The sequence below is a fragment of the Mustela nivalis genome (genome assembly GCF_964662115.1).
Source record: "Mustela nivalis genome assembly, chromosome: 2".
Classification (NCBI taxonomy): Eukaryota; Metazoa; Chordata; class Mammalia; order Carnivora; family Mustelidae; genus Mustela; species Mustela nivalis.
In genome coordinates this window covers 105298062-105370150 of record NC_139021.1, presented here as the reverse complement: position 1 = coordinate 105370150, position 72089 = coordinate 105298062, and the positions used below count along the sequence as shown (strand labels likewise).

The 72089-nt window shown below is 40.9% G+C and overlaps 1 pseudogene across 1 annotated transcript; it reads right to left on the bottom strand.

Moving 5' to 3' along the window:
- Positions 1 to 15242: 15242 nt before the first annotated feature.
- LOC309859322 (protein phosphatase PTC7 homolog pseudogene) lies at positions 15243 to 60293 on the bottom strand (annotated as a pseudogene). The gene is made up of 3 exons: positions 60123 to 60293; positions 16521 to 16658; positions 15243 to 16453 (listed from the first exon to the last, which is right to left on the bottom strand). The product of its transcript is annotated as a protein phosphatase PTC7 homolog pseudogene (transcript).
- Between the last annotated feature and the right edge of the window lie 11796 nt (positions 60294 to 72089).

The window sequence follows — 72089 nt, the reverse complement described above, 5'->3', positions numbered from 1 at the left end:
AGAATCTGTACCCAGAAAAGTACAAAATACTCATGAAAGAAATTGAGGACGAGGCAAAGAAATAGAAAACGTTCCATGCTCATGCATTGGAAGAACAAATATTGTGAAAAAGTCTATGGTACCTAGAGAAATCTACACATTTAATGCAGTCCCTACCAAAATACCATCAACCTTTTTCAAAGAAATGGGAACAAATAATACTAAAATTTATAGGAAACCAGAAAAGACCCCAAGTAGCCAGAGGAATATTGAAAAAGAAAAGCAAAGCTAGTGGCATCACAATTCTGCACTTCAAGCTCTATTGCAAAGCTGTAATCCTCAAGACAGTATGGTACTGGCACAAAAACAGACACACCGATCAATGCAACAGAATAGAGAGCCCAGGAATGGACCTTCAACTCTAAGGTCAACTAATCTTTGACAAATCAGGAAAGAATCTCCAATGGAAAAAAGACAGTGTCTTCAACAAATGATATTGGAAAAATTGGACAGCCCCATGCAGAAGAATTAAACTGGACCATTTCCTTATACTACCCACAAAAATAGACTCAAAATGTATGAAATACCTCAATGTGAGAAGGAATCCATCAAAATCCTTGAGGATAACACAGACAGCAACCTCTCTGACATCAGCCACAGCAACTTCTTCCTAGAAACATAGCCAAATGCGAGGGAAGCAAGGGCGCAAATGAACTATTGGGACTTCATCAAGATCAAAAGCTTTTGCACAGCAAAGTAAACAGTAAACAAAATCAAAAGATAACTGACAGAATGGGAGAAGATATTTGCAAATGGCGTATTAGATAAAGGACTTGTATCCAAAATCTATAGAGAACTTAACAAACTCAACACTTACAGAACAAGTAATCCAATTAAGAAATGGGAAGAAGACATGAACAGACATTTCAGCAAAGAAGACATCCAGATTGCCAACAGAAACATGAAAAAGTGCTCAACATCACTCAGCTTTAGGGAACTACACCACACACTTGCTAAAATTAACAAGTCAGGAAATGTCAGGTGTCGGCGAGGACACAGAAAAATAGAAACCCTCCTACACGATTGGTGGGAATGCAAGGTGGTGCAGCCATTCTGGAAAACAACATGGAATTTCCTCAAAAAAATTGAAAATAGAGCTACCTTATGACCCAGAAATTGCACTACTTCATATTACTCTAAAGATATAAATGTAGTGATCCGAAGGGGCAAATGCACCCGTGTTTATAGCAGCAATGTCCACAATAGCCAAACTATGGAAAGAGCCTAGATGTCCATCAACAGATGAATGGGTAAAGAACATGTTATATATATAGAGAGAGATAGATAGATATAGATATAGATGATATAGATATAGATAGATAGGTAGATACACACACAGATATTATACAGCCATCAAAAATGAAATATTACTATTTCCAATGATGTGGATGGAACTAGAGGGTATTATGCTAAGCAAAATAAATCAATGAGAGAGGAACAATTATCATATGCTCTCACTGATTTGAGGAATTTGAGAAATAAGACAGAGGATCATAGGGGAAGGTAGGGAAAAATGAAACAAAATGAAACCAGAGAGGGAGACAAACCTTACGAGACTCTTGGTCTCAGGAAACAAACTAAGGGTTCCTGGAGTGAAGGGGGGGTGGGAGTAATGGGTGGCTGGGGGATGGACATTGGGGAGGGTATGTGCTATGGTGAGTGCTGTGAATTACATAAGACTGATGAATCACAGACCTGTACCCTGAAATAAATAATACATTATATGTTAATTTTTGTAAAATTCTAGCAGATGGAAATAAATAATGAAGTTTAGAGCAGAAATAAGTAAAATAGAGAAATAAAATAATAAGAAAAATAATTAATGAAACCAAAAATTGGTTCTTAGAAAACACTAACAAGTTTGACAAACCCTTAGGAGACTGACAGAGTATAGTGAAGGAAGAAGAAGAAGAAGAAGAAGAAGAAGAAGAAGAAGAAGAAGAAGAAGAAGAAGGAGGAGGAGGAGGAGGAGGAGGAGGAGGAGGAGGAGGAGGAGGAGAAGGAGAAGAAGAAGGAGGAGGACGAGGAGGAGGAGGAGGAGGAGGAGGAGTAGGAGGAGGAAATTTAAAAAAAAGAAGAAGAAACACAAATGAAATCCATCACGATGACAGTCGTGGGGTACCTGGGTGGCCCAGTCTATAAATGTCTGCCTTTGGCTTGGGGTCCTGGGATCCAGCCCCGCATCAGGCTCCTTGCTCAGTGGGGAGTCACCCTGCTTGTGTGTTCCCTTTCTCTGTTAAAAACACAAATAAATTATATAACTAAATAAATAAATACTTTCCTTCCCAGTTGGAATGATGGTAAGCTTTGGCAGTAGAGCGCTCTGGAGTGCTCTAAGGAGACATTGCAAGAAGAAGGGGTTGCCCCTCCCAGTTATTGTATGCTCTTTCACCAGCCTAACTCTAACAGCGCCTACAGTCATGCCCCATCTCCCTGGTTATGTGTGCCTATAAGCTTCAGCTCACCGGGACTCCAGAATTATTGCTGCTTTCCTCATGGTTTGAGGCCAGCTCTAGCTGGGATGATCCCACAAACCCCTCTGCCATCTAGGGGTCTGGAACTACACCTTTATTTTTTGTATTTTTTTTAGTGTTCCAAGATTCATTGTTTATGCACCACACCCAGTGCTCCATGCAATACATGCCCTCCTTAATACCCACTACCAGGTTCACCCAACCACCCACCCCTCTCCCTCTAACACCCTCAGCTTCTTTTTCAGAGTCTACAGTCTTTCATGGCTTTTCTCTCCCTTCAATTTCCCCCAACTCACTTCATCTCCCAATGTCCTCTGTGTTATTTCTTATGCTCCACAAATAAGCAAAACCATATGATAACTGACTCTCTCTGCTTGACTTATTTCACTTAGCATAATCTCCTCCAGTCCCATCCATGTTGCTATAAAAGTTGGGTACTCATCTTTTCTGATGGAGGCATAATACTCCATTGTATATATGTATCACATCGTCCTTATCCATTCATCTGTTGAAGGGCAGCTTGGCTCTTTCCACAGTTTGGCTACTGTGGCCATTGCTGCTATGAACATTGGGGTACAGAAGGTCCCTCTTTTCACTCTGTCTGTATCTTTGGGGTAAATACGCAATAGTGCAATTGCAGGGTCACAGGGAAGCTCTATTTTTAATATCTTAAGGAATCGCTGCACTGTTTTACAAAGTGGTTGCACCAACTGGCATTCCCAGCAACAGTGTTAGAAGGTTCCCCTTTCTCCACATCCTCTCCAACACACGTTATTTCCTGTTTTGTTAATTTTGGCCATTTTAACTGCTGTAAGGTGCTATCTTGGTGGGTTTTTTTTTTAAGATTTTATTTATTTTTTTGACAGAGAGAGATCACAAGTAAGCAGAGAGGCAGGCAGAGAGAGAGGGGAGGAATCAGGATCCCCGCCAAGGAGAGAGCCAGATGTGGGGCTTGATCCCAGGACACTGGGATAATGACCTGAGCCGAAGGCAGAGGCTTTAACCCTCTGAGCCACCAGGAGCCCCTCTCGATGTGGTTTTGATTAGAATCTTTCTGATGCCTAATGATGATGAACATTTTTTCATGTGTCTGTTAGCCATTTGTATGTCTTCTTTGGAGAATGGCATCTTATTCAACAAAGCCCAGATTCCCCTTCCAAGTTTGTACTTCCTTGGGTCCTCTCCCGTAAGCCCTAAAGTAACATTTAAGGTTCTTCTTCCACCTCTAGAATTACTCTCCTATGCCAGCTTAATACTTCTGTATAGTTTCCCAAGTTTAAAAACTATGGTTTCTTTCTCCTGATAGCACTCAACTTGATAGCAAGAGTAGTTCCAGAAGATGGACCCATACAGAGGGGATCAGTGAGTTAGCTTTCTCGTGCCTTCAGCCCAGTGCAGTGCTGAGCTCCTACCTCATGGAAGACAAGGTGCTAGTAATCCATGGCATGCAGGGCATAAAATTTAACCAAGCCACACTAATTATCTGTGTTGAATGATGAAAAAGCACCAAGTGACACATACACTTTGGGAGCCCAAGTGGCTGCTGCCCTTGACTAGTACAGCAGTGTTGATGACTGCAGTGTGGGATGAGTAATTTTTAGTCTAATTAAATTTTTATAGAGAGAAAAGAACATGCTCAGGTCTTTTAAGTCTCAGATGACAGCCTGAGAACCAGAGGGGTTTCCACATAACCCTTAAAAAATACCTATTTTTTGCAGCCACAGGATTGACATTGCTGCAAATTAAACACAATTCTCATGTTCTGAGTAACACAACAGTGGAATTCACAGTTTCACCCGTAGTCCTCCCAGGGAGTAGTAAGGGCAGACATCACCCTGTTCCTTATCAGATGGGGAAAATACTCAGCCTTTTACCATTAAGTATGATGTTATCTGCAGGTCTTTTTGTAGATCTTGTTCATCTGCTTGAAGATATTACCCTGTATTCCTAGTTGTTGACAGACCTGCTGCTGATTATTGTGAAATGGTTGTTCTGCATCATTTCATATAATCATCTAGTTTTTTCTTAGACTGTTAACACAGTAGATTACATTGATCCATCTTTGTAAGCACAAAGGAGAACAGCTAAGCCAGAAGAAGAGGGAAGGAAAAATTAATAGAAATAAGAGCAGAAATCAATGAGGGAGAAAACACACATATAGTTTTAACACTGCAAAAGTTAATTCTGAGAAAGACCAGAACATGAATAAATCCAGTGGTATTTGCTCAATTTTTCTTGCACTCCATAAACCTTCTACCAAGGGACATAGTCAGTCTGGATCTGAAAGAAGAGACACCCCTCCATCATACATGGGGCTCACAAAAGTACATACTGCCCCTTGCCTCATACTGTTTTCCATCCCACAATGTATTATTTTAGAATCAATTAATTATGGAAAATTAAGTTGCAACTCATTCATTCTGGGTTTACAAATACAAATTAGAATGTCTCAGCCACCCAAAGTAATTAGTAGTGGAGCTAGAAATATAATCCATTCCTCAAACATTCATCAGCAAACATCACAACATTGAAGACATTCTCTTAGCTCACAACCTCTGTCCAGGGCACTCTTCCTGGTTCTAGTTTCAGCAGCTATGGCATAATTTTTTTTTATCTCTAATAACTGTGTCACTTAACATAAATCCTCCAACAATAACAACAACAACAACAAGGTAAATGAAAACATAAATTTAGTATATCAACAAAGCTTTTAAGTACAAAGCTATTTACTGTATTTTCCAAACCTGAACTATAATGCTGTTCAAATTAGTATGGTTTCTAGAATGAAAACTTACCTTTCTGAAGCCACTTAACCAATAGAACAAAAAAAAAATGACATTTAATTCAATAAGAGCTGTCAACAAATGGAATGTTGTTAGTCCAATGTATAACTCAGAGCATGTGTTTTGCAACTTAATTTCTGCCAGTCAGCATGGTGCAGGAAGTTGACATTCAGTGTTCTGAAAACACAAACATGAAAACTTTGCCTTTGTAATAACTGTCACATTTGTCGCATTTGTCACAAAGAGTTACAGACACACATATACGCACAAACACACTTACTTACACAAGTACACTCATATGCATGAACGTGCATGCAAATACATACAAGTACAAATAAGGAACATACACATGCATAAACACATACACACATAAGCACACAGACACACCCACTTACACACCTACACCCCCATTTATATACATGCATGAATTTACACATATACACACCAACTTACACACAGATACCCATGCATGCATACACATACCTACACACAAACATGCATACCTACAGTCATACATACACATACCCAACCACACTATAGAGTGTGTGTACGAGATCCAAAAAGCCATTTTTAAAAGTGGGTTTAGAAAATATGAAAGCATCCTAATAAATCTAATAAATGCTGCATAAAACCAAATAAAATGTAAACCATGCTTATTTGGGCAACAGAACCTTTAGCAAAAGAAATGTCCTTGAAAATTTTGTGCTTATTATTAACCACGGGTACAAATGTACCCTATTATATTTAGCTCAAATATTCTCATTTGTAAATCTGCTCCATTTCACCCCAGCCTCTTTTCCTATTCCTTCTCTGCCCTAATTTTCTCTTCTCCTCCCATCATGTGATGCTCCAACCCTGACTTGAAAGTAACATAAATTTAATGCTGAAAGTAACCAGCATCCTATAGGCTGATTGGAATTGCTGAGCTATTAGTAGGAATAAAAATGGCTCAATAATTTCTAGTATTCCAGTCTTGTTAATGTCACCCCAGGTGTAGGGAGAGATAAAGAATATTCAATATCTTCACTGTAATAATATGGAAACAAACTACTGGGTTTTGATTCATCATTGGAAACAAGCAGACAATTCCATTAGAGGCAAGCTTGAGAAACATTAGGAAAATGTTTTTGAATACTTCCTCCTGTTCCTTTTGAGGGAGCAGGCTCTGTTTAAGGAAATAGGCTGCTGCCCCAGAGCCCCATCTTAATTGACTTCAGCAAAGACCATCCCTGGCTTGCTGTGGTTCCCTCCACTCTGTAAAGGAAGCAGACCGCAGGGCAAGGAGACACAGAGAGCACCAGGCTGGGCCACTGCACGCCACCACTGGGCAACCAGTGATTGGGAAAAAAGGCTAATTGCTCTAATAATCAACAATCCTTAGTCCTTTGTGTTCCAGACATACCTCACTGTGAACTGAGATGCGGCAAGGAAATGCACAATATTAGCTTCCTTAAGAGGGATGTCCTTGGGCCTGGACACAAGTGCACTGTCTTATGTCATTTTGCATCAACCCACAGCACTCAGAGCAGATCCCTGAGCAGTTAAAAGACACGAGTAATCTTATTTTTCATTTGAAAATTCTAAAATTCTACCCGTGTAGTATGACTAATAAATTGGAAAAAGAAACAAACATATTCTTTTTTTTTCCCCAAATACTGCAATGTTCTAGAATAATGTTTAAAAGCAAAATTCCTCCCTCTTTGGAATCTTAAATAGACGGTACACTCCTATAACCACTCTTTATCATGTAAGTTGACAAGACATTTATCAGCTTGAGTTGAAATAACAGCCTGCTCTAAATTCAGACTTAAACACAGGTGAAAAGCTCAACTTTGGGGCCATTCATTTTGGAGATTGAATTCAAGTAGAACAGAAGTGGTAGATGTGTGGTGGGGGGGAATATAGAAGTGAGCAACAAGTCCTAGCAATGCAGAGGAAGAAGAGGCTCCCACATGTCTTGCCCTGTCCCCTCTATCCTCCTCCAACACACCTAGACCAACTGAATGCCACCATTTTGCACCCAGATGACTCATCCATCCCACAACTTCCTCCTTGGTTAATGCTTGGTGCCACTGCTATCACATTCACCCAAGTCACGGGTACCCTCTTCTTTATGTGACCTTTTCATATTCTTAGCAATCCTACATGCAAGTCAGTTTTATTGACAATTCAGGATGAACATGGAACTTGGTGGCTGCCCAACAATTTCTAGGGATGATTCATATTCTCAGTTAATTTTTTGTGTATGTATTCTATAAACATTCTACCTACTGGGAAAAAACAAAAACAAAAACAAACAACAACAACAAAAAAAAAACAGGAATAATCCCCAAGCCGTTTGTTGGATATCTGATGGTCTCCACTGAAGACTGTACATAGGCACAGTCATCTGCTTTGTGGGGGTCATGGGACTTGATCCCTCATCTAGGCAGAAACATATCACCCCAATTTCAGAGAGGCTGTAACACTATTCAGAGACCTTTCCTTCTGACAGCATAAATTGGTAGTCAGATAGAAAGAAGTGGTGATGAACATGGTCATTTTTTTTTTAAGGATTGAATAAAATGGCTTATGACAACAGCCATTTGGGACACAAAGAAAAAGTTCAGATGACTGTCATCATCTTACAAATGAAATGTCAACATCTCATCAATCCATTAAATAAAAAACACAGATTGTAAGCAGTTTCCATGCAGTTGTGAGAATACAGTCATTCTCTAAAATGTGATAGAGGGAAGATGGCTTCTTCTCCATCTAGGATATGCACCACAAGCCTTCCTGGAAGCCCTTTCCAGGGATCTGTGGGCAGCTCTCCCACTGCCCCACAGCTCTAAAGCCAGAGAAATCACATCTAGAGTAAGAATGAATTTTTATTTTCAAGATTTCCTTATTAATTCGGGGTCTCTTCTGATTCCATACAAATTTGCTCCAGCCCTTTGAAAAACACCAGTGGAATTTTTATCAAAATGGTATTAAAAGTATAGATTGCTCAAGGCAGTATAGACATTTTAACCATGTTTATTCTTCTGATCTAAGAGCATGGAATGGTCTTCCATCTTTTTGTGACTTCTTCAATTTCTTTCATGAGTAAAACTGGTGGCATCACGTTACCTGATTTCAAGCTTTACTACAAAGCTGTAATCACCAAGACAGCATGATACTGACATAAAAAAACAGACACATAGACCAGTGGGACAGAGTAGAGAGCCTAGATATGGACCCTCAACTCTATGGTCAAATAATCTTCAACAAAATAGGAACAGTGTGGATGTTCCTCAAGAAATTAAAAATAGAGCTTCCCTATGACCCTGCATTGCACTCCTGTGTATTTACCCCAAAGATACAGATGTAGTGAAAAGAAGGGCCATCTGTACCCCAATGTTTATAGCAGCAATGGCCATGGTCACCAAACTGTTGAAAGAACCAAGATGCCCTTCAACAGACGAAAGGGTAAGGAGGATGTAGTCCCTATACACTATGGAATATTGTGCCTCCATCAGAAAGGATGAATACCCAACTTTTGTGTCAACATGGATGGGACTGGAGGAGATTATGCTGAGTAAAATAAGTCAAGCAGAAAGAGTCAAGTATCATATGGTTTCACTTATTTGTGGAGCATAACAAATAACATGGGGGACGTAAGGAGATGGAGAGGAGATGGGAGTTGAGGGAAATTGGAGGGGGAGGTGAACCATGAGAGACTATGGACTCTGAAAAACAACCTTAGGGTTTTGAAGGGGTGGGGAGTGGGAAGTTGGGGGAGCCAGGTAGTGGGTATTAAGGAGGGCACGTATTACATGGAGCACTGGGTGTGGTGCAAAAACAATGAATTCTGTTATGCTGAAAAGAAATTTAAAATAAATAAATAAATAAATAAATAAATAAATAATTGAAATAGGGCTACCTGAAAAAAAAAAGAATGAATTTTGATCAATTTTACCATTTCCTTACTCCATTCAGCCACTTCTTTGTTGAGCCCTTCCAAAGGCTGAACCATATGTATGGAGGACTATGGCATTAGCACAAACAACCAAATTATCATTTATTCAAGGTGACAAAGATTTTCCTCCAATACATTGGTTTAAGAAAAATTATTTCCACAAAGAACATTCATCCACTGTTTCATTCTTTGGAAGTACTCTGTACTAATGAAATCGCCTCTAGCTTCACTGAGATAACATTTAGTTCTGGACATCATATAGTTGTCACTCAGCACCTGGGGAAAACCATGCACTGGAGAAGACAAGAGAAGAAGAAAAGATTTGTAGGGTATGGACAGAATGAAACCGAAGTAGCACTATTGTCACATTCATGATCCTGCATTTTTCTAGCAACCTTTTTTCTAATAACTTGAAGCTTTTCATGAATATTTGCTGCAGAAACACCATGAGATACGGTTTATGAATGGAGAAGACGTCAGGATCATTCTAACCCCAAGATTCCACCTGAGCTTTAGCTCCTGATCCCCTGACAGATAACTGTATGAGAAGGAAAGGGGTAGCAGTCATGCACTGAGCACCTCAGAAGCCCACATGTTTTCTCCAGGATCACCTCAGTTAACCTCTCCCCTGTGAGGCAGCTTCTGGGAGCATTTTATGGAGGTTCCCATGGGTCAACAAAATGACCCAAAGCATTCTGCCTTGAGGATATTGGAAGACTAATGAGCTCCAAGTGAATGCCTATTCCCTTCTCCATTCATGCCTACCCCTCAAATGAAATATAAGAGGGGTTCCTGGATTTTTCAGTTGGTTCAACATTTGACTCTTGGTTTCATCTAGGGTCATAATCTCAGGCTCATGGGATCGAGCCCCACATCAGGCTCCTTGCTCAGCCTGGTGTCTGCTTAAGATTCTCACTCTCCTTCTGCCTCTGCTCCTCCTCCCACTCATGCTTGTACTCTCTCTTTCTCTCTCTCTCAAATCAATAAATAAACAAAACCAGGAAGGAAGGCAGAGAGGGAGTGAGGGACACCAAACTGCCATTTGGGGAAGGCAGAAGGCAGACAGGCCAAAATGACAATGCTCTTGGCATTACAGAACAGTGACTTATAAGGCAAACAATATTCTGAAGTAGATGCCAATTCCAGAAGAATTAGACGGACCTGAGAGAACACCCACACTGACCAGCCTAAGGTGATCTGGACACGTTTGTGCCATGGGTCAATGTGGAAAAATGGTATCACAATGTCAAAACATGGTATTATGGTGCCAAAGGCACGGACTAGTGACTCCTTTCCACCCCTCAACAGCTCTGCATGTCCATAAGCCCCTCACACAACAGTTGCACAAAGAACTTGCAAAATTTCCTCAATAAACTGAGAAATCTGGAATTGATGAGATGATTTACTATCAAGCAGAAATAGGATTTCATGATGGAAAATGAAATATTTTTAAAAATTACACTTTTGTCTTCTTTAGTAGATTTTTCAGATTGCCACTATGAAACATTAAAATGGCTTTAGACCTTATTTTCAAAACAGGAACATTTTCAAAGCATTGTTGAAATAGAATTGATATTTTCCAGCTGCCAAAGGAAAGTATATGATCTTCTCCTTATCCCTTTGTTTTTCTGTTTTCACCTTGAAAACTGGAACCCCCTCCTCTTGAAGACTAAAGCATTGTGCTGACCAAAGCAGAAATCATTAAAAAAACAAAAAAACAAAAAAAAAACTCATCCTTTTTAATATTATAAGCTTAAGGCTATTATAACCTTTTTTTTTTTTTTCTTTTTTTGGCTTGTCAGAAAGATTTCCTGTGTTACTCCACGTCCTCAGATATGGGAACAGGATATTGTATCAAACAGCCCCGCAAGGAGACAGGACATTCATTACCAAGATAGGAAAAACCCTGGCCTAATTATCAATTAATCCCAGTCCATCTTTGTTCTAGAAAAGCAGGAGGCTGTGAAGGTCAGAGAGCATGGATATTTACAACATCGTGTCCCTATTAAGTAACTAATGACCTATTTCAACTGTTGAGTCCAAAGAAATATTTTCTGGTTTCTAGCAAATGCCTGGGGTGGAGAGACAATTTTTCTCATATTAATTTTATTTTTATGGCCCTCAGAAAATTCTATCATATTAGGCAAATATGATGGTATTTTGAATTCCTCTGCAAGGTCTTTCTATGACACCTGCTTCCTGTGAGGTTCAGCAGCTCATTACTGACTGGTGAGCAAGATTCTTTGTAAAGTGGACGACACCCCCAGGCTGACATGAGCTTACTGGTCCCCATCATTTCCATTATTTGGCAGATCCTCTAAAATAGTTTTCCTTTTGTTTTTCAAATATTCACACCATAGTTAAAGAAAGGATAATCCGTGCCAAAGTTTTCATTTGTTTTAGTTAAGACCAAAATCGGGAACAAATCTAACATTTGAATAATATTTTGTTCTTCCTTTCTTTTTTTTTTTTTTAGTATAAATACTATATTTATTAAATATCTTTACAGTTTATTTAAATGTATTTACAGAACTATTCCTGCATAAGTTATATTTCAGACATCCAATTCAGGTCATTGCCTCTTGGGTAAGACAAATAATGATAGTCTCAACAGAAAAAAGCAGCTCATTAGTATACACAAATTAAAATTTGTTTCAGTATTTAGCCATCTTTGCAACAAACTACCTGCTAACAGTTAAAATTTTGACATGGACACTGCCGTTTTTTAGTTGAGAAATTCAATTTTGCAAAGAATTTTTTTAAATGAATAGAATCTAAATGCTTTTCTGCTTCATAGTTTCAATTTTATAAGCAGATTTGGGGGATTTTTTTGACCTTGTGAAATTTGTTAACTGCAAAAATGTGATAGTTTCTAGGGAAATTGGATGCTATAGCTTCTAACAAAGATAGCTGGTATAAGGTGACAAGGAACCATGAACTTATTCAAAAGTACAAACATTTACAGTTCTAGCCAATCTTGTTTACAATCTCCAAAATGATCAAAACTGACTCCGTGAATTCCCACAATTCTGCCTTGTTACTCGATGTGGTAGGTTGGTGGTACTAAAGGTGGTCCTGAAGGCGACTGTTCTATCTGGAACAAATGCAGTTGCTAGAAGAGGACACTCTCCTATCATGCAAAGCTTGAAATATAGTTTCTACTCTAGACACAGCCCACCCCCCAGACATGCATACCTGGAGTGGATTCTTTTGTGATTTAGTACCTATCAACCATGTCAAGCCAGTACAGTAATTCAGGACAAATAACTTGTCTCCCCTACCCCCATTTCTTCTTTCAGTTTTTAAGAGCCCAATGGACTCTACTGCATTATCCAATCAGTGAATTTTTTTTTGTGTGCAGGCAGCTTAAGTTCACATGTGTTTAGAGTGCACATTTTAAAACAGAATAAAATAAAATAAAAATTTCAAGTTCACATGTGTTTAGAGTGCACATTTTAAAACAGAAAAAAATAAAATAAAAATTTCAAGCATGTGATAAAAATATTGATTTTTATAATACATTATTGCTTTATAAATATAGATGGAAAAGCTATAAACTTCACTGGTCTTTGATGCATCCAGAGAGGGATAATTTGCCATTTGTAAATTAGAAATCCAAATTCTTTTTGTTATAAAAGTCCATTACATGAGGCAAATGTGTGTGTTTTATTCTGCTTGATTTAAAATGCAATTAACACACATCAAGTTCAGAATCAGACCCAACAAGTGGTATATCGCAGTCACACCCCACAGAGACTTAGGTTCTGTGACCTGGAAAATTCCAGTATGGGTCCAGCAGAGCCTCTAACTACTGGGAGTGGAAGGAGTGTTACTTGTTAAGCAGCACTCCAACTGACCACCCCCCCCATCACTCCCTGGCAGTCATAAAATTAATTGTGTCACACACAAAGGACAGGGCAAAAAGAAAAGCGAGAAAATATTCTGTGTCACTAATCTATAGGCCAGGTCCAAAGTCAGCTCCATTGTGAAACTCAAATTCTTTTCCAACTATTTTCATATCACTGACACCAACATTGTCGATTTCTAATGGTCATTTCTCAAAAAAGACGAAGTTGATTAAATGAGTCATGTAAAACATCACCAATCTAGCTTTATAAAGATTGTGTTTGATGGGTTAAATGAGAGCAGAGAAAGCCAGTGACTTGACCAGCACTGCTCTTACAAGGAATTAAATGTAGGCATTGGAAAATTAATGCAAAATATATCCAGATCATAAGGCTACATACCTCTGACCAGAAATAATTAAAAACCCAAACAAAAGAACTGAAATTGTCAGCCCAAATATAAATGTATTCCTTCTAACAAAACCCTTCTGGATGCAACTTTCTTTACTTTTTAAATACACAGAGACTGCAAACAGTTTGTGCAAAATAAATGCCCCGCCACTTGCCAATCACGCTTCCATGTTTTATCGGAGCACGATGGGTACTCTTTATTTAAACAGAATGTAACTCCACCCAGCCCTCCCTGCCCAGTCCCCTATCTCTTCTACCAAAGAATTCTGTTTTGTCAAGTTAGGGTAGTTAAGGCATTCTGACATGTAATTAAAGGTGATTCAAAATAGATATCTAACATTATGCCAATTTAGGAATAGTATATAAATTACTGAACGGCTTACAAATGAATAACTCATTCTTATTATAAATGAAATGCCTGTTACAAGCATGATGCATTGAAATATAGTAATGACATGTACATGGTACATGTTAAACAATTTTAAATAAAACAAAAGCTTGACAGTTACTCAAATATACAGTACAAATTCACAAAACAAAAATCTTTTAAAACAAGTTGAGGTAACCTCAAACGTAAGTTTTAATGCAATAAACCAGTGAATAAGTATCTCCTTTAGAGAAAGACACTTTCCGTATTCTCCTCCAGTAGATCCTCATCAGGTTTAATTGCATTCTCATCTATACACCAATGTTACCTGACTTATATATAAAACATGGCTTTAATTTAAGGATTTCTAAGTATATATACTTTTCTACCACCAAGTTAATGAAGGAAAAAAACTGACCCATAAATATATATCTTTACAGCAGTTGACTTGTACATAAACCTTAAAAATAAGTTTGAGTTTGCAGATAAAGGGAAAACTGAATGCAGGGTAGTTTTATAAGGAAACTATACACTGCAAGATGGCTATTCGGAAACTGTAAACATTAAGCTTGATTCGGACCCCTAATTTTCTGTGTAGGGCAAATGCAAATGTCAGATCATCACCAGGAGTTTTCCTCGTGGGCTCTTGTGCTACTGCCACTGCCCACAGTACTCTTTTCACACGGACTCCCTGAATTTGGTGCCTGCTCTACGGAAAGCAAGGCTAGTAATGAAAGGTCTGAGAGGGAGACTATGAGTAGCATGAACATCAAAACCCAACCAGATTCAAAGTTACAGCTGTCCACTCTCAACCTATTAGGCCTGTGGGCCTAGAGCTCCCACATAGGGATCTCCTATCAGAAAGCTGGGAGGAATTTCAGCCATAACATTAAAATTCCTAGGATTTTAGGAGTTTTATAATCTTGGGTAATATTTCCATTGAAAAAATCTGGTAGGGAGACTCCCCAAGGCCTCCTGCATAAGAGGCAGCCTTGGGGCCACAAGCCTATAATTTGGACTTATCAATAAACTGCCAGAACTTTCCTCATAGGAGCACAATTAAGCATCTTTTAAAAACCAGAAAAATATTTGCATCCATAGAACTAAACTAAATTTTTCTTCCAATTTTGAACGAAAAAGCTCCTGGGATGATGATTTCATAATCCAGAGCAATGTTTTAGAGCAGAATTATAAGCCCCTGAAAAATAGGAGTTTATAATGAAAACTTAAAGCCACACCAATCATCTAAACAAAGACTGTATAGTACATGTGTAACATTTCTTTTGATGATAATGTATGTTTCTAGTAGATGTACCATAACATACAATTTGTGTTAGACTTTTAAAATCTTTTTTACACACTGTAATTTTGAATTCACTCATTTTCAATACTTAAACCATTTTTAAAACATAATAGCCATTCTGGCATTGAAAACCTTCATTCCATCATAGAAAGGACAGTAAGAAGTGAAGGTCAATCTTCAAATCTTGATTCTCTTCAAAGTTGCTGGCAGATACAAGCTAGTGAACGACAGTAGTGGTTCTCCACAAAGATCTCAACCAGGTCTCAAAAAGACAGGCAAAGGCTTACATCACTGGCCTTCAAGATCAGTAGCAAAGAAACAGTCCTGCCAGCAGGATCAGCACACATGGCAGGGGAGAATTTGGGAAGATGAAAGGAAAGGCCAGAGTTGACACCTAGGCAAGTCAGTCTGTATACTCAGCCACTACTGAAAGAAGGACGGTGATGTCATCAGGCTTTCCACCTCTCACATTCAATCCGTTGTCACATGCAAACTGTGCAAAAGGTGACATATAATTTGGGTCATAGGCCAGCTCATGGGCTTGCTCAGCAAAGCTTCTTGCCGTCTACTGTATACTTTCATAATTTGAATTCTTTATTATTATTTTTTTTTTTTAGCTCCTGAAGAATCATATAATCAGGCATGTTGTCAAAAAGTCCATCTGTTGCCATCAGAATAATGTCTCCTAACTGGACATCAAAAGATGTGCTATCAGCAGCATCCGGGCTGTCACTCAGGACGACTCCTTCGGCTTCAGGTGGTGCAATTGAGAGCTGGAATGGAGTGTTGAAGTAATGCTGCTGCTCATCTGATCGGTGCACAACCTCACCACCCCTGACAACCAGAAAGCCTGAGGCACCCAGGTTTGCTGTGTGTAAGCGGTGACTAGTTCTGTCCAGCACCACGATGCAGTCAGTACTGCTACCAAGCAAAGGTACTTTATTTTGCAGCAACTCACAGTAGCTGTGGTGAGGATTCCGATGGGATTACTTCGGACGAACCGTCCGTATTAAGTCCCTGAGAACTGGGATGGATCAACTCCATAGTGTCTCCACCCTCCTACACCATCTGCAACCCCGAGCACGTCTGCCGAGCGGTGCCGGGCCACGAAACACGGGTCGTCCCCGTAGCACGCGCCCTTCTTGAGAAGGCCCTTGCGGAAGTCTTTGCTGAAGCTGAAGCCGGCCGTCACCAGCTCCTAGTCACCGCCACCGCCGCCAGCGGCCCTGGGGTCGGTCTGCGCGAGGCCGCCGAGCACGGCGCGGGCCACCAGCCGCCCATACGAGAGGACCTAGAACATCGCCCCCGCTGCCCGCCCCCCCCCCAGGAGGCGGGGGGCCCCGGGGGAGCAGCTGGACGTGGAGGCCGGGAGCCCGCTTGCTCCTCAGCCGCAGCAGCGCCGCCGCCGGGGCGCTCCTCCGGCAGCGTAGAGTCGCCGCCGCCGCCCTTGCCCAACGCGCGGGGCCTCGCACACGCTCCACCGCGCGCACCGGAGCCTGAGCGAGGTCAGAGCCGGCGGCTCCTCCACCTCAGCCCAGGTGGGGTCCCGGCTGCAGCCACCGCTGCCCCCGCCATCTTCGGCTCCACTAGCGTGTTCCGGGACTTCCTTTCTTTTTTTAATTCAAATGATATTTATACAAATATTCTCCCATGGAAGGTGATTATTTCTGCCCATAATCTGGATCATTTACACATTTCAAAACAAATAAATGGAATCTTAGCTTTAAGAAAAGTCTTGGGTTTAAATCCAAACACTGATGACCACCTAATGGTAGCAACATAAGCCACAGAAACTCTCTGAGTTGTGTTTATTCTTCCACAGAATAATATGATACTGCCTATTATAAAGCTCTATGAGGGCAGGTAACTTGGGCCATTTTGTTCACTACCATATGACTGGTGTCAAGAATTGTGCCTGATGTATGGTAGGCACTAAATCAATAATAGTTGAATGTATAGAACAAACAGCAACCATAATAATATGACCACCTTTGTATGATTTATTATACTAGGCTAGTTGATCAGCAATAGTATTTAACTCTCCATTATTCAGAAAAATTTTTTACCCGGAAGAGAGTGAAGTAAATTGTGCTTCCACCACTGGAGAATTTGGAGGGAATGACTTCCAGGGAACCAAGACCCTGGGATCACATAGCCCACATGAAAATCTATCCCGAGGAAGTTAAGTACTGTTCACATCATCTTTTCCAGTTGTCAAATAACCGGGAGCCACTCCTCAGGGAATGATCCCCAAGCCCATTTCTAGTAAAGCGGTCAGGACACAGGGCTTGAAGCAATGTCCAAATCACCCAATGTGTGGCCAAAACCATAACTGAAATGTCTTCCCAATTTCAGGGTAGAATTACTTATAAAGATGGAAAGAAGAGAGCACAGAGACATCCTCAGGAGAAACAAACAAACAAAAAAGAATGAAGCCATGAGGTGGGTCTCGCTGGGTCTAAGAGTTTATAGGTAGAAACATGGCGCCCCTTGAATGAGTTTTGTCCAGCATCTTACCGCTTCTTGAAACTTCTGTCAGTTCTCTAGCTCATACAGAGAGTAGTGGTTCAGAATGTGCAGTGGACTCAGGAATCAACAGAAATCATGGCCCCAACCCCTCACCAAAGAACAAGGCAGCAGGTACCAGCACCTTGAAAAGTCTAAAATGCCTTCCTGAAATGCAGCAGGATGACAGCTTGGAATCAGCTTTTAATGGTGCATATTCTTCTATACATGTTGTTTTGCGGGCATTCTATTTCTAAAACATTGGAATAAGGATCAATGAAAAGATATGATGAGTAGACCAAATCAATAGACCAAGAACCCCAGTTCTGTCACTGGCCTGAACCCCTGAACTAGGAAATTTCTAGTAGAAAGTTCTGCCTAGATATCAATGTTGCCTGTTAGAACAGAAATGCATTTGAGGAAGACTCCTCACCCAGATGAATCAGAAAGTGCCAGAAGTGACCAATAGTTCCCTCAGCCTCATTATAATGTTAAAATCCGCTCCTGAATAGTCATCCCTGACCCTAACAAAAGGGGCCTGCTTTCCCTTGTTTGGGGCTTTGGAAATGATTCCCAGGATCTCCCTTTTAGTACAAATAAAGGCAACCTGGTGAGGCATGAAGACTCTGCCTGTAGCTCACTGGAGAGCAGATTCACCCTGACCCTTGTTCCCAGAACAAAGCCTGGGGAGCTGCACTGAGTGTTACAGGATGATGGTAGGTCTCCTGGCTCCCAGGAGAAGTTCTGCCTACAGGTGCCACATTGCCAAGCACTTCTCTTACTCCAAAACTTGGAGCAGCTCTGGCCTGGTTGATTTTTAGGAGGTCTTTTTACTCTATATACCTCTGAGGGACACAGACTCTTTGCACAAGGGAGATAAAAGGGAAAAACAAAAACAAAAACAGAAGCCTCTGTCTTCTGAAAAACTACTATTCCTGGTGCCTGCCTTTATCCCTCGAAGATGAGAGAACCCAGTCACTGGGGCACCTTGCAAAGTAAAGTGCTTTCTGGGATGCCTGGCTGGCTCAGTCCATTTTATTATTATTATTATTATTTCTTTTTTATTTCTTTTCTTTTTTGTGTGATTCAAATTTTTTAAATTTCTTTTCAGCATAATAGTATTCATTGTTTTTGCACCACACCAGGTGCTCCATGCAATACATGCCCTCCTTAATACCCACCACCTGGTTCCCCCAGCCTCCCACCTCCCGCCCTTTCAAAACCCTCGGGTTGTTTTTCAGAGTCCATAGTCTTTCATGGTTCACCTCCCCTTCCAATTTCCCTCAACTCCCTTCTCCTCTCCATCTCCCCATGTCCTCCATGTTATTTGTTATGCTCCACAAAGAAGTGAAACCCTATGATAACTGACTCTCTCTGCTTGGCTTATTTCACTCAGCATAATCTCTTCCAGTCCTGTCCATGTTGCTACAAAAGTTGGGTATTCATTCTTTCTGATGGAGGCATAATTCTCCACAGTGGCTCAGTCCATTAAGTGACTGCCTTCAACTCATGTCATGATCCCAGTGTCCTGGGATCAAATCCCACATGGAGGCTCCTTGCTCAACAGGGAGCCTGCTTCCCCCTCTGCCTCTACCTGCCACTCTGTCTGCCTGCACTCTCTCTCTCTTTCTCTCTCTCTCTGACAAGTAAATAAATAAAATCTTTTAAAAAAGAGAAGTAAAGTGCCTTCTATTTTTATAGAAATATTTGAAAGACATTTACCCTTCTAAGTTCCCTTCTGCTCTCTCCTCACATTCTCTTCCCTGCTCAGGGTGTCTGCCCCCAGGTGCACATGTTCCAGAAACAGAAGTGAGGGGAGCCAACCCCCCTGTGCCCACAGTGCTGCAGGTCGGGCCCAGACTAAGCCTTCGTGCATGAAGAAACTGATCACCCAGCCATGTTCACATGAATCCTGATGAAAGCCAGGATTCCCTTCAAACCTGAAAAATGTTTTTCAAAGTTTTTTTTTATTATTATTATTTAAGTTCCTTTTATTGTTTCAGTAATCTCTACACCTAACATGGGAGGTTCAAATCCACAACCCGAGGTCAAGAGTTGCATGATTTTCTGATTGAACCAGCCAGGCGTCCCTAGTATTTCCTCTTATCAGGCACCTCGTTTTATCGCTGTGTGTGTGGCCCACTTTTGCAAGGAAAGACAATTCTTTCTTGATTACCATGTAGTAAATCTTTGTACTTCTTCTGTCAATGGGGTTTAACTCATACTAACCTTCCAAGGCAAATACTATTATTTCTATTTTAAATATGCAGAGGCTAAGACTTGGGGAGATTAAGGGAGTTGTCTGTGGATACTCCAGTGATAAAGAAGAGAACCAGGTCTGTCCAGTTCTGAAAACCCTCAGTCTTTCACTACACAGGCAGCACAGGCATTAATCTACTAAATGATCTAGAAAAAACACAACTAAGCCAGGAAAGAAAAGGGTTTATAAATGGACTAAATAAATATCTCATCTAGCCATTCTGACTGGTGTGAGGTGATATCTCATTGTGGTTTTGATTTGTATTTCCCTGATGCCGAGTGATGTGCAGCCACTCTGGAAAACAGCATGGAGGTTCCTCAAAATGTTGAAAATAGAACTGCCCTATGACCCTGCAATTGCACTATTGGGTATTTACCCTAAAGATACAATCGTAGTGATCCAAAGGGGCACGTGCACCCGAATGTTTATAGCAGCAATGTCCACAATAGCCAAACTATGGAAAGAACCAAGATGTCCATCAAGAGATGAATGGATAAAGAAGATGTGGTATATATACACAATGGAATACTATGCAGCCATCAGAAGAAATGAAATCTTGCCATTTGGGACAACATGGATGGAACTAGAGCGTATCATGCTTAGCGAAATAAGTCAAGCAGAGAAAGACAACTATCATATGATCTCCCTGATATGAGGAAGTGGTGATGCAACATGGGGGCTTAAGTGGGTAGAAGAAGATTCAATGAAACAAGATGGGATTGGGAGGGAGACAAACCATAAGTGACTCTTAATCTCACAAAACAAACTGAGGGTTGCTGGGGGGAGGGGGTTTTGGAGAAGGGGGTGGGATTATGGACATTGGGGAGGGTATGTGCTTTGGTGAGTGCTGTGAAGTGTGTAAACCTGGTGATACACAGACCTGTACCCCTGGGAATATAAATATATGTTTATAAAAAATAAAAAATTAAAAATAAATAAATAAATAAATAAATAAATAAATAGCTCATCTATATTGTACGGTCATAATTGGTACAAAAAGGGTTTTTAAAGTCACAGGAATAGAACTTCCAAAAATAAAAAACTCATAAAGCCAGGTAGAATTTTAAGGAAAGTTTTCCTAGCCAATGTACATTGTTATTTGAAGTTTTTTTTTTTTTTCTTCTGAAGAAATCTCATTCGGTCTTTTAATTAGTGGCAAACAAGATAAAAGATCATCATAAAGACATCATACATCCTGTCCCTTCAAACTTTAAATCCAGAAGTGTTTTTATTTTCTACTGTAATAAGCAAAGTGAGTAATATTGACATTCTTAATTACACCGAAGGAAGTGAAGGCAAGTCCATTAATTAGCTCTAGAGCTTTATCTACTTTAGACTTGATGAAATAACTCATAAAATAATCTAACGCATCTTTAAAGAACTCTAGAAATACATGTCTGGCACTGGCAGAAAGACCCTCACTAAAGGGCCAGTACAGAGCAGTTTCGCTCTGGACCTCTGGGTGCAGCTGGAGTTGAAGATCCTGATCTGTTACCAGTAAGAGCACTCCATGCAGTAATCTAAGAAAGTGCAGAGCAAACAGTTCTAGAGACAAGCAAAAAGGAAAGAAAACACCATGTCTTAGCAAATCTTATGATATTTACCAAGGGAGATCTTTCATTTTATTGGTATTCCATAACCACCTGGTCCATTAAGTCTCCACTGCATCTATTAACTCCAGAGGAGGCAAAATCCCATCTGGGACAGAAAAAACAATGAAAGCAAGACATATTTTTTGTCCTTAGAAACCCCTCTCCCCTGGAGAGGCCGCTTGTCAATGTACTTTCCAATGTAACAAGAGGTGGTTGCTTGCTAAGGAGGGTCAAGAACTTCTCATTTAAGGAGATTCTATGTTAGAAATGATAACACATGGATCCAAGCTGTGTCCAAGGCTCCATATCACTCAGACCAATTGTTCATGGTATAAACTGTTATCAGTGAATCCTTCAATAGCCACCAGCACCAACAGACACAAATAGAAATGCTCACCATGAGACACATTAGAATTTTCACTGCAGCCTGTTTTGGAATAGGCAAAAACTGGAAACTATGAAATGCCCATCAGAAGCATAAAGGAAAATAAACTGTGAATGCAAAGTGAGCAACAAGGCAGCAGTTAGCATGCATGAAGAATCCGCAGACATAACATTGTGTGAAAAAAGTCCACGACAAACAAGGACATGCTTCACAATGCCACTTTTAACGGACAAGAATGGAAAAGCAAGCTATATACTGCTCAAGAAAAAAAGGACAATCATAGGAGGAGCCAAAAACTTGCACAGATACTGTTCCAAAGAAGACTTACATATGGCAAAAAGCACACAGAAAGAGGTTCCACATCATTATTATTCATTAGGGAAATACAAATCAAAACCACAATGAGATACCACTAAACACCTACTAGGATGGCTATAATCAAAACAATGGAAAGTCACAACTGTTGGCAAAGATGCCAAGAAATCAACACCATCACCCACTGCTAGTGGGAATGTGAAAATGTTCAGTCGGTGTGGAAAACAGTTTGGTGGTTCATCAAAAATTTGCATGTAGAATTACTGCAGTTCTATTCCTAAGGCACATACCCTAAATGGCTGAACACAGGCGTGTAAATAAAAGCTTTCATATGGAGATAATGGCAACGCTATTTACAATAATCAAAAGGCAGGAACAACTCCCCCAAAAGAGGTTGGAAGTACTGTTCTTAATATCAGTCAAAAGCAAACACCTGTGAGATTTGGAATTCTGGTTTACTCCCAGTATTCTGGGGTCAGCAAACTGTACTCTCCTGCATACACAACAAAAATCTGTGTATATGATGCTTATCCCCTCAGCACATAGTGAAATTAGGACATCAGATGAATTTGTAATTTTCCTATTTCAAAGATCTAAATCTCACAACCTAAGAGAGTCTGACAACATATTTTAGGCTTCCGGTTATACTGATCTCATAAAAGGGATGATTTTCCATTTTCCCAGGTATCTTCTCCAACCTCGTCCTCCACTGGCCTGATGCTGATGCATCATGTGCATACATTAGCTTCTTAGGGGGTCCCCAGTACATGCAAACTACTAGAGAGAGGATCTGCTTCTCGATCCTTCCTAAATCTCCACCATTGACACCTTTACCTCAACCCCAATGGTTAAACCACATAAAGTGTATGACACCTAAAGGGCATGTGGGCAGTTTCTACCTTACATGTCACTCACCGTCCTCCCTTCTTCAAATCAGAGGTCTGTTTTGTCACTTTAAAAAACGTAATAGTGAATCCAAGAAGGCCTGATGGGATTTTGTTGAGCACAATAAGACAGTGTCTAGAACCCAAGAGCCCTGCTGACTCTCCCCTGCTGCTTGGCTGTGCCTCTGCTCGCTCTCAGAGCTGAACTCAGGCAACGTGTCCCCACATCTCCCCTGCAGTTCTTCTGTTCCATGCCACTGTCACAGCGGGGGGGTGGGGTTCAGCTTCCTGAAGTACCCTGTTCTGATAAAGACAGAAAGGACACTGATGAGTCCTAAGGGCAACATGTCTATTTAGCACAGAGCAGGAAACACTTGCCTTCATAAGAAGAAGCCCACTTATTACATGGGGATCCCTTTCAAATATATGCAGGAGTTGAGGGTTTTAAGGGCGTCTTCCATTTCCCTATCTCTGAAATGATGACGAAGGCGTGAGGTACTTATAGTCTCTTTACCGTCTCCCAGGCAGTGGTCTGAGCTAGGAACTCATTGAGAGTGATGATTCACACAGCACTTTCTTGGCACCCACAAAAGTAAAATCATTTATTTTTTATATAGCTTTCCTCTACTTGACACGATCTAAATATTCCTGACTTCCTACAGAGATCTCCCAACTCTGAACATGCTAGTTTTATCAATAAATGTGTTCATAATAGCATTGTAACTCCACAGAACTCATTAATATTATTAATAACTTAACCTTTTTCACCTCACAGGCTCAGTACAAAACTCTTCACATGTGGATTGTTAAAATACATAATGACAACGATAATGAGAAGCGTATTCCTCATTCCCAAATTACTACCTGCTCCAAGGACCAGCTTTTGAGGACTTCTGAGGAATGTAACACTTTTTTTTTAAGATTTTATTTATTTATTTGACAGAGAGAGATCACAAGTAGACAGAGAGGCAGGCAGAGAGAAGGAGGGAAGCAGGCTCTCTGCTGAGCAGAGAGCCCGATGCGGGACTCGATCCCAGGACCCTGAGATCATGACCTGAGCCGAAGGCAGCAGCTTAACCCACTGAGCCAGCCAGGTGCCCCAGAATGTAACACTTCTTATATTTGATAACAATTTCAAAGGCATCAGCTAAAATTATGAGTCATATGCAATCAAGTTTTATTAACTCCCTGAAACACATGAGAGAGACTATGTGGAGACCCTCATCAGATACTTGAAGGTATGTGACCAATGGGAAAATCAGTCATTTTGATTTGCGCAACAGAATGTGCATTTGGGTTCCCTCAACAGGGGAGATGGGGGGAAAGTCATTGGAATGAAGTGTTGTTTTTTTTTTTTTAAATCTCCTGATTGAATGGAGAAAGACAACTATCAAATGATCTCCCTGATATGAGGAAGTGGAGATGCAATGTGGGGGGTTTGAGGGGTAGGAAAAGAATAAATGAAACAAGATGGGATCGGGAGGGAGACAAACCATAAGAGACTCTTAATGTCACAAAACAAACTGAGGGGGGCAGGGGGTAAGGGGTAGGGAAAGGGTGGTGGATTATGGACACTGGGGAAGGTATGTGCTATGGTGAGTGCTGTGAAGTGTGTAAACCTAGCGATTCATGGACCTGTACCCCTGGGGATAAATATACATTATATGTTTATTTAAAAAATTAAAAAAATTAAAAAATAATAATAAAATTTTTTTAACTCTTAAATTTTTTTTTTAATTTTCTAATTGAAGAAAATATGTTTTGCTTTTCTTTATAACTTAAACTGGCTATAGTATTTCAAGCATAATGACATACCCTTACTATTGAACAAAAGATGGTTATACTAAAACAAACCGACAAACGACCTTCAAATGCTCTTCTTAGCCCATTTTATCACACTTGCTTCTGCTGGAAAAGAGGGAAAGTTCAGATGACACACTCAAACCATCCATTAGGAGACCCAGCCTGAATAGTATCCTATCACCCCATAATGGCCATGAACAGACAGACCCCTTTGCCATTCTGCCCAACACAAGGTCAATGGACAGGGTTCTGAGACAGCCCTCCCTGATTGCCCTTGGCAGACTGAGGCAGTTTTTCTATTCTGTGAGTGATTGCAGCATTACCTGGATAGTCTAAGTCCAAACTCTTGGGTGAAAGTCTTGAATAATTTGCAGCTCCTGCCATGAGCTCACACCCAATCTATCATATGCCATCAACACAGCTGTCTGTCTGTGGATCCTGGCAACAGGTAGCAAGAACACACTGAGTGCAGGGAGAAACCTAGCCCCCATCCCCACACAAAATCCTCAACAAGATGGACAGGGCAATTAGATTCTGTCACAAAGACTCCAAAGTAAGCACAGAAGCTCTGCTGTTAGCGACTTAGTGCTGACCCAACCAAGCCTCCACTCTTCTTTCCCCACACTCCTCCCTTTCTTTTATAACCTCTCTCACCTTTCTTCTACCAAATGCTCGAGTAAAATTATCCCCCTCTTTGTTCCATTGCAAATAACCCCACTTGGAAATGAGATGAAGACAAGAAACCACCCAAACAATAGAAGGATGGAAAAGGGCAAGACCTGTATTCAAGCCAGTGAGGAACAATGGCCAACACTCATTCAGAATTATCTATGAAGTGTTTCCTGCCAAATAACCTGGACATATAGCTCACGGAGTAAGAGTTCCTGTGTTTGAGCTAGTGGGGTCACAACCACTAATCAACTCCCATTATGTGTGAAAGATTACCACATATTCTCTTTCATCACAGTTCTGTTTCATTTAAGAGTAGCCTTCCCACAAAACTTGCAAAGGGATTCTGCCACTGAATTGTACACCTGAAATGGATTAATTGTATGACATGTGAATTATATCTCAAAAAAAAGAGAAAAAAGTAAGAGAGAGAGAGACTCAGATTGCTGTCTGCCACCTATCTCCAGGTGACAGGAGGTGGATTTTTAGAGGGAGGTGATCAAGGCTTTCCCCAGTGTGCAGGAAAGAAAATATAGCCACATGACTGTTTCTCCCCATCATTCATTTTAACAGTGAAAGGCATGACAGCACTTCCTTAGTGAGGTGCTGAGCCCTGCGGAGGTCTGTAACCAAGAGAAGGAGGAGGGAATAAGATAGAATGACCGGATGCCTAAAGCACTGTCAAAAGGAATAAAGTAATCTAAAGTGATCATTATGACAGGACAAATCTCCCAAGAAAATGCCTATCACAAAGAGCTTGCATGGGGGCAGAAAAGGAGTTCTGGCTTGAAGCCACAAGGAAAGGTCTGTAGCAGTAATTCTCAGACAGAAGGGAGATAGAATTAAAGGTGAGCCCAACACCCAACACTGAGGTAAGAATGTGCCGGGTAGTACAGGGGTGGGCAAGTGCCTGCATCAGCAGGAAATGGGGGATTCGCTGGTGATAGAGGCTGAGCAGTTGGTTGGGTAGGATGTGAGGGGTCTCAAATGCCATGCTCAGGACAGCAGCTCCCTCTGGCATCACGGACAAACACCTTGGAGGCTGGCAGCTTGAGTAGTGCATCAGCACATCTGATAGCTTGCCCGTATAGACAGCACCCAAGCAAAGGGTCTCGGAGGAAAAAATAATGTGATCAGATATGTGCTTTAGAAGGACAACCCCCCAAACAAAGCATAGCATGGTGGAGCACAGAAAACTGTAGCAACATTAACAGTTCGGGGGCCCCCAGGGAAGTTTTGATACCTCCATAGAGTGGAAATGTCAAGGCAGTCATTAAAAATCATAATCTTCAAAAAAATGTAATGTGACTTGGGAAAAGAACATGTATACAATATTAAAAGAAAAAAGCAGAATACTGAACTCTATTAGATGTTTCCAATTTTATTTTTTTAATTACTCAGGATAAACATAAGAAAGAGATTAGTAATAAATACACCATATAGAGTTCCACTTCCAGGATGACTGAGAAGCTCCAAGGACCCACTCCCCAGTGAAGCCAGCAAAGCTGGTGGAAAAAGGATTTTAAAAGTAAAGATATCTAGAAATTGTCCTCAGGGTGGTAGCAAATGAAGAAACTTTGATTCAAGAAAACTTTCTAAAATGGTGTATGAATATTATGGCATTTGAGCCACAAACTATTCTTTCCCTCATTACCAGAATCGCCAGATGGGCTTAGCAGAAGGTCTTCTGCAGATGGGCATAGCCAAGAAGATAGGGTCCCTTTTCCCTCTGCTCTCAATCAAGGCTTAGTGTATCTCATCAAGAGGGATAGGCAACCCACATTCCTCATTTCCTTCAACCCCCAGTTAAAAGGGTTATATTCCTGCTAAGTGTAGCCAAGAGGCCATGACCTCCCTTCTCTGACACAGCCTCTCCCCACAAAATGGAGGCTCCAGTGAAAGCATGGCAGACTGAGAATCCTGGGGCCCTAGCCACCCTCACTACAGCTCACCTGGGGACCAGCTTTCATGCTTCTGAGAGGCAAGCTGAAATGACCAGAGTCTACTGTCTCACCTGGTGCCCAGTGTGGTTCAGAGAGTTTGTCTAGGGTGAGCAGAAGTCCATAAGAAAAGCGAGCTCCAGAATTCTCCACAAAGGGTGTGGGCAATTCAAGTGAAAGGAGCTCAAGACAGTAGTCTCTCTTAGTTCATATTGACAAGCTGAGCCATTGACCAGCTCGTTCACCAAAGACCCAGGGAAAGAGGCCATTGAGAGCCCTCCTAGGGTTCAAACAGATGCTAAAGACTAGCCTAAAAATCTCCCTCTGCCCAGATGTAATTGGATCAGACAGTTGAAGAGGTGATGCCCAGCACACTGGGGAAAAAAGTAGAGAAATCACAAGGTAACTAACGGGACCATGGGTATGGTGGGTATGGGTATGATTGGGCAGAGGAGTAACACGAAAATGCAGCAGACAGCTTAACAGTGATGATGGAGAGACAAAACTACACCATCCCAGGGCAACTGTCTACATGTCCAGCTGCACCATCTGAGGAAACCTGCTGTGGAAGAAAAAGACTTCAGAACAGCCAACCAAGTCACACAACAAATAAGACAAGTTAATAACAAGCCTGGAAACATGGAGGGGAATCAGTACCCACAGTTGCTACAATATATTATCCAAAATGTCCAGTTTTTGACAGTAACAACAAATATAAGAAGTGCGAAGAAATAGGGATAGGAACACATATTTGGGGGAAAAAAAAAAAACAGGCAACAGAAATTGCCTTTGAGTAAGGTAACGCCAGATTTAATACACAAAATTTTCAAAATAGTCATGAAAAAATACATTCAAAAACGGATGTAAATCATACTTAAAGAAGGAAATCACAGGATGAAGACCTCAACTCACCAATAGAGAATGCCAATCCAGAGGCAAAAATTATTTAGAAAATAAATGAAAATTCTGGTGTTGACAGTACCATAAATAAAATTATAAATTCATTGGTTGGGCTCAGCAGTAGATTTGAACTGGTAGAAGAAATAATCAGAAATCTTGAATATAGATAGATAGATAGATAGATAGATAGATGATAGATAGATGGACAGATAATAGAGATTCTATAATCTGAGAAATAGAGCAGAAATTGAATGCAGAAAAATGAACAGCACCTCATAGAAACTTGGGACACCATTAAGTATGCCAACATGGCCTGAGCTAAAACCAGAGTCAGACTCTCAACTGAAGGTGTCACCCAGGCAGCCCAGCCATCTGTGATTTCTGTCCACAGTCTCTTTAAGGCTCATCCCATGCTTCAGTGCTGCAGCTGCACTCCGTTTTTCCATGGAAGCTTTCGGTTTGAGGTGCCCCAATTGGCACCTCCATGAGTCCTTGTGTTTAGGCTCTGCAGGTCTCACTGGGTGTTGTTGTTACTGCCTTTATTACACAGATGGTTGCCTCATGAAATAGTTTCAGGTATTATTCTTGCAGTCTCTTCTAAGTGTTGACATAAATCTCAAGTATTGTTGCATATGTTCCAATGTTTCCATTGGAAACAGAGTATAATCTTAAGAGCATAAGAGAAAATCAGGCAGACACACAAACATCAGTAATTTTTTTTGCTCTGAATTCTGCCTCCCAAGACATGTGGTCCTTTTTAGGGATTCCAACACAAGCTTGTAGATCAGATTCAAGAGATTGGAAAACCTGGTGAATTTTGTGTGCAATTGTAGGTGAGTGTGTGCGGATAAGTGAAGTTCACTTTTATGTGCTACATTCTGTGACTTTCATCTGATCTCAAAAAGATTCATAACCTGGAAAGACCAAGAATTGTAGCTCTATAATGAACTCTATAATGAACCCTTTTATTTATAAACACATCAAGTTATTTAGAAAGCGAGAATGGTTGAATTTCTTATTTAAAAGAGTCTTAGAGGGGTGCCCCAGTGGCTCAGTGATATAAGCCTCTGCCTTCGTCTCAGGTCATGATCCCAGGGTCCTGGGCTCGAGCCCCATGTCAGAGTCTCTGCTCAGCAGGGAACCTGCTTCCCTCTCTCTCTCTTTGCCTGCCTCTCTGCCTACTTCTGCCTACTTGTGATTTCTCTCTCTCTGTCAAATAAATAAATAAATAAATAATCTTTTAAAAATAAAAATAAAAAAGTTAAAGAGTCTTAGAAAACAGTTTGACTATCTTTGTAGTTTTATGGAAGGAATCCAATTTTCTTTGCTGGGTGTTCCAATACTAAGCATAAAGCTTTTTCCACAGACACTTTAAGGACCTGAGAGCACTCAGGTAATAAAAAATTTTCTACCTTGAGAGCAACAGAAGGCTGTACGTGTAGTCTTAGTTCCTTGGTGGTAACTAAGACCAAATCTTCAGAAGCACAACTCCATGATCTATAGTCACATGAATACTTTAATATCTTCCCCATATAGTTCAGAACTGGTACATTGCAGGGAGTAAATGATTGTCATTGTGTTTTATGACATTTCCTCTCTTAATTTGCTCATTATGAATTTGATTTTTGGTCTTTGTAGATGTCTTATTTCTCTCTTTTCTCTGATCATTTGTCCTGAATGTAGGCCATTCTATTTTTCTCTTTGTACATCTGCCACCTGTGATTCTTCCTTTTCTCATTTCCAAGTCTCATTTCCCTAATAAGTGTGTCTCCTGCCTTGATCATGAGATCTGTTATTCTCAAGAGACTTTAGGCATCTTCTCTTTTGTTCTGTCCGAAGCCTGGAAGAGGCTCTTGGTTGTTGTTTTTGGGGTGTGTGTGTGTGTGTGTGTGTGTGTGTTTCTAAACTGCACAGTCATAGAATGAGAATCTAGAAAGAGGTCTGTGAAACTCTGTGCTTGTTTTCTTTTTCTAAGGATTACCTTTTCTCGTGTTTCTTTAAGGGTTTTTCCCCCCCAATTTAGAAATATCCGAAGGAGAGTCCATCCTGCCCAACATGCTTCCTAAGCCTGCAGGAGTTCAGTAAGTGCTTGTTGACTGGCTCACTGATTCTTTAAGAGCAACCTTAGTAACAGAAAATTAATCTTGACATCTAACCTAGAATTGTTACTACTTCAATTCTTTTCCCTCTAATTACTTTGAGTACTTTCCTTCTCAACAATCTAGTACATTCCCCACTATCTCATCCTCCTTTATTTCTGTTCGGTTAAATATTCAAGTGCCTCATAAGCCCATCATGTGATTTATGTGCTTTGCTTTTTATTTTTATTCTGTTCTCTGTTCTGAAGACTTGTCTTTACAAACCATAATATCTCTGGTTCCCTGAGGATCAGCTGACATACTGACATGGTATTAGGGATTGAAATCTCAAGGAAGCAGAAGAGAGGGAAAGCAGGGAAGGAGAGAGATCATGTAGGGAAGTTAGCACTGATCATCACACCAACCCACGGCAGCAAGTGCAGCCAGTGCTCAATCATGGAGGGTCATTTCAGAGATGCCAGTCATACCACCAGTTCTTAGGACAGTACGGGGCTGCAGGCGGGAAAATAAGGATTTATCTCTTTCTTCTCACTCTCCCATTGGTGTTGACTCACCCACAATTTTCCAGTAAGAGCACCCAGTGGTTACTGCAGCTACAAGAGCTCAGAGTTCCCATGGCTCTGGATCCAGCCCTGCTTGTACTCAGTGAAGTGATCTCTCTTACCCAGCTGGCACCACAGTGCAGAGCCTCCCCACCTCTGCTGATTGATTATGGTGACAACATCCGCAACCTGGACCATCACTCTGGGGACTGCGGAAGCCATGAAAAGTCAATTTCCTCAACAAGCAGAACCAGTACCCATTAACTGGGCCCCATGTAATACCCTTTATAGAGAAAAATAGCTTATTATATCCTGGCATGCTGCTCCTATCATCTTCCATGAGGAGCCAAACACATTCTTCAGTATCAATAGTGTGTGTGTTTTTTTAACCTCACCCACACACCTCTCTCCAGAGAGAACCCTCTTCCCTCTCATAGCTCTGGCTCCATCCCTACCTCTCAAAATCATCTTCTTTGAAGTCCATGGTATTCACCTACACTTTCCTTTCTCCTTTAATCTGTGCTGGCTTTCTGAGATCAAATGCTGAAAGGTTTTGTGGTGTTTCTTAACTATCATCTCCACATTCCCCCTGCCCTGTGCCCTGCTCTGCCCCTGAGGGATCAGACCTTGACTGCCTGCCAAACATGCCATAAATCAGCCTACAACTGTTGGACACTTGGGGCCACTTACCATATTTCACTCTTATAAATAATGCTTAAAATTTGGATCTCTCTATGGTAGTTTCCTTAGGTATGTTCCTAACAAAGAAAGGAACTATGCAACTGGAAGGTTTAATTGATACTGAACTTTCTCTCAAAGAGTACTAAAGTGTATGTTTATTGACATTCTTAACAATATGAATGACCTTGCCCAAGTTATTTAATAAAATAGAAAGATAATATATAATATAGTGATATATAACCAATGCTATATAATGCAAAAATATAAGGGATCTTATTCATTCATTCATTGCCTGACCTTTATTTTTCAGACTTTTCTGTAATAAACATAACTACGAGGAGACCTATTTTGTAAATGACATTTAGACACATAGCAAGCAACCTATATGTGTAAAATTTAATATCATACGTACACTTCACAAGAACACTAAATGTTTGCATCATAGACAAGAAAAACAGTGAATTTCACATTACTGAATGGGATTCAGAGCATTATGAACTCTCTTTGCATTGGGAGAGATAAGTTTTATGACCTGATTTTCTTTTGTGGTGCTTAAGTCCATAAAGATTCTCCTTCCTGATGGGAGAAGATATTTGCAAATGACATATCAGATAAAGGACTAGTGTCCAGAATCTATAAAGAACTTAGCAAACTCAACACCCAAAGAACAAATAATCCAATCAAGAAATGGGCAGAGGACATGAACAGACATTTCTGCAAAGAAGACATCCAGATGGCCAACAGACACATGAAAAAGTGCTCCATATCACTCGGCATCAGGGAAATACAAATCAAAACCACAATGAGATATCACCTCACACCAGTCAGAATGGCTAAAATCAACAAGTCAGGAAATGACAGATGCTGGTGAGGATGTGGAGAAAGGGGAACCCTCCTACACTGTTGGTGGGAATGCAAGCTGGTGCAACCTCTCTGGAAAACAGCATGGAGATTCCTCAAAATGTTGAAAATAGAACTGCCCTATGACCCAGCAATTGCACTATTGGGTATTTACCCTAAAGATACAAACGTAGTGATCCAAAGGGGCACGTGTACTCGAATGTTTATAGCAGCAATGTCCACAATAGCCAAAGTATGGAAAGAACCTAGATGTCCTTCAACAGATGAATGGATCAAGAAGATGTGGTATATATACACAATGGAATACTATGCAGCCATCAAAAGAAATGAAATCTTGCCATTTGCGACAACATGGATGGAACTAGAGCATATCATGCTTAGCGAAATAAGTCAAGCGGAGAAAGACAACTATCATATGATCTCCCTGATATGAGGAAGTGGTGATGCAACATGGGGGTTTAAGTGGGTATGAGAAGAATAAATGAAAGAAGATGGGATTGGGAGGGAGTCAAACCATAAGTGACTCTTAATCTCACAAAACAAACAGGGTTGCTGGGGGGAGGGGGTTTGGGAGAAGGGGGTGGGATTATGGACATTGGGGAGGGTATGTGCTTTGGTGAGTGCTGTGAAGTGTGTAAACCTGGTGATTCACAGACCTGTACCCCTGGGGATAAAAATATATGTTTATAAAAAATAAAAAATTATAAAAAAAAAAAAAGATTCTCCTTCCTGAAAATTTACTCTTTTGGGGTCATGAAGCTACCTTCTGTGTAATTTCAGAATTCTCTTGATAAACTATGTTTACTGCATGAATCATCCAACAGATGTGCTAGTACTTAGAAGCTGGCAATGAATATGGATCCTATGGATTTAAATTCTTAAGTTTTTAAATATGGAATTTTTAGTTTATATTTACCTTCCAACACAGAGGTATATACCAGATGTTTACCATAGTTCCATTCTATTTTGCTTTTTCTCTAATCTATCCCAATATTTTAACACAAAACTGCATCCAAGTAATTTGGAAATATTTTAATAATATTAGACCTATGTGTTAAGAAAAATATAAGTCATGGGGCGCCTGGGTGGCTCAGTGGGTTAAGCTGCTGTCTTCGGCTCAGGTCATGATCTCAGGGTCCTGGGATCAAGCCCCGCATCGGGCTCTCTGCTCAGCAGGGAGCCTGCTTCCTCCTCTCTCTCTGCTCTCTCTCTCTGCCTGCCTCTCTGCCTGTTTGTGATCTCTGTCAAATAAATAAATAAAATCTTAAAAAAAAAAGAAAAAGAAAAATATAAGTCATAAAAAACAAAAGTGTTGGAACCCCTGGGTGGCTCAGTCATTATGCATCTGCCTTCAGGTCATGATCGCAGAGTCCATGGATGGAGCCCTGCGTGGAGCTCCTGCTTAGCAGGAAGCCTGCTTCCCCCCTCTCTCCTCCCTCCTTGTGTTCCCTCTCTCTCTGTCAAATAAATAAATATAATCTTAAGCAACAACAAAAAAAAAGTGTTCCCTAAGATATTTGTCATGAATGCATAAGCGTAAATATGACAAATCTGAAGGCTATGTTATCAAACAGGTCATAATACAATCAGATAAGTTCTTGGACAATTCCTGGAAGACAATCCACCATAAATTATTTTTTAAATTTACTAGTGAGGGACACCTGTGTCACTCAGTCAGTTAAGCATCTGCCTTCAGCTCAGGTTATGATTTCAATGTCCTGGGATAGAGCCCCACATTGGGCTCCCTGCTTGTGCTTTCTCTATCTTTCTCTCTCTCTCTCATTCATTTTCTTTTTCACAAATAAATAAAAACCTTTTTTAAAAAAAATATTAGCAACTCCCCAATTTACCCAAAACTTTAATGTTTTTTTTTGTTTTTGTTTTTTTTTAATTTTTTATTTTTTATAAACATATATTTTTATCCCCCGGGGTACAGGTCTGTGAATCACCAGGTTTACACACTTCACAGCACTCACCAAAGCACATACCCTCCCCAATGTCCATAATCCCACCCCCTTCTCCCAAACCCCCTCCCCCCAGCAACCCTCAGTTTGTTTTGTGAGATTAAGAGTCACTTATGGTTTGTCTCCCTCCCAATCCCATCTTGTTTCATTTATTCTTCTCCTACCCACTTAAGCCTCCATGTTGCATCACCACTTCCTCATATCAGGGAGATCATATGATAGTTGTCTTTCTCTGCTTGACTTATTTTGCTAAGCATGATACGCTCTAGTTCCATCCATGTTGTCGCAAATGGCAAGATTTCATTTCTTTTGATGGCTGCATAGTATTCCATTGTGTATATATACCACATCTTCTTGATCCATTCATCTGTTGATGGACATCTAGGTTCTTTCCATACTTTGGCTATTGTGGACATTGCTGCTATAAAATTTCGGGTGCATGTGCCCCTTTGGATCACTACATTTGTATCTTTAGGGTAAATACCCAATAGTGCAATTGCTGGGTCATAGGGCAGTTCTATTTTCAACATTTTGAGGAACCTCCATGCTGTTTTCCAGAGTGGCTGCACCAGCTTGCATTCCCACCAACAGTGTAGGAGGGTTCCCCTTTCTCCGCATCCTCGCCAGCATCTGTCATTTCCTGACTTGTTGATTTTAGCCATTCTGACTGGTGTGAGGTGATATCTCATTGTGGTTTTGATTTGTATTTCCCTGATGCCGAGTGATATGGAGCACTTTTTCATGTGTCTGTTGGCCATCTGGATGTCTTCTTTGCAGAAATGTCTGTTCATGTCCTCTGCCCATTTCTTGATTGGATTATTTGTTCTTTGGGTGTTGAGTTTGCTAAGTTCTTTATAGATTCTGGACACTAGTCCTTTATCTGATATGTCGTTTGCAAATATCTTCTCCCATTCTGTCAGTTGTCTTTTGATTTTGTTAACTGTTTCCTTTGCTGTGCAAAAGCTTTTGATCTTGATGAAATCCCAATAGTTCATTTTTTCCCTTGCTTCCCTTGCCTTTTGCGTTGTTCCTAGGAAGATGTTGCTGCGGCAGAGGTCGAAGAGGTTGCTGCTTGTGTTCTCCTCAAGGATTTTGATGGATTCCTTTCGCACATTGAGGTCCTTCATCCATTTTGAGTCTATTTTTGTGTGTGGTGGAAGGAAATGGTCCAATTTCATTTTTCTGCATGTGGCTGTCCAATTTTCCCAGCACCATTTATTGAAGAGGGTGTCTTTTTTCCATTGGACATTCTTTCCTGCTTTGTCGAAGATTAGTTGACCATAGATTTGAGGGTCTATTTCTGGGCTCTCTATTCTGTTCCATTGATCTATGTGTCTGTTTTTGTGCCAGTACCATGCTGTCTTGATGATGACAGCTTTGTAATAGAGCTTGAAGTCCGGAATTGTGATGCCACCAACGTTGGCTTTCTTTTTCAATATCCCTTTGGCTATTCGAGGTCTTTTCTGGTTCCATATAAATTTTAGCATTATTTGTTCCATTTCTTTGAAAAAGATGGATGGTACTTTGATAGGAATTGCATTAAATGTGTAGATTGCTTTAGGTAGCATAGACATTTTCACAATATTTATTCTTCCAATCCAGCAGCATGGACCATTTTTCCATTTCTTTGTGTCTTCCTCAATTCCTTTCATGAGTACTTTATAGTTTTCTGAGTATAGATTCTGTGTCTCTTTGGTTAGGTTTATTCCTAGGTATCTTATGGTTTTTGATGCAATTGTAAATGGGATTGACTCCTTAATTTCTCTTTCTTCTGTCTTGCTGTTGGTGTAGAGAAATGCAACTGATTTCTGTGCATTGATTTTATATCCTGACACTTTACTGAATTCCTGTATAAGTTCTAGCAGTTTTGGAGTGGAGTCTTTTGGGTTTTCCACATATAGTATCATATCATCTGTGAAGAGTGATAATTTGACTTCTTCTTTGCCGATTTGGATGCCTTTAATTTCCTTTTGTTGTCTGATTGCTGAGGCTAGGACCTCTAGTACTATGTTGAATAGCAGTGGTGATAATGGACATCCCTGCCATGTTCCTGACCTTAGCGGAAAAGCTTTCAGTTTTTCTCCATTGAGAATGATATTTGCGGTGGGTTTTTCATAGATGGCTTTGATGATATTGAGGTATGTGCCCTCTATCCCTACACTTTGAAGAGTTTTGATCAGGAAGGGATGCTCTACTTTGTCAAATGCTTTTTCAGCATCTATGGAGAGTATCATATGGTTCTTGTTCTTTCTTTTATTGATGTGTTGTATCACATTGACTGATTTGCGGATGTTGAACCAACCTTGCAGGCCTGGAATAAATCCCACTTGGTCGTGGTGAATAATCCTTTTAATGTACTGTTGAATCCTATTGGCTAGTATTTTGGTGAGAATATTTGCATCTGTGTTCATCAAGGATATTGGTCTATAGCTCTCTTTTTTGATGGGATCCTTGTCTGGTTTTGGGATCAAGGTGATGCTGGCCTCATAAAATGAGTTTGGAAGTTTTCCTTCCATTTCTATTTTTTGGAACAGTTTCAGGAGAATAGGAATTAGTTCTTCTTTAAATGTTTGGTAGAATTCTCCCGGGAAGCCGTCTGGCCCTGGGCTTTTGTTTGTTTGGAGATTTTTAATGACTATTTCCATCTCCTTACTGGTTATGGGTCTGTTCAGGCTTTCTATTTCTTCCTGGTTCAGTTGTGGTAGTTTATATGTTTCTAGGAATGCATCCATTTCTTCCAGATTGTCAAATTTATTGCCATAGAGTTGCTCATAGTATGTTCTTATAATAGTTTGTATTTCTTTGGTGTTAGTTGTGATCTCTCCTCTTTCATTCATGATTTTATTTATTTGGGTCCTTTCTCTTTTCTTTTTGATAATTCTGGCCAGGGGTTTATAAATTTAATTAATTGTTTCAAAGAACCAGCTCCTAGTTTCGTTGATTTGTTCTATTGTTTTTTTGGTTTCTATTTCATTGATTTCTGCTCTGATCTTTATGATTTCTCTTCTCCTGCTGGGCTTAGGGTTTCTTTCTTGTTCTTTCTCCAGCTCCTTTAGGTGTAGGGTTAGGTTGTGTACCTGAGACCTTTCTTGTTTCTTGAGAAAGGCTTGTACCGCTATATATTTTCCTCTCAGGACTGCCTTTGTTGTGTCCCACAGATTTTGAACCGTTGTATTTTCATTATCATTTATTTCCATGATTTTTTTCAATTCTTCTTTAATTTCCCGGTTGACCCATTCATTCTTTAGAAGGATGTTGTTTAGTCTCCATGTATTTGGGTTCTTTCCAAGCTTCCTTTTGTGGTTGAGTTCTAGCTTCAGAGCATTGTGGTCTGAAAATATGCAGGGAATGATCCCAATCTTTTGATACCGGTTGAGTCCTGATTTAGGACCGAGGATGTGATCTATTCTGGAGAATGTTCCATGTGCACTAGAGAAGAATGTGTTGATTGATTCCATTTCATGTGTATTCTGTTGCTTTGGGATGAAATATTCTGAATATATCTGTGATGTCCATCTGGTCCAGTGTGTTGTTTAAGGCCTTTATTTCCTTGCTGATCTTTTGCTTGGATGACCTGTCCATTTCAGTGAGGGGAGTGTTAAAGTCCCCTACTATTATTGTATTATTGTTGATGTGTTTCTTTGATTTTGTTATTAATTGGTTTATATAGTTGGCTGCTCCCACGTTGGTGGCATAGATATTTAAAATTGTTAAATCTTCTTGTTGGACAGACCCTTTGAGTATGATATAGTGTCCTTCCTCATCTCTTATTATAGTCTTTGGCTTAAAATCTAATTGATCTGATATAAGGATTGCTACTCCTGCTTTCTTCTGATGTCCATTAGCATGGTAAATTCTTTTCCACCCCCTCACTTTAAATCTGGAGGTGTCTTCGGGCTTAAAATGAGTTTCTTGGAGGCAACATATAGATGGGTTTTGTTTTTTTATCCATTCTGATACCCTGTGTCTTTTGACAGGGGCATTTAGCCCATTCACATTCAGGGTAACTATTGAGAGATATGAATTTAGTGCCATTGTATTGCCTGTAAGGTGACTGTTACTGTATATGGTCTCTGTTCCTTTCTGATCTACCACTTGTAGGCTCTCTCTTTGCTTAGAGGACCCTTTCAATATTTCCTGTAGAGCTGGTTTGGTAATTGCAAATTCTTTCAGTTTTTGTTTGTCCTGGAAGCTTTTAATCTCTCCTTCTATTTTCAATGATAGCCTAGCTGGATATAGTATTCTTGGCTGCATGTTTTTCTCGTTTAGTGCTCTGAAAATATCATGCCAGCTCTTTCTGGCCTGCCAGGTCTCTGTGGATAAGTCAGCTGCCAATCTAATATTTTTACCATTGTATGTTACAGACTTCTTTTCCCGGGCTGCTTTCAGGATTTTCTCTTTGTCACTGAGACTTGTAAATTTTACTATTAGGTGACGGGGTGTGGGCCTATTCTTATTAATTTTGAGGGGCATTCTCTGAACCTCCTGAATTTTGATGCTTGTTCCCTTTGCCATATTGGGGAAATTCTCCCCAATAATTCTCTCCAGTATACCTTCTGCTCCCCTCTCTCTTTCTTCTTCTTCTGGAATCCCAATTATTCTAATGTTGTTTCGTCTTATGGTGTCACTTATCTCTCGAATTCTCCCCTCGTGGTCCAGTACTGTTTGTCCCTCTTTTGCTCAGCTTCTTTATTCTCTGTCATTTGGTCTTCTATATCACTAATTCTTTCTTCTGCCTCATTTATCCTAGCAGTTAGAGCCTCCATTTTTGATTGCACCTCATTAATAGCTTTTTTGATTTCAACTTGGTTAGATTTTAGTTCTTTTATTTCTCCAGAAAGGGCTTTTATATCTCTCGAGAGGGTTTCTCTAATATCTTCCATGCCTTTTTCAAGCCCGGCTAGAACCTTTAGGATTGTCATTCTGAACTCTAGATCTGACATATTACCAATGTCTGTATTGATTAAGTCCATAGCCTTCGGTACTGCCTCTTGTTCTTTTTTTTGTGTTGAATTTTTACGTCTTGTCATTTTGTCCAGATAAGAGTAAATGAAGGGGCAAGTAAAATACTAAAAGGGTGGCAACAACCTCAGGAAAATATGCTTTAACCAAATTAGAAGAGATCCAAAATCGTGAGTGGGGAGAAAGGGGATAAAAAGAGGTTCAAAAAGGAAGAACGAAAAAGAAAGAAAAAAGAAAAGAAAAAAAAAAGAAAAGAAAAGAATTTTTTAAAAAAGAAAACACCTAAGAAAAATGTAAAAAAGAAAATATATATATATTAGATAAACTAGTAAAAAATCGTTAAAAAAGAAAAAGGTAACAGTTAAAAAAAAAAAATTTACCCGAAGGCGAGAAGAAAAAAAAAAATGAAAAAGAAAAAATTAAATTAACTGCAAGACTAAAAAAAATCACAGGAGAAAAGCCATGAGTTCCGTGCTTGGCTTTCTCCTCCTCTGGAATTCTGCTGCTCTCCTTGGTATTGAAACCACACTCCTTGGTAGGTGAACTTGGTCTCGGCTGGATTTCTTGTTGATCTTCTGGGGGAGGGGCCTGTTGTAGTGATTCTCAAGTGTCTTTGCCCCAGGCGGAATTACACCGCCCTTACCCAGGGCCGGGGTGAGTAATCCGCTCGGGTTTGCTTTCAGGAGCTTTTGTTCCCTGAGCGCTTTCCGTAGAGTTCCAGAGGACGGGAATACAAATGGCGGCCTCCTGGTCTCCGGCCCGGAGGAGCCGAGAGCCCAGGGCCCCACTCCTCAGTGCGCCCTCAGAGAACAGCGCCCAGTTACTCCCGTCTGCCTGACCTCCGGCTGCGCTCCGAGCTCACTGATCCTGTGACCAGTTCAAGGTAACACCGAGCTGTGAGCTTACTGTCGGCTCTGTCTCTGTAGCCAGCTTTCCCGTTCCAATACCCGCAAGCTCTGCGACACTCAGACACCCCCGATCCTTCTGTGACCCTGCGGGACCTGAGGCCACGCTGACTCCGCGTGGGCTTCACCCCAGTTTAGCCTCTGGAGCGATGTCCCTCAGCGGAACAAACTTTTAAAAGTCCTGATTTTGTGCGCGGTTGCTCCGCCGCTTGCCGGGAGCCGGCCCCTCCCCCCAGGGTCTATCTTTCCGTCGCTTTGGATTCACTTCTCCGCTGGTCCTACCTTTCAGAAAGTGGTTGTTTTTCTGTTTCCAGAATTGCTGTTCTTCTTCTCTTCGATCTGCCGATGGATTTTCAGGTGTTTGCAATCTTTAGATAAGCAATCTAGCTGATCTCCGGCTAGCTGAAGCAGTCTCAGCTTGCTACTTCTCCGCCATCTTGACTCTTCCCTCCAACTTTAATGTTTAATAGTAAATTGTTCGTCCTTTCTTCTTTCCTTTTAAGCCACCATATTATCTTCGACTAACTTTCTTCCAAATTTTCTGAGTAAATGTAAAAAGTAAAAGCTTTTGTCAGAGGTAAGACTTATTTCTTAAATAATTTATTTAATAACATAAAACAAAGGATTTGTAGTAACTTATTCTGGCAGCAAATTGTTAAGTCTTGTTACCAGGCTCTCTCTTTTCTAATAATAAGAATATATTAATGTTCCTACACAGTGGATTAGGTAAATTTGCATTAAAATAATGCTAAAATCTGGTTTTAAAGTGGTGGAGTAATAGAAAAAAATTCTCAATAGTCTATATTTTTTTTTAATTTTTATTTTTTAAAACAGACACATGGACCAGTGGAACAGAGTAGAGAGCCCAGATATGGACCCTCAACTCTATAGTCAAATATCTTTGACAAAGCAGGAATAAAGATACAGTGGAAAAAAGACAGTCTCTTCAATAAATGGTGCTGAGAAAATTAGACAGCTATGTGTAGAAGAATGAAACTCGACCATTCTCTTACACCACACACAAGGATAAACTCGAAATGGACAAAAGACCTCAACATGAGGCAGGAATCCATCAGATTCCTAGAGGAGAACATAGGGAGTAACCTCCTCAACATTGGCCACAGAAACTCTTTCAAGATATGTCTCCAAAGGCAAAGGAAATTAAAGTGAAAATGAATTTTTGGGACTTCATCAAGATCAAAAGATTCTCCACAGCAAAGGAAAGAGTCAACAAAACAAAGAGGCACCTCATAGAATGGAAGAAGATATTTGCAAATGACTACAGACAAAGGGCTGATATCAAGGATCCATAATGAACTCCTCAAACTCAACACACACAAAATAGATAATCGTGTCAAAAAATGGGCAGAAGACATGAAGAGACACTTCTCCAATGAAGACATACAAATGGCTATCAGATAAATGAATAAATGTTCATCATCACTGGCCATCAGAGACATTCAAGTCAAAACCACATCAAGAGATCACCTTACACAGTTAGAATGGCCAAAATTAAAAGACAGTTAACAACGTGTGTTGAAGAGGATGAGGAGAAAGGGGAACCCTCTTACACTTTTGGTGGGAATGCAAGTTGGTGCAGCCACTTTGGAAAACAGTGTGGATGTTCCTCAAAAAATTAAAACTAGAGCTACCCTATAACCCTGCAATTGCACTATTGGGTATTTACCCCAAAGATGCAGATGTAGTGAACAGAAGGGCCATCTGTACCCCAGTGTTCATAGCAGCAATGGTCACAGTCACCAAACAGTAGAAAGAACAAAGATGCCCTTCAACAGACAAATGGATAAGGAAGATGTGGTCCATATATACAATGGAGTATTATGCCTCCATCAGAAATGATGAATACCCAACTTTTGTATCAACATGGATGGGACTGGAGGAGATTATGCTGAGTGAAATAAGTCAAGCAGAGAGAGTCAATTATCATATGGTTTCACTCCACAAATATGTGGAGCATAAGGAATAACACAGAGGACATGGGGAGATGGAGAGAGAAGGGAGTTTGGGGAAAATTGGAGGGGGAGATGAACCACGAGAGACTGTGGACTCTGAAAAACAATCTGAGGACTTTGGAGGGGTGGTGGGTATTACAAAGTGCACATATTGCATGGAGCACTGGGCATGGTGCATAAACAATGAATTCTGGAACACTTAAAAGGAATTTAAAGAAAGAAAAAAAGAAAGAATAAAAAGTCTGCATTTTCAAATGTAAAAATTTTAATCTAAGTAATAGTTGTTTATAAAAAATAATTCTGTAAGGCATAGAGGCTTGTTGCAAATAATGAATTTTCAGATTAATAATATATCTGAATATCTTCTAATATCTAAAGTAATAATATTCTACATTAAAAGCTTCCTTGGGCTAAAATATTTCCTGGACCTACATGATGTGCTCTTAGAGTTTTACGAGAGAAATCATAGGTTCTTGAGCTATCATTGAGCATTATAACAAAGAAAATGTTTGAGTTTTCTCTTTTTCCTGGATCTTTTGATTACTGAATTTGCCATAATAAGCAGCATTGTTGGGTATATGTTTGTACATGCTAATGTTATTGAGACAGGCTTAGTTTCAATTGTGGTAACTTGTTTCTCTGATGAATAAAAAGGAGGAAATTTTAAATAAATAAATACATAACGTGATAGAGTAAGATTATTCTGCCTCTTCTCCCACAAATGCATTCCGTATAAGAGAGAATAGGACATAGAAGATATATACTAGATGAAATAAGTCAGATAGATAAAAACAAATAGCAGACAAATAGGAAGACAAATATGAGTTCACTATATGTGGGATCCCAAAAAAATTAACAAATGAATGAAAGCAGAATCAATCCTATAAATACAGAGAACAAACCGATGGTTGTCACATGGAAGGGGGTAGGAGGATGAGCAAAATGGGTGAAGGTTTCCAGTTATGGAATGAATACATCATGAGAATGAAAAGTAAAGCATCAGTAATATTATCAATGATATTGTAATAGCATCATATGGTGACAAGTGGTAGCTACACTTGCAATAAGCATAATACAGTGTAAGCATAACATAACATTATATGTTGAATCTCTATGTTGTGCATTTGACACTAATGTACTGTTGTGTCTCAACTATACTACAATTTTTAGAAAGGGAATAAGAAGCAGAAATACATATCTATCTTCAAAAAATAGAACCATCTCAACTGAAGCACAAAACAAGAGGAATAGCTACCACACATGGTGAAAATCAAACAAGAGAATGAAAATAACATTCACCATCTGTACCCCAATGTTCATAGCAGCCATGGCCATGGTCGCCAAACTGTGGAAAGAACCAAGATGCCCTTCAATGGACGAATGGATAAGGAAGATATGGTCCATATACACTATGGAGTATTATGCCTCCATCAGAAAGGATGAATAACCAACTTTTGTAGCAACATGGACGGGACTGGGAGAGATTATGCTGAGTGAAATAAGTCAAGCAGAAAGAGTCAAGTATCATATGGTTTCACTTATTTGTGGAGCATAACAAATAGCATGAAGGACATGGGGAGTTAGAGAGGAGAAGGGAGTTGAGGGAAATTGGAAGGGGAGGTGAACCATGAGAGACTATGGACTCTGAAAAACAATCTGAGGGTTTTGAAGGGGCAGGGGGTGGGAGGTTGGGGGCACCAGGTGGTGGGTATTAGAGAGGGCATGGATTGCATGGAGCATTGGGTGTAGTGGAAAAATAATGAATACTGTTATGCTGAAAATAAATAAAAGAGAAAAAAAGACCAAAAGAAAGAAAGAAAGAAAGAAAAGAACATTCACCTCAGAGACATAGAGTTAGAAAGCTATTGTTCCATTCTTAAAAGATGAAACCTGAACAAACTCCATATCAGTGACTTTTCTTGACCACATCAGAAATGGTATTTTCACGGCAAGCAAACAACTCAAAAATTGGAAAAGACAAATGCCTGAAGTAGAAACGGGACTCACTTAGTCTTCTCTGAGACATATAATGCAGAGCTCCATATAATCCAGAGGAAAGGCCTCAAAATCGTAAGTCTCAGATGTTAGTAGGTACACACTGGAAACGAAGGAACAAAGTGGGGAAAGTAAAAGATACTCTACCCATGTGGAAGAACAAAGAATATTTGTGAAGACTGGGAATACTGCCAAGGACTGAGGAGTAAAGCAGCAAGAGATGCAAAAAGACCACCTCTCCAGGAAGTATAACACAGGAAGGACCCACAGTCAAGCACAGAGACAAAAACAAGGTCATTCAAGGCATTTTTCTTGGTGTGAGTAAGAACAACAACCATCAATTTCAAGCTGAAGTGAGAAGACACTGAATGGTAACTCAAGGCCATACAAATAGCTCTAGTAATGGTAAATATGTAGGCCAATATAAAAGTTAGCAGTATTGTATTTTTAGTTTACAATTTTAGTTTATAATTCTTCATTTTAATTCCTACATATTTAAAAGACAAATGCATAAAACAATGATTATAAATATATCTAAATCAGTGTACAATGTATAAAAATGTCATTTTAGACAACAACAACATAAAGGAGAAGACAGCACAGGATCAGAGATTTTTTAATCTGTTGAAACTAAACTGGCATCAATTCAAATTAGAGCATTTCATGTCTATAGTGTTAATTGTAATTCCAGTGGTAACCACTAAAAATTACCTAAAAATGTATAGAAGTTGAAATGAGAAGGAAATCAATATGATACACTACAAAAAGAAAAATCAATTAAATCCCAAAAAAACAGCCATCATAGAAAATGAGGTATAGAAAAGGAAAAAGACATAGAGAAAGTAAATAACAAAATGACAGGAGTTAAGTCCTTTATTAATATAAATATAAATAGATTAAATTCACTAATCAAATTTAAGGATTGGCTCAGTGTATTTTTTAATTATTAAATATGCACTTCTTACAATAGATTCACTTGATATTAAAAGATACAAGTATATTGAAAGTGAAAGTATGGAAAATATACTTCATGCAAATAGTCACCATAAGCAGGAATTAATGAAATACAGGATGGAAAACAGAAAGGACTAATGAAACAAGAACTTGACTTTTGAAAGGATCAACAAAATTGACAAACCTTTTAGCTAGACTAATAAAAAGAGATAAACTTCAAGTAACTGAAATAGGAAATAAAAATGGGGTCATTATATCTGAACTTACAAAAATAAAATGTGATTATAAGAGAATAATGTGAACAACTGTACACCAACACACTGGATAACTTAGATGAAATAGAAAAATTGCTAGAAACACACACTACCAAGACTGACTAAAGAAGAAATAGAAAATCAGAATAAATATATAACAAGCAGAGATTGATCAGTAATCAAGTGCTGATCCATTCTGCAATGTCAATGAACACTGAAATCAAGCTAAGTGAAAGAAATGAATCACAAAAGTTACATTTTGTGTACTTCCGTTTATGCGAAATATCCAGAATAAGTAAAGACAGACACAGAAAACATAATGATGGTCTTTAAGCCCTGAGGAGCAGGGAGATAGGAGAATGCTTAATAGGTATGAGATTGCTTTTTTGAGTGATAGAAATGTTTTTGAACTAGACAGAGATATTAGTTGTACAACACTGTGAATGAACTATATTCCTCTGAATTTTTTGCTTTAAAATCACTTTACATTTTATGATTTAATTTTTATCCATTAAAAACACATAAGCAAAACTCATAAATCTCAAAGAAAAGGTGTAAAAACATAGTTTTAGGTAGAGATTTAAGTATTCCTCACTCAGGAATTGATAGAAAAAAAAGTCAGAAAATCAAATATGTTATAGGTGAACTGAACAGCACTTAGAACCAGCTTGAGCAATGGATGCTCACAGAACATTCCCTCTAAGAATAGAACACAAGTTATCTCAAATGCACATGGAAGACCATATTCTGGACTACAAATCATAACAAGTCTGAAGTAATAAAATTTAAATCACATAAAGTACATTCTCAGCTGATAATATAATTAATAATAATAGAACAGTAGCTGATATATAGGAAGAAAGTTTCTGCCAACCCTCTTAGGGTCTCCAGGTAGGTCTAAAAATTAAACTATCAAGGACAGATTAAGAGAAGAGCATGCAAATTTATTTAATAAAAAGTTTTGCATGGCACAGAAGGTTTCATAAGGAAATGAAGACCCAAAGAAGAGTTAGGGCTCAGTATCTTTGCTTAGATGAGGAAGCAACCCAAGTGAAAAAGATGTGAGATATGTATCTAGATGTATAGATATATATAAAATCAATATTACTCAGCCATAAAGAAGAATGGAATCTTGCCATTTGCAACATGGATAGATATAGAGGTATAATGCTAAGGGAAATAAGTCAGTTAGAGAAAGACAAAAATACATATGATTTCATTCATGTGTAGAATTTAAGAAACAAAATAAATGAATAAAGAAAAAATGAAACAAACAAACAAAAAGACTCAAATACAGAAAACAAACTGGTGGTTGTCAGAGAGGAAGTTCATGGGGAATGAGTAATATAAAGGGAATTAAGAGCACACTTATCCTTGGGCGCCTGGGTGGTTCAGTGGGTCTGCATCGGGCTCTCTGCTGAGCAGAGAGCCTGCTTCCCCCCTCTCTCTGCCTACTTGTGATCTCTGTCTGCCAAATAAATAAATAAATAAATAATCTTTAAAAATAAAAAAGGCACACTTATCCTGATGGGCACTAAGAAATGTATAGAACTATTGAATCATATTGTACACCTGAAATGGATATAAACTACATGTTAATTATACTTCAATTTAAATAATAGACATAAAAATGAAAACATATAATAACAAAAGCAAAATTGCAAAATTCGCTTTCAGACACAGACACCAGAGAAAAATAATTCCTGTGATTCTCTGCAACTATTGACCAGAAAACCACGCATGTGCCACGTTGGATCCCTTCCTCCTGACTGCCCCCAGCTGCCCCGGCTCTGCCCTAAATCAGCCGGGCTCAAGGGTACAGTAGCCACAGTGAGCACCACTCATTGCTATCAGGCAGCACACACGCCGCCACACACCCCCAAGCACAGTCAAATCTGAAATCACGCAGTGATTAAATCTGGAGGGGCAGGCAAGCATCGGACAAGCAGATCAACCAGTGACAGTATGTCCGATAACAGCTGTCCTCCTGTGATTTCAGAAATATTTTTAAATACTAACGTAATAAAAATAATAAGAAAAAATTAAAAATTAACTCTCAGAACTATTGTCAAATGACAATGGGATCTTCTGTGACAGAACCCCAGGTCTGAGCCCGTGTTGTGTTGATGATATTTCTTGTCACCACTCTCCCCATTGAAGAACAGTGGCCATCGGCACCCAACAAATACACTCGTTGTACAGCCTGAAGAAGACACACCAGACAAAAGAAAAGGCTGTCCTAAGACTGTCTTTGTCAGCCCCTAATCGGTGCATTTTCGTTCGCTCCGGTGACAGGGCAGATGACTTTATAGAACCAGATAACATGGGTAATGATCACTCTCTGTCACATTTTACCAAAACTAAGGTTGTGCCTGATGCACAAAATAGACACAGCCAACTACCTTTAGCACACAATGTCTCGTCTGGTGACACGAGGTAACTCCTGCTCAGTGCTGCTGTTAGAGCATGGCTCCCATGAGGATGTTGAGGATGGCTACTCCAAACTTCAGGTCCTCTGGAATCATGCCATGTCTCCACTCCTGGTGTCTTCCAGTTCCAAATACAAAACAGGTTGGCTGGTCCCCCCAGGAACCAGTCCCTAAACGTCCATGGAGCTTTAGACTCTATTGGATTCCCTAAAAGCGACAGGTCCAGTACCATCTTCTTTCAGCCTTCTAGGTGGAAGCCATTCTTTGGAACATAAACATTATGAAAAGAGAGGTCTCTGTGGAGTAGATGTCACACATCGCAGGACACTTTGTCGACATTCGGGGCAGACATGAAGGGCTCAGGAGCAGGCAGCTATTGCGCTCACTGGATTTTCACTCAGAACAAGTTAGTTGAGAGTGTGAGATAGCAACGAGGAGCGAGGAAAACTTAGAAATATAAAATTTTTTTCTTCACATAAAGAAACAGATTCCATGAGTGGCCCCTTGGAAAAGAGGCTCCAGGAAGATCAGGTCACTTGGTCATCTAACTGGTTACAGTCTGACATATAGGCAAAAAACACACTTTGGTTGTGTTGAAGAGTTTCCTCCAGTGACTTGGGGATGGCTTGTTCAGACAGTAACAGTGTGCACAACCATCTGTGTGATGTTCAGAGGCCAATGCACGTGAGGGCACATGGCATAGCCTCGCACCTCTACTGTTGGCCAGGCACAGTGTCAGTTTCTCTGACTCATCTGCTCTGTGCCATGGGCTGCCGTCCACTGTGAAATGGGAGCATGCTGACATCCTCCCTCTCTGGGATTTCAGAACAACTGAAAAACAAATCAACAGAAGAATGTTCAAGTATATTTGGATTCTTTTCAAATACTGGAAGATATTTTAAATGATCTCTCCCTGTAACTTTAAACACGGACATGATGGTCACAGAGCAGGGGCTCTGGGATCAGGCAGGACTTTATGGTCAGGACGTACGTACAAACTGGGTGTGTGGGTAAAATGACGTTAGTAGGCTGATGAGGTGGCCTTGGACTTTACCTAGAGATTAGAGAACACCAGTTAGTGTCTAGAATAAAACAACTCTAAGTAAATATTTGTAAGTCTTACTGTGGAGAATATTCTCTTAATTACAGCGCCTTCTAGCTAGCTATCTCTGGTCTGAAATGGGCTAATTAAAACAAAATTTTTTTTAAAAACCTGTAAAATAAGGCAAAATCTATAAAAATAAGGTTCTCAAGTTTGCTTTTACAAGGTAAGGAGAACCCCAAGAATTATGTCCCATTTTGAAGAATTATTGAAACTTTCCAAAAAGGAGCTACACAGACGTAGCTCTAATAGATCCCAGTTTCATAGTGACCCCCTCTCTAATAGATCCCAGTTTCATAGTGACCACACCTCCCAAGTAGAATTTCCACCTTGTCGGTGGCCGAACACAACTTTGCTGGGGAGCAACATATTTTCTGTGATTTTTCGAAATCCTCCCACCTCCTTCTTCCCTTCCCACAACAGTCTCCAGGATAACCCCTGCTCAATCTCCCTAGATCTCTCCACTGCTGATTGACTTCTTCATTCACTGCATCCTCTCAAAACCCTGCACACACCGCAGGCAAAATTCAGCCCCCAGAGAATGTAGAGAAAGCTCTGTTCATTACACACATGCCTGCTTCCTAGAGCAGCTGACCTCGTTTCTGTAAAGTGGGAATTGATTAAATAAATATGATATACCCAGACCACAGAATATCTTGTATGCATCGGTAAAATAGCTGAATTATGTTAATCCATAAAACAGGCATGTGGTGTTAAGTACCGAAAGTAGGCTGCAAGTAGTCCGATACAGTGTGTACATATGTGTTTGGAAAGCAAGGTAAATGTGACATACAGTTCATCGCCATGGGGGGGGTGCTGAAAATGAACGTGCATTTACTGATTATGTATTATCTATCATTTATTATTATTTCTTTTTTATTAATTATTTTTATTAACATATAATGCGTTATTTGCCCTAGCAGTACAGCTCTGTGAATCGTCAGGCTTTCACATTATTTCTGTTTGAGTTTTGTACAAGTGTATTTTCTAGTCACAAATAGTAGAAAATGAACAAATTTATTTTATAAGAAAGATAACGTGCTGTAATTTGGTAATACAAAGAAGGGATATATCAAAACTAAAAATTAGATTATGAGATTATTTTCTCCAAAAATGAATTCTTCTTTTTTGGACAATTTAGTCATCATAATTTATCTTTTAAATGGTGCTTTATGTGCCTGCCTGTTTATGTGGGCCCAGATATAAACTCCTCGCTTGGGATCCTGGAACAAAAATAATAACACGACAACACAAAATCAGAATATTAGAAGATACTCAGTAAGCTATTACCTGTCAGTGAACACACCCCACCTACAAGAAAAACCCACTTAAGCGTAAGTTGTATAAAATTGCATTTGTATTGCTTTTATTTATTTATTTTTAATTTTTCATTTCTTTTCAGCGTAACAGTATTCATTGTTTTTGCACCGCACCGAGTGCTCCATGCAATCCGTGCCCTCTCTAATAGATTCGCCTGCTTTCCGGCTTGTTTGGAGGTCAGATCTCTCTTTCCAGCACGGGCCGCTCTCTTTCCTAGGCCAGGAGGCCCTTCAGCCTCCTCCAGGCAACGACCCTGTCTTCCAGCACTTAGTACAGGCACAGAAGGGCCTGTGGGAGGATTCGCTCTGGGCTTCTGCGCCCCCTACATTGTTACACTGTTCAGTGATCTTTTTGCATCTTTTGAGGTTTTGGCTCCCTCTTCCGGACAACCTGTTTCACATCGCCAGTTTGTTTCCCTAAAAGCAGAGCACTTAGATGATGGAGTGTTCTGGGCAAAATGAAATCAAAACATAATTTCTGACAGTTTGGGGTAATCTTAATTCTAAAACCCGAGGTAAGTTGTTTGCTGAGTTCCCACAGGAGTCAAAGAAGGGTTTGTGGGCTTTAGCAACAAGAGCATCTGAAATTACAGGACACCCCTACGGCCCAGACCTGAGAACCATCAGCTCCAGGCTCTGCAGCTAAGCATCCCGCTCTGAGTAACACCGAGAGGGGGCAATGGGGCCCTCAGGCAGTGTATCCAACGCAGCTGCTCCTGAGGGATGTGAGGTCTGGTGATGTAAACAGGCTGGTGACATCCAAATTCAGAGCACTTGGGACTGTCTGGAGCCCTTACACACATAGCCGGTTATTCTACAACCACACAGGGGCTTCTCAGTAAGCCCAAACGAAGGCAGGCATCTTTTCTGAAATGCCAGGGTAATGGGCTTTGAAGAGTTGTTTGGGGGGTAGGGGCACCCTGGGTATTGCCGTTAGAGCTCTGGTCCCCAGGCTGGAGGGCTTGATTCCCTTTCAGACTCTGCCACCAAGAGGGTGCTAGGCCCTGGTGGATCTGTGCTTCACATGTAACCTAAGAGAACCGGTCAAGAGAAGTACCTTTGGCTGCCATTGGCTCCTGCTGTCCACAGGCTGCTCAGGCAGATGACTGAGATAAAACACACTTCTCTGCCTAAAAAGTTGGGCTGTATCAAACCTCTGTCCCTTTTTCACATGGCTCCCAGGGACTGGGTTCATCAGGAGGAAGAGCTGAAGCAACATAGGCAAACACAGGACATCTCCTGCATAATTAAAATTGTTCACCACCAAACTCTTAGATTAAAAGTTTGGCTTATCATATGATCTCCCTGATATGAGGAAGTGGTGATGCAACATGGGGTCTTAAGGGGGTAGGAGAAGAATAAATGAAACAAGATGGGATTGGGAGGGAGACAAACCATAAGTGACTCTTAATCCCACAAAACAAAACTGAGGGTTGCTGGGGGAAGGTGGGGTTGAAAGAAGGGGGGTGGGGTTATGGACATTGGGGAGGGTATGTGCTTTGGTGAGCGCTGTGAAGTGTGTAAACCTGGTGATTCAAAGACCTGTACCCCTGGGGATAAAAATATATTATATGTTTATAAAAATTTAAAAATTAAAAATTATTTTAAAAAGAGGTTAAAAATTTTTAAAAAATAAAAGTTTGGCTTAAATATGATTTGGGAAAAGCAAGTCTTGTTAACAGGGTAAGGAGGAGGCTGGTACTAAACTTCGGCTCTTCTGATTTTGGCAGATGTTGCAGACATCAGAAGTCCAGTGGGGATGTGGTAATGCCAACATGACACTGTCATTAACAGCCTCCTTATAAGCAGTCTTATTGTTCTTGTCAATGGGTGATGGCACTCCCATGGGTGTCAAGTGAATCTCATTACAGTTCTGACTTGCATTTCCCTAATAACTAGTGATGCCCAGCAACTTTTCAACTTTTCACGTACCTGTTGGTGATTCATTGATACTTTTTGCGGAAAATGTCTATTCAGGTCCTTTGCCAATTTTTTAGTTTGATTACTTGGTATTTTTTACTGTGCATTGTATGAGTTCTTTATATATTTTGGATATTCATCCCTTATCAGATATATAATATGCCCATTTTTCCCATTCCATAGGTTTTCTTTTCATTTTGTTGTCTGTTTTGATGCCAATATCATATTCTTTTGATTGATAAAGCTTTGTAATATAGCTTGAAATCAGAAAGTATAATGCCTCCCACTCTTTTCTCAGGATTGCTGTTTATTCAGGGTCAGTTCATGGTTCCATATATATTTTAAGATTTTTTTTTTTTTTTACTTCTGTAAGAAATGCTACTGGAGTCTTGCTAGTGATTATGTTGAATCCATAGATGGAATTTGGTAGTACTGACGTTTTAACAATATTAATCCCTCCACTCTATGAACACAGAATAACTTTCCCTTTATTTGTATCTTCTTTCTCTCTTTTTTTATTTTCACCAACATCTTATAGTTTGAAGGGTAGAGATATTTCACCTCCTTAACTAAACTTATTCCTGAGTATTTCATTGGTTTGGATGCTATTATAAAGGAGATCTTTTTAAAATTTTCTTTTTCAGATAATTTGTTGTTAGTGTATAGAAATGTTACTAATTTTTTATGTTCTGTATCCTACAACTTTACTGAATTTATTCATTAGATTTAGTAATATTTTGGTAGAGTCTTCAGGATTTTCTGTACATAAAATCATGTCATCTGCAAATAGAATTTTACTCTTCCTTTCCATAATTGGCTATATTTTCTTTCTTTTTCTTTTCTGATTGCTCTGGTTATGTCTTCTAGTACTATGTTTAATAGGAGTGGTGTGCATGGGCACCCTTGTCTTGTTCCTAATCTTAGAGGAAAAGCCTTAAAATTTTGGTGTCAGGTGTACTCTTAACTATGGGCTTGTCAAATAAGGCCTTCGTTATGTCAAGGTATATGCCCTCTATACCCAAATTATTGAGAGTTTTTATCATGAATGACTGTTTAATTTTGTCAAATACATTTTTTGTGTGTTGGAAATATCTTGTGATTTTTTTTTCCTTTCTTTCTATTCATGTGGTATAGGATATTGATCGATTTGTGTGTGTTGAATCATCCTTGCATTCCAGGTTTAAATCCCACTTGGTCATGGTGAATGATCCTTTCACATGCTGCTGAATTTGGTTTGCTAGTATTTCAGGCAGGACTTTTGTATCTGTATTCATGAGGGATGTTGATGTATGGTTTGTTTTCTGGTGATATCCTTTTCTGGCTTTGTTATCAAAGTAATTCTTGTCTCAGAAAATGAGTGTGAGAGTTTTCCCTACCCTTAATTATTTTTTTGAGAATATGAGAAAGATTAATATTAAATTTTGTTTAAATATTTGGTAAAATTCACCAGTGAGGCCATTTGGTCCTGAGTTTTTCTTTTTGGAGAGATTATTGATTACCAATTCAATCTCCTTTCTAGCAATTGTTCAGTCAGATGTTCTATTGCTTCCTGATTCATCTTGGTAGGTTGTATGTTTCTAAGAATTTTTCTATTCCTAGATTTTCCACTGTGTTGATGTACAGTTCTTCCTAGCAGACTCTTATAGACCCTTTGTATTTCTGTGATATCTATTGCATGTCAGTTTCTCATTTACAAGTTTATTGATTTGATTCCTCTTTTTTTTCCCTAGGTTATTTTAGATAAAGGTTTATCAATTTTGGTAATCTTTTCAAAGAACTAACTCTCTTGGTTCTCTGATTCATTGGTCATTCAGAAAACTCTTCCATTTCCATGCATTTGTGAATTTTCCAGTTTTCCTCTTGTAATGGACTTCTAGTGTAATGCCACTGTGGTCACAAAGGTTAGTTGCTAGATCTTAATTTTCTTGGATTTGTTAAAACTTGTTTCATGGCCGAACCTAAGGTCTATCCTAGGAAAAGTTTCATGCGTACTTGAGAAGAATGTGTATTGTACTGTTCTCAGAGTATTTTGGGTCCGTTTATTCTACAGTGTTGTTCCAATCTGCTGTTTCTTTATTGATTCTGTCTAGATGATGTATCCATTGTTGAGTGGAGTATTAAAGTCCCCAACTATTATTGTATTGCTGTTTATTTTTCCTTTTTAGTTCTGTTATGATTTGCTTTATATATTTAGATGCTCCAATTTGGGGTACATAAATATTTACAATTGTCACATCTTCTTGATGTGTTGATCCTTTTATCATTATATAGTAGCCTTCTGTACCTCTTTATTATTTTATTTTAAAGTCTATTTTGTCTTATATAAGTATAGCTACCTATACTTTCTTTTTTTCTTTTCTTTTTTTTTTTTTTTTTTGGTTGTTGCCATTTGCTAGAAATACATTTTTTCCATCCCTTCACTCTCAGTCCGTGTGTATTTTTATTTATTTTTTTTCTTTTTTTAGAGAGAGAGAGAGAGAGCATAAGTAGGCAGAAAGCAGGCTCCCCGCTGAGCAGAGAGCCCAATGTCGCGCTCGATCCCAGGACCCTGAGATCATGACCTGAGCCGAAGGCAGAGTTTTAACCCACTGAGCCACCCAGGCACCCCCTGTGTGTGCCTTTAAAACTAAAATGAGTCTCCTTTAGGCGGCATGTCATTAGATCTTTCTTTTAAACGTCAGCTGTTCTATGTATTTGAATGGAGAATTATTTGTTTATATTTAAGATAATTAATAGGTAAGGACTTATTATTGCTATTTTATTAAATTATTTTCTGGTTGTTTTGTAGATCCATTGTTCTTTGTTTCTTAACCTACTATCTTTTTGTGTTCTGTTTTGTTTTGTTTTGTTTTGATGTCTTTAGGTATCATTGCACTTGACATCTTTATCATGGGGTGTGTGTGTGTGTGTGTGTGTGTGTAAAATTACTACAGGTTTTTCTTTTTGTGCTTACCCTGAGTCTTACATAAAATATCCTGAAATTATGCACCCTATTTTAAACTAATAACAACTTGTCATTCTGGGAAGCATTTATTTTCATGTCCTTTGTTCTCTTCAAAATGTTGCAAGTTAAAGAGTTAAAATCAGATATATTGATTACATCAGAATACTTGTTCTTGGAGTAGGGAAGCCAGAGAAGTAGTAGACACTCAAAAACCTGTCAGTTACAACTTACTTCTCTTGAGGACAGCACATTACCCTTTCACATATATTAGCTCATTAGGCCCATCCAACCAGATGATATTGCCATTCTTTTATGAGAAGAAATATTTAAGCTTATACATACAAATAAATGATTTATTATTCAGGATTTATCAGACTGAAATGTCACTGCAACATGGGTCATCTACTCCTAATTCAGTGGATAAACGGTGTCTGGAATAGTGTGTTATGACACTCTGAAAACATTTGTTAAATATATTAAAATTAATAAAATGGACAATTGCTGCTTAACATTAAAAACTAAAGTTTCAATAAAATAAAATAAAATAATAAACTAATAATGACTAAATTTTAATAGAATCCCTAAGCTTTACACTTCTACTTCTCTTTCCCCTCAAATATTAGATTATTGATGCTACAATTTATGTATCTCTTATGTTGTATAGCTAATAACAGATTATTGTTGTTATGGCTTTTTTTTGCTATTTTTTCTAAGTTTTAAACTGGAGTTATAAGTGAATTATACAACATCATTTTCATGTTGTAGATTTTAACTTTGACTACATGTTTACCATTACCAAGGAGTTCTACACTATCGCCTGATGTTTTTATGAAGTTAACTAACATCATTTTCTTCCACTCAAAGAATTCCCTTAACATTTCTTGTAAGACAGGTCTCACAGTGTTGAATTCCCTCACTTTGGTTTGTTTGAGAAAGTTTTTATCCCTTTTCATTTCTGAAGGACTACTTCACTGAGTGTAGAGTTCTTGACTGACAGGTTTTTTGTTTCCACATTTTGAATATGTCATCCCTTTCTCTCCTAGTTTGAAAAGTTTCTGTTGGAAATATTTATCTATCATATCATGGGGATTTCCTTAAATGTAATTTCTCTCCTTTTTCCTTTTCCTTCAAAATTCCTTATATTTGGCTTTTGAAAATCTAGTTCTAATGTGTTTCTGGGTAGCCATATTCAGGTTCAGCCTATTTGGGCCTCGTGGATTTTGATGTCTGTTTCTCTCCCCAGACTTGGGAAGTTCAATTGCTTTAAATATATTTTCTATCCTGTTATCCTTCTCTTATCTTTCTAGAGTTTCCATAATGCAGATATTGTTGGGGTTTTGTTTTGTTTTTTTTGTTTGTTTGTTTGTTTGTTTGTTTTTATTGTGTCTTATAAATCCCATAGGCTTTCTTCACTCTTTTTCATTCTTTTCATTCTTTTTCCCTGTCTGGATACTTTCAAATGTCTTCTCTTCCAGGACATGGTTTCAGTCTGCTTTTGAAGCTCTCTGTTGAATTCTTCAGCTCAGTTATTGTATTTTTTAACTTTAGAATTTCTGGGATTTTTTAAAGGTTTCTATTTCTTTGTTGAACTTTTTGTTTTGTTCATATATTATTTCCTTCATTTCATTTAGTTGTCTCTCTGTGTTCCTGTAGTTCACTAAACTTACTCTGAACTTTTTGTCTGACAGATCATAGATCTCTATTTCTGTGGGGTCAGTTATTAGAGCTTTATTAGTTCCATCTGGTGGTGTCCTGTTTCCCTGTTTTTTTGTGATCCTTGATTCCTTATGTTGGCATCTGGGCATTTGAGAAAGTGGGCTCCTCTTCCAGAATTTACAGGTTTGCTTCTGCAGAGATAGTCCTTTACTTTTGCAGCTCAGTTTGGGTGTTTGGACATGTCTGCTGGTAATATTCTTGAACAGGTGGGGCCTGCTATTAAGGTCTATTTTGGGGCAAGCTCAGTTTGGGTGTGATTGTGCCATTGACTTATAATAGCTGGATTGGACTGCTGGCTTGCTTGCCTGCCCACCTACGGCTATAGGATGGCCTCCAAAGTTGTCTGCATTTGTAGATCAGGACTGGGTACTGTATTTAGCAATAGGTGGAGCTATAACTTAACTTCCTGGGTCTGGCAAGGTAGCAGGATAAAACAGGACCTACGCTACTTGTTGTTTAGAGACCTGAATCAGGCAGGAGTGTTCCCTGAGTTCCCTGGTCAGATGAGGCCACGAGTTTTGCTCTGCTGAAAGAGAAAGCCACAGGCTGTGCTCTCTGTTAAGTGTCACTGTAAGCAGGGCTGATGGCTGGGCTATACAGCTTCTCATATATACTCTGGTTAGGTTCCCTAGGCAGGCAAGCTGAAGGCTATTCAGCAATGAGTTGGTCTACAGATTAGTTTTTCTGCACATGTGCAGCAAGAGAAGCAACTCCAAGGTTGCTAAGGTTCTTTGCTTGTGGTTTTAGCTCAAGCTGAACTGTGCCCCACTTTCCCTGGTCAAAAAGGGCCATAGAGTTTGCTCTGAGGGTGATCAACTCTGCCCTTCCACCTCTTGGCTCCAGACTGGCTGAGTTACACAGCTTTCAGGTATTTCAGCAGCTTTCAGCTCTCATATTTACCAGGGACTGGGAGCCATGCCCCAGACCAGATGGCTCTATGACTCAGGTCCCCTACCTGGGCATGGGCAGACTAGGTTCCAGACCAGCAAACTGCTCATTCAAGGACCTGAATCAGTCAGACCTGTACCCCTGGTCACACTGCACTACTGACTGGTTCTGCAGGGGAGCAAAGCTACTGATTGGAACTACTATTTAGGCTCTGCAGGCAGGAACTCAGTCTGCCAATACCTGAGTGCAAGTTGTTGGAAGCCCCTCTCCCTTCTCTGTCACAGAGTCCCAGTTTTGACCTGAAGATTCCCCTGCTATTCCTGTGAGACCAGACCAGAAAAGAGGCCCTCACAAAGTGCCTGCAATACTGGAGAGGCCGGATTCCACTCCTGGGCTCTCTTTTCCCACTGGAGATGTAGGCTCAGAAGAAATCCCTGTGCTTGGTGCCATGCCAGCCTGGGGGAGGGGCAATACAATCAGTATGTATCTCTTTCCCTTACCCCTCTAAAAGTCTGTCTTGTTCTCTGTGGTTCAGGGGATGCTTCAGCCTCACTCCTATGTTCTAGAATTCTGTCAGTGGCATCTCATTCATGAATAGTTGTGAGTCATTCTTTTGAGAGGAAGTGAAGTCAGAAATTACCCATGTCACCATCCTGGTGACATCACTCTTCTGCATGAATTCTTTTTCTTTCTATTTATTTATTTATTTATTTATTTATTTATTTATTTATTTAAGACAGAGATAGAGGGAGAGGGAGATAGAAGAGGACCAGAGGGAGAGAGAACCTTAAGCAGACTGCACTCTGACCGTGGAACCCAACATGGGGGTCAATCTCATGACCCTCAGATTACAACTGAAGCAGAAACCAAGAGTCAGATCCTTAACCACCTGAGCCACTCAGGTACCCCTGGTTATGAATTCTTAACGGAAATTGGTTTTCTTCCTATTTAACACCAATTTGAAGATATATATGTTCCATTCTGTCTCCTTCTGTGCAGTAAATTTAATTATTGTTCACATTTGTTTCCTTTTTTATATGGAGGTAGCATTTTAGACTCCCCACATCTACTGTGTCCTAGATTTTATATTTTTGTATTCCCTGTATCAAGAAATCTTCAGTAACTACTGTGCTTGCATTGGTTCAACAGAGCCATTGGGAAGAAGTCCATGTTTACTACTTGCATATATCTCAGAGATCTCACCTTCTCTCATCTTAGGTCTCTGCACTTCCACAACCTGAGGAATATAATCTTTTAAATGTCACATTTTTTATAAAGATTTATTTATTTATTTATATATTTGAGAGAGAGAGAGAGCATGAGCAGGGAGAGGGACAGAGGGCAGAGGGAGATGGAGAGAGACTCTCCAGCAGACTCCCCACTGTGCTAGGAGCCTGACTTGGGGCACACCACTGCCACCAGTGGTAAAAAAAAAAAAAAAAAAAAAACTTCACTACCGGGCCTTGCAGCACCTTAAACTGCAGCTCACTACTGCTTCCAATGGTAGGAAACTGCATTGCCACTCTTTTAGGGTCTCACACTGTAGCTCAACAATGCCTCAGGGCGACACACTGCATGTCAACATTGACTCTAGTGGCCATAAGAAGCACTGCAAAATCTTCAGGTGTCCCTCCCACTACAGCTGACCTCTGCCTCCAGTAGCAGGAACCAACACTACCACTTCTTCCAGTGTCTCCCACTGGAGCTCACCACTGCCTCTAATTGCAGGAAACTGCACTGCCACTCCTTGCAGCATCTCACCCTGCAGCTTAGCCACTGCCTCCAGTGGAGACAATGTGTACAGCAATGCCAGGCACGGACTCGCACTGCATATCAACACTGCATCTTTGGCCATAAATGACACTGCAAAGCATCCTGGCATCCCTAGCAACAGGCAGCTGACCTCTGCCTCCAGTAGCAAAAATCAGCACAACTTCCTTTTCCAGCATCTCACTGTGCAGCCCACCACTGCTTCCAGTGCTAGGTAACTAGATTGCCACTCCTTGCAGCATCTTGAATTGCAGTTCACTGTTGTCTCCAGTGGCAGGAACTGACATGGCAACTTCTTCCAGGAACTCTCACTGCAGTTCACCACTGCCTCGAGTGGTAGGAACCTGAGTGGCCACTCTTGCAGGGTTTTGCCTCCAGTAGCAACAAGTTGCAAAGCCATGCTACCTATGGTCTCCCACTCTTTCTCACCACTGCCTCTAATGACAGTAAGGAGCACGGCAAAGCCTTCTGGTATGCCCCAAACGGCAGCTGACCACTAGTTTCAGTGGTGGGACACTTCACTGGCACTCCTTTTAGTGCCTCGAACTGCAGCTCAGCATTGCCTCCAGTGGAGATAAGGTGCATAGCCATGCCATCCATGGTCTTGCACTGCCACTAGTGGCTGTAAGCAGCACTGCAAAGCCATCAGGCATCCCTCACACTGCAACTGACCACCCCCTCCAGTGATGGGACTGTCACTGCACTTCTACCAAGGTTTCACGCTGCACCTCCACACTGCCTCTAGTGGCCACATTTTGCAAAGCCACACCATTAACTGTCTCACACTGCAGATCATCACCACCTCTCATGGTATTAATGAACACTGCAAAACCTTCTGGCATCACTCACACTCTAGCTGACCACTGCCTACAGTGGTGGGAAATGACTTTCCCATTTCTTCCAGGGTCTCACAATGCAGCTCACAACTGCCCGAAGTGGTTGCAAGCTGACTGGCACGTCTCCCAGCTGCTCTCACAATACAGCTAAGCATTGCTTCCAGTGACAGAATTCTTCACTGCCATGCCACCAAACAACTCTCATTATTCAGCTTCCCACCACTGGAGGCAGTGCTGAGCTCCAGTGCAACAGATGCTGAAAGACAGGGCACTCCCACCAAGGGAGGGAGTGATAAGCTGCAGTGGGCGAGACACTGGAAGATGTGCTGCTGGAACTTCCTGACAATGGATGCACTGGGCAGGCACAGTGCAAGGCATGGGAAGTTGAAGCAGTGTGGATTCCCTCCACTGGAGGCAGTGCTGAGTTGCAGTCTGAGGGATGGTGGAAGATGTGCCAGTGTGGCTTGAGACCAGTGGAGGTGTTGTGAGCTGCATTGCCAGACACTGGAAGGCCTAGCAGTGCAAGATCACACCACTGGAAGGAATGGTGAGCTGTGGTGCTAGAGGCACTAGAAGACATAGCAATGCTGCTTGCCACCACTGGAGGAAGTGGCAAGCTGCCATGGGAAAAGTGCTGGAAGAGGAGTCAGTGAAGCCTGTCAGCACTGAGGGCAGTGGTGAGGTGCTGGGTGACAGACCCCGAAAGGTGAGGCACTGAAGCTTCTTTCTACAGGATGGTATGGTAAGCTGTATAGTCTCTGTTTTCCCAGGCTCAAGAGTGGAGGTAACAACCCCTGGAGCCAAGCCCCCACTCATCATTGTGCCCTGTGTCCCCAGGTTTGGTGGTAATAGGCTGTCAGGATGGTGCAGCAGGTGTCTCCGAGTGGGGGCTCTGGAGCCAGGGGGAACCAAACGTGACACATGGTGTCTTTTGAACCGAGGAGTTGAGTGTTCATTTGGAAGAGTCTATTTGCTTCTCCAAAAAGGACAAGGGCATTGGCCGACTTTTGAAGTGAATGACCACTAAAGAAACAAGCCTGTATCTCTCCTTCTCCCAGGACTTGGAGCAGGTGTGCAGGCTTCAGGTGGGATGTGCCTGCCTATCCCCACCTGACAACCCTTCTTCACGCTGGCTCCATGACACCTGAAGTTTGGAAATCAGCATCTGAGTCTGTTATGAAGCTTGTCCTAGGACATCAGTGTTCAAAGACTATAGCAGGCTCATTGGGTGCAAGGTCACATCCATGCCAGGATGAGAGGTAAAACTTCTCTTTCACCCCAAACATCCTGGGCTTTTCTCTTGTTTCCAGTGGAGCCACAAAGTCACACTGAAGCAGCTGTCAGTAATGTAGAGTGGGTGCCAGAGTTCCTGAGTTTCCCTGCAGGGTGCTCATAGCAGGGGATCCCATTTAATCTGTTAATTTCTGGCTTATGAAGGTATTTAGAAAAGCTCTTTCCTAGGCAATCCTTGGATTAAAAGGGGAAGATTAGATGGGCTCAGTGTGTGTTTTGAACATAGAATTTTTCCTTCATCTAATAGTGTTTATTCTGTTGGGCCTAGGCTGCGGTAGAATGGCCAGCATCTAGAGTTAGGTGGCTGTTTGTGGTCAGATAGAGACATGGATGATGGCTTCTCCTTTGTCCAAGATGATGTATCCAAATGGATTTGTCTTTTCATCCAGAGTTTCAATGAGGGCAGAGGGAAATTTCAAAAGGATTGTAAGGAACCTTGGATGATTGAGAAGGGAAACTTGACTTTCCAGTTTCACTCAGTGGACCATCTAGATAGTTGGACATGCCATATTTTCTCTGCAGTTTCATTGGTGGTGAAGTTATAAGGAGAGTCTTTGGGAATTCTCCTGGGTAGAGGCATTCTGGTGGCTTCATGGGGCTTGGCGTCAGGAACCCTGGGGTGAAATTCTGTAGCTGCTTGCCTGATCCTGGGTGAGTCATGTTATCCCACAGGTTTTCCATTTCTTCCTTAGGAAATGGGTATCAGGGAATGTTCTGTTTAAAGTGGAACCCTCCTGTACTGTCGGTGGGCATGCGGGCTGTTGCAGCCACTCTGAAAAAGAGTATGGTGGTTCCTCCAAAAGCTAAAAACTGAAGAACCCTAGGATCCAGCCACTGCACTCCTATTTATTTCCCCAAAATGCACAAAAATGCACATTCAATGGGGTACAAGCACCATGATGTTTATAGAAACATTATCAACAATAGTGAAACTATAGAGGTAGTCCCAATGTTCATTCACTGATGAATGGAAAAAGAAGATGTGGGATACACACACACACACACAGATACATGTTAGGTCCATTTTTTTTAAAGATTTTATGTATTTATTTGACAGAGAGAGAGAGAGATCAAGTAGGCAGGCAAGCAGAGAGAGAGGAAGCAGGCTCCCCACTGAGCAGACAGCCCGATGTGGGGCTTGATCCAAGAACCCTGAGATCATGACCTGAACCGAAGTCAGAGGCTTAACCCACTAAGCCACCCAGGTTCCCCCATGTTAGGTCCATTATTAAATGAAATGAGACAGAGACAAAGTGAAAGTTATTTAAAGCTTTATTTTATGATAAGTATTAGAAGTTAGACTGGCCAGAGGAACAATACTGAGACATGGTGAAAGTTATGCAAAGTTCGATTTTATGTTAAGCATTAGAAGTCAGACTGACCAGCCAGGGCCGTCTCTGAAGAGAGCAACCACCCCCAGCTTACAGGCTCAAGAATTGACTGACTGACTGGTCAGGGCCGCCTCCGAAGAGGGTGACCCTTCCCCATCTTACAGACTACCTTTTATAGAGCAAAAGTCTGTCCATACATAGGTGGCCAATGAGATTGTAGTCATGTCAGGTCACATGCAGGTGGCCAATTGAATTACAATTTACCCTATAGTAGCTGTTTGAACTAACCTATTACTCTGGTCAGAATTGGTGCTCAAGGTTGGTGCCCTAATGGCAGGGTTTACATTCTTTGGTGGTTAGGGAAAAAGTATGTGTGTTTTACTGATTTGATGTCTCCACCTGGCCTGACTCATCCTTGTATTCTGGGCTCTGTTATCAGGAACTAGCTGACCATATTCTGCTGGTTTCCCAGACTTGTCTTTAAGTAAGTTTCTCTGGGGGTGGGGGCGGCAGAGTCAGTTTAAGTTTCACAAACAACAAAATGGCTTTTAACCAAGATGGAGTCGCTCTGGCTAAATAGGTCTCTACAATATAGATAGATAGATAGATAGATAGATAGATAGAGATAGAGATTATAGTTAGATATAAATCTATCTATCTTTTGATCTATCAACACAATGGAATAGGACCCAGCTTCAGAACGAATGAAACCTTACCATCTGAAAGGAAGTGGATGGATCTAGAGTGGATTTAGCTAAGCAAAATCAGTAAGAAAAGACAAATATCCTTGACTTGACTCCTATGGAATTTCAAAAAGAAAACAGATGAACATATTGAGGGGAGAATGATAGGCAAATAAGGAAACAGACTCAACCTTAGAGCACAAACCAAGGGTTGTTGAGGGCAGGGATGTGGAGGAAAGGGTTAAATGGGCGATGGCTATTAGGGAGATCACTTGTGATGAGCTCTGGGTGTTCTATGCAGGTGGGGAATCACAAAATCCTACCCTTGAAGCAAGGAATTAACACTGCATGGAAACAAATTGGAATTGAAGTCAATGAAGAAAAGAAGACCACGTTCTGCTTCACGAGGAGTGAGGTAAAAATGGAGTGATTTTCACTGTCTTATTATGTAGATGATTATTTTCAAACACACTGCGGTAGGATACACTAGTTTCTGGTTGCCGAAAGCTGCAATGAAAGATTCAGATCCCAGAGCATATCTGTGTTTCATTGATATCTTCCTTCCAGTTTGCCCAGGTACAAAGGTGAGTGGACATAAATATGGCAGAAGAGGAAAAGAGGTGTTAAGCATTCAGGAAGGAGTATTTTCCCTTTCTTATGAAATACTTGGGCCAGTGTAATTTTGGAAGAAGGAGGGGGGATCCTATAGCCTTGTGGCAGACAGGGGAGTTCCAGGTCTGGGTAGAATTCAGGGGTCCTCGAGGAGACCAGAGTGCATTCTGCAGGAGGATATGGCCAGGTTGGCTCCAGTGGTGGCTGTGTGTCTCACATGTGACAGTTGTGACAGGTCAGGGCTGTGAGGAGGTTCCTGGCTGAGGACAGGTGAGGCCCAGTGGAGAGTAGGCAGAGCGCCTTCTGTGCCACCAGCCTCAGCCAACACACACAATCTCCTAGTCTGTCCCTGTCATTCCAGTTCAGGCTTCTCCATGTTGCCAGGCTGAGACATTGGTTTGGGCTTCGTTCTTTGAGTGAGTGTGAAGTTTCAAAAGTTCGATGGTTGGAATGATGGGTCTTCAGAACATATGTTCCTTTTTATTTTCTTGTTCTTTCAATCACTGAAGTGAATCAGACCTGTTAGTGGAAGGACAGTCTATGTGTTTTTCTTTCCTGATTTCATTAAACAATGGGAAAACAGCCTTCTGCAATAGTCAAAGAATCCTTTGTGAGGGTTTGTTTTTCTCTCCTGTGAATCACTTTCTGATACTAGAAATTATGTTTGAGGGGCACCTGGGTAACTCAGTCATTCAGCCTCTGCCTTCACCTCAGGTCATGGTCCCAGGGTCCTGGGATCAAGCCATGCATTGGGCTCCCTGCTCAGCAGGAATCCTACTTCTCCCTCTCTCACTTCCCCTGCTTGTGTTCCCTCCCTTGATGTGTCTTTCTCTGTCAAATAAATAAATAAAAATCTTTTTTAAAAGAATTGTTTTTTAAAGTAAAGCACAGCCTCAGAGCTGTAATGGGGTACAGTGCCCTTTATGAGGGGGAGAAATGGAGGAGGAGTGTATGTTGTTAGGAGCATGGAGAGTGACTCATTGTGCTCCCAATGGAACAAAAGCCCCTGTTAGCCTTCCCTGGTGGGAACTGGGAGACAGTGTGTGTGTGTGTGTGTGTGTGTGTGGTGTGTGTGTGTGTGTGTGTGTGTGTGTGGTGTGTGTGTGTGTGTGTGTGTGTGTGTGTGTGTGTGTGTGGCTGCTTACTTGGTGGCACATCCTGGGCTCTGAAACCTGACCCTGTGAGTCCCTTGTGACTTTAATTGGGGAATTTATGAAGAAAACAGAATGAATCCTAGAGGGCACCTGCATCCTTTGCACTCAGACAACTCCATGGAGCAAAGGAATCCATCACCCATGAGGCATGTCAGGATCCCTGAGAGTGTGGGCCTTGCTTCCTGGCAAGAGGTTGCGTCTTCATCCTTATCTGAATCAGAGCCATGTTGTCTGGTTAAGGAGATCCAGATCTTTATGTAACCATGTCATTATTATTCTTGTTATTTTAAGAAAGTAATATAGACATTGACTTTGAGATCCAAATATCAAAATGAAAAACACAAGGTCAAATATATATATATGAGGACTGAACTTGTGGTGCTTCTCATTAGTATGGGTAATGTAGGACTGCCTGTATGAGAAAGAACAAGGAATTCTATTTGGATAGAAGTGTGCTGTGCACATGGAGTGCTTTATTCTATCCTTTTCTTTACTTCTTTGAAGGGAAAATGGAGTGATGACTGAAGCTTGGTTTCTGATTTGAAGGAATGGAAGACAAGAGATTTGAAAGAGCAGTGTTCATGCTGACATGGTTTTCCATGCCCAGTGAGTGATGTGTTTGAAACCTGGAGTTGGAAGCACTGGTGTTCAGGGAGGATGTGGTCTGAGTTTCCCGCACACAGAGTCACCCAGCTGGTCTGCCTCATTGGACCAGTTCTCGCCTTTTGAAGAGCAGCTTTAAGGTGGCTTGAAACCCTAGGGGATGAGAGGAATTATCTGGAAGGGACACCTGGGTGGGCCAGTGTAGACAAACCCAGGAAATTTCAGAGCTAATGATGAACATGTTTCTGAGACTGGAGTTGGCTTCTCTGTGAGAAGCATCGAGCTGGGGTGGAAAGCAGTCTCTGGGTCTTAGGAGTCACTGTGTCAGCAGGTGTGAGCCTGGCAGTGGAGTCAGATCATATATTGGAGACTGTGAGGCTGTAGCAGTGGGCCATCATTCTTGATGCACAAGCCAGCTTGCTCCAGGGACAGGCCTTTGCTCCCCAGCCAGCCCTCCTGCTGCAGATGGGATAGGAAATTTGTTTCCTGTTGGATTGGAAATTTGTTTCCTGTTGGATTTGTTGCCTGTGGACTTGGTGGGAAGCAGCCCACAGGCAGCCTTCTGGATTCTTGTCCAGTGTGCCCCTTGCTTCCTCAGATAAGGCACCACAGGTGTCCTCTGCCTGGTGTCTATGAATTCAGCCAGCAGAAGCACTTCTTCCAGAGCCACACCCCTGAGAAATCCTCCACTTTCCTGTGTTATGTGGAAGAGACCACTTTTCATTTGGAACTGAAATCTCAGCTCCTGCCATTAGGTTTCAAGGCCACATGACACCAGTCTCACTGACGCTCTCATTCCACATGGGAACTCATGTGCCAGACTAAGACTGAATCAAGGAGGTCTATTGCTGCTGCTGCTGCTGCTGCTGCTGCTGCTTCATGTTCCTTCCTGAAAACTGTGCAGCAATGCCTGGTTTGTGATTACATCCCAGGAAAGAGGGACAGGTGCACCATTCTGCCCCAACACAGAAGGATGCCAGATGTCAATCACAGGTGGCTGGTGCAGGGAGGAGAGATGTCTGTTTCCCAAGACCTTGGTCAGAAGAAGATTTGGACCCTGGGATGCTCTCTGCTCAGCTTTCTCAGATGAGTACATCAGGAAAGGAAAGGAAGTGTGTGTGCTCACCTGGAATGGAGGGAGGTGTCTGGTTTCAGGTTTCATGTACAAATGGATTCCTCTTATGGCTCATTTTCATAATGGTATTCAGGGTGCTGTAAGGCGACCCATTGTCCTAGGCATCCTGGCTGTGCAAGAGCTCTGGTCAACTTTTCCACTAGGGCTCTGGACTAGGAAATCAGAGGGAGTCTGTGGTGAAACAATCTGAGTAGGCCTCTGTTTCCCCCTTGCTGAGATGGGCTGGTGACTGTGATAACTGCTCTGGAAATATAAAGCAGGATACAGGGCTGGGGTGCTGAAGGGGAGGTGACAGTGGTGCTTGCTATTCCTATAGGGTCCAGGTGGGACTTCGCTAGGATGGTGATGTTTGAGTCAGGTTAAAAAGAAGGTGTGTGATCTCATATCAAAAACCTTCTAAAAGGAAGGGAAAGCAAATGCAAAGCCCTTGGGGGCAGGAACATACCAGGTATGTCCAGGAGCAGCAACAAGGCCCTGTGGCCATAGGATATGGCTTAAGACATGACCTCAGGGAGGTGACAGTAGGGTGGCAGAAAGCCATTGCAGGGCCAGACCCTATGGGACCCCATTTCACTGGACCATCCTGGCAACAGTATTGAGAACAGAAGCTTTCCCAGAGCAGAGTTGAGGGAGGAGTGGTGACTGAGCGTCTGTCTCTGACTTTTCAGGTGGCTAGGGTGCCCAAGGATGGGCCTGGCCTCAGTGGGGGCAGAAATGTATCAAGGCTTGTATACATCTCTGAAAGGCACCATTTAACCAGGGTGGTAGAGGAAATTGTGGCGAAGGACTCAGGACTCAGGACTCAGGATCAGGATTGATTTGGGCAGAACGCTCATGAGAATTGGCTGGCATTGGGCAGTCCTGGAGACCGCCAAGTTCGCTGTGGCCAAGGGCTCTTTCTCGCTCAGGGAGGGTGGCCGCCACCCAGAAAATGCACTGAATTGATGCAGCACAATGGGGACCCCGGCGCAGGGGAGCGTTCCTGGAGCAGAGTTGAGGCAGGGGTTCTGGCCGGGAGTCCGCCTCCGACTTTTCAGGCGGCTGGGGCGCCCAGGGATGGGGCTGGCCTCTGTGGGGGAATGAATGGATCTCTTGCTTTAAGGCTTGTTCCCATCTCTTTTCTTTTTGATAAGTCTGGCCAGGAGTTTTATTAATCTTATTAATTCTTATGAATTCTTTCAAAGAACCAGCTCCTAGTCTTGTTGATCTGTTCTACTGTTCATTTGGTTTCTATTTCATTGATTTCTTCTCAATCTTTCTATTCTCCTGCTGGGTTTAGGCTTTCTTTGCTGTTCTTTCTCCAGCTCCTTTAGGTGTAGGGTTAGGTTGTGTACTTGAGATCTTTCTTGTTTCTTGAGAAAGCCTTGTATATACTTTCCTCTTAGGACTGCCTTTGCTGTGTCCCAAAGATTTTTGAACAGTTGTGTTTTCTTTATCATTTGCTTTCATGAATTTTTTTCATCTATTTATTTTCAGCATAACAGTATCATTATTTTTTCACCACACCCAGTGCTCCATGCAATCCGTGCCCTCTATAATACCCACCACCTAGTACCCCGACCTCCCACCCCCCCACAACTTCAAACCCCTCAGATTGTTTTTCAGAGTCCATAGTCTCTCTTGATTCACCTCCCCTTCCAATTTACCTCAACCCCCTTCTCTCTAACTCCCCATGTCCTCCATGCTTTTTGTTATGCTCCACAAATAAGTGAAACCATATGATAATTGACTCTCTCTGCTTGACTTATTTCACTCAGCATAATCTCTTCCAGTCCTGTCCATGATGCTACAAAAGTTGGGTATTCATCCTTTCTGATGGAGGCATAATACTCCATAGTGTATATGGAACACATCTTCCTTATCCATTCATCTGTTGAAGGGGGGCATCCTGGTTCTTTCCACAGTTTGGCGACTGTGACCATTGCTGCTATAAACATTGGGGTACAGATGGCCCTTCTTTTCACTACATCTGTATCTCTGGGGTAAATACCCACTAGTGCACTTGCAGGGTCATAGGGAAGTTCTATTTTTAATTTCTTGAGGAATCTCCACACTGTTCTCCAAAGAGGCTGCACCAACTTGCATTCCCACCAACAGTGTAAGAGGGTTCCCCTTTCTCCACATCCTCTCCAACACATGTTGTTTCCTGTCTTGCTAATTTTGGCCATTCTAACTGGTGTAAGGTGTTTCCATGAATTTTTAAATTCTTCTTTAATTTCATGGTTGATCCATTCATTCTTTAGTATGACGCTCTTTAGCCTCCATGTATTTGAGTACTTTCCAACTTTCCTCTGTGGTTGAGTTCTAGTTTCAAAGCATTGTGGTCTGAAAGTATGCAGGGAATGATCCTAATCTTTTGGTACCAGTTGAGACCTGATTTGTGACCCAGGATATGATCTATTCTGGAAAGTGTATCCTGTGCACTAGAGAAGAATGTGTATTCTGTTGTTTTGGAATGGAAGGTTCAAAATATATCTGTGATGTCCATCTGGTCCAGTGTGTCATTTAAAACCCTTATTTGGGGCGCCTGGGTGGTTTAGTGTGTTAAAGCCTCTGCCTTTAGCTCAGATCATGATCTTAGGGTCCTGGGATCAAGCCCCACATCCAGATCTCTGCTCAGCAGGGAGCCTGGTTCCCCGTCTGTCTCTCTGCCTGCCTCTCTGCCTACTTGTGATTTCTGTCTGTCAAATAAATAAATAAAATCTTTTTTAAAAAATCCTTTATTTCCTTGTTGATCTTTTGCTTAGATGATCTATTTCAGTGAGGGGGATGATAAAATCTCCTACTATTATTGTATTATTGTCAATGTGTTTCCTTGATTTTGTTATTAATTGGTTTATATAATTGGCTTCTCCCATGTTAGGGGCATAGATATTTACAATTGTTAGATCTTCTTGCTGGATAGAACTGTTAAATATGATATGGTGTTCTTCATCATCTCTTATTGTAGTCTTTGGGTTAAAGTCTAATTTATCTGATAGAAGGGTTGTCACCCCCAGCTTTCTTTTGATGTCCATTAGCATGGTAAATTTTTTCTACCCCGCCCCCACTACTTTAAATCTGGAAGTGTCTTTGGGTCTAAAATGACTTTCCTGTGGATAACGTATTGATGTGTCTTGTTGTGTTTTTTTTTTTTTTTTTCATTCATTCTGATACCATGTGCCTTTTGATTGTGGCATTTAGCCCATTTATATTCAGGGTAACCATTGAAAGATATTAATTTAGTGCCATTGTACTGCCTGTAAGGTGACTCTTACTGTATATTGTCTGTGTTCCTTTCTGGTCTGTTACTTTTAGGCTCTCTCTTTGTTTTTTTTTGTTTGTTTGTTTGTTTTATTTTGTTTTTGTTTTAAATACTTTATTCATTTATTTGACAGACAGAGATCACAAGTAGGCAGAGAGACAGAGGGGGGAAGCAGGATCCCTGCTGAGCAAAGAACCTGCTGCAGGGCTCAATCCTAGGACCCTGAGATCATGACCTGAGCCAAAGGCAGAGGCCCAATGCACTGAGCCACTTGGGCACCCCGAAAGAAAAATCTTTTTATTGTTTATTTTAATTCCAATTGAGTTGACATACAGTGCTATATGAGTTTCAGGTGTAGAATAGCATGAGTCAGTAATTCTCTGTATCACTCTGCTCATCCAGAAAAGTGTGCTCTCAGTCCCCTTCATCTGTTTCACTCATCCCTCCAGCCACCTACCCTTTTGTGATCATCGGTTTGTTCTCTGTTGTTAAGAATCTGTATTTTGGGGGGAGACAAGATTGCGGGGAAGTAGGAGGAGGCGCCATTTCAACCTATACCCTAAAGTGAGCTGATTACCTACCAAAGAACTCTGATCACCCATGAAATCAGCCTGAGATCAAAATTACACACGTCTGGATCTCTACGGGGGCAGAAGACACCAGTGGGCAGGTAAAGTGGAGTGGGAACATTGGACTGACATCAGAAGATAAACAAAAGGGGGAGAGAGCCACCAGAGGCGACCCATTGGAAAGTAATACCCCAATACGAGAGTACCCTGCATCTGGGGGCCAGCATTAACTTGGACTCTGGTTGAAAGCACTCAACAAAGCAAAGAATCATGGGGGGGAAATTGTGGGAATCAGGGTGGTTAGGGACAAGGTCTTAAGTCCTGGACCCTGGACAGCCACCCCTGATGCTGAGCCAGAGAGAGTGCAGCGGAGAAACCAGGTCTTGGTCCCTGAGCCGCCAGTGCGCCTGAGAACGCATGGGGTCCAGCTCCCATGAGGGGCTGGGAGCCTTGCCAGCTGGCAGAAGCACAGCCTTTTTGCACTCTCCACATGAGCACTGTGCTATGCTATCAGAGCCTGAGACACATGCACCCCACACTCTCCCCTGAGAGAGGTGCGCAAAGGCGCCAGCCCTGCGCTCTCGGACCAGGAAAGACCAGGCACTCCCAGCCCAGGCCAGTGGGAAAATCTCAGTGTGTGATCACTGCTTGGAAACTCTCAGGTGGTCCGGAGCTGCCCAGACAGCCACCACTGTCCTGGTTTTGGATACAAGCAGGAGTTCCTGTGTCCCCAGGGACCACGACTGGGAACATGCTCTGCCAGTGGCTGAGGGGGAACTTATGTGCTTTGTAGCACCCACGGGGGAACAGACTGAGGTTTCTCTCTGAGAGGGAGGTCGGGGTGCAGTTTCCCTTCCTCTAAACCTCCAAAAGCCATCAAAAGCTGTCAGGTGAGAGAAAACAAATGAAAAAACATAAAAACCTCCAGAGAACAAA